This window comes from Poecile atricapillus, chromosome 5 (genome assembly GCF_030490865.1).
Source record: "Poecile atricapillus isolate bPoeAtr1 chromosome 5, bPoeAtr1.hap1, whole genome shotgun sequence".
NCBI classification, from domain to species: domain Eukaryota; kingdom Metazoa; phylum Chordata; class Aves; order Passeriformes; family Paridae; genus Poecile; species Poecile atricapillus.
The window spans coordinates 21,823,539-21,895,627 of record NC_081253.1 but is presented as its reverse complement, the minus strand read 5'-3'; the positions used below and the strand labels follow the sequence as shown (position 1 = coordinate 21,895,627).

General features: G+C 37.2%; 1 protein-coding gene across 6 annotated transcripts; it reads left to right on the top strand.

Moving 5' to 3' along the window:
* Window positions 1–26,226: 26,226 nt before the first annotated feature.
* Window positions 26,227–70,983, top strand: LNPK (lunapark, ER junction formation factor). Of its 6 annotated transcripts, none has more exons than XM_058839699.1 (14): window positions 26,227–26,321; window positions 30,076–30,157; window positions 31,394–31,435; window positions 32,658–32,845; window positions 36,112–36,170; window positions 38,436–38,476; window positions 44,558–44,638; window positions 44,725–44,776; window positions 51,819–52,037; window positions 56,165–56,270; window positions 56,975–57,045; window positions 58,349–58,519; window positions 63,797–64,056; window positions 70,355–70,983. In XM_058839699.1, the coding sequence occupies exons 2-13, from the start codon at window positions 30,131–30,133 to the stop codon at window positions 63,991–63,993; spliced, it is 1,254 nt and encodes a 417-aa protein (XP_058695682.1). In that variant the 5' UTR covers window positions 26,227–26,321; window positions 30,076–30,130; the 3' UTR covers window positions 63,994–64,056; window positions 70,355–70,983. The 6 variants fall into 6 exon arrangements, with proteins under 6 accessions (XP_058695682.1, XP_058695679.1, XP_058695685.1 ...); XM_058839696.1 differs by having other exon boundaries at window positions 31,391–31,435; XM_058839702.1 differs by lacking the exon at window positions 26,227–26,321 and adding an exon at window positions 26,409–26,440.
* Window positions 70,984–72,089: the final 1,106 nt, after the last annotated feature.

Below are 72,089 nucleotides of genomic sequence, written 5' to 3'. Positions count from 1 at the left end.
AGTCATTAAACAATTCCTCCCAGTATTTTTCACTTTCTATGTATTTAAAGAGTTCACAACAGCAGTAGCTGAACTGCAGTCTGATTTATACTTCTGAAATGGAGGCCACAAGACCATCAGGCTTTCAATTCCAGTTTGTAATGATTCACTTAAAAGGAGCACGTTTTTTGGTATGCAACGCTTAAGCAGTAATTTTTCTTAGTTATTTTAAAGGTGTATAGTATTGAGAATGTACAAGTGGTTCCACTCTGGCATTTGCACACTGCAAATAAAAAACTTCACCCCTCAGTGATCTTAATATTTTGTCCATTAAATGTACTTGCTCATTTAAATGGGAGTGTATTTAACCGCTAGACAGATGGTCTACAGTGCGCACAATTATAAAGCAAGGGTCTGTGCACGTTGCCATATTCTGGGCTCCAGATTTCCTGCTTCCCTATACATTTTTGCAAGTGGTTTATTTTTCCATACAAAATACTAACACAGGTGGAGAAGCAGTCTGGAACTCATTTCTGCTATCAGAGATCCAGAGCACAACCCTTCAGGCAATCTTCTTAATTTTCTGTTGAGGGTTTTAACTACTTTGTACTTCAGATTTTTAGAGCATTTAAAAAACAATTCTGTAATTCTCTTTAGAACACTAGGATTTTAAATATTTGACAGAAGTTTCTGATAATGTTTACTGTATTGAGAAAACCCTGAAAAAACTTCTTAGCCCCACATCAGCAAAACTGAAGTGGTGAGCAGGCAGTGAGTAGTGTATTACAAATGAAAATGTCACAAGAAAATGTAGAAAACTAGGAAACACCAAAATGGAGGTTTGCATTACGAAATGACTACATTCACTGTGGGCCTGTCTCACCCCAGCACAGAGGAAGCTGGTGTTCACTCACTGATCAGTAACTAAGCATTTATCTGACCCAGGGAGGGCTCTCAGCCCATGATTATTTCTCATGCAAGATCCCGACTCTGGGTTAAATACAGATTTGTTAGTTTTCTGACCAGACTGTTTATGCATTTGCTTTGTATGTGCCATGGAGGACACTGGCCTGATAGTTTTAGTGTAGTTAGAAATATTAGCTGCTCATTGCTTTGCAAAACAAACTTCTGAATGTAATTTGAAAACCATAACATGGAAAATACTTTTTGTAAGCAATTAATAAAAGCCAGATTTAAATGTTGTGCTTAGCACTGTATGGAAATTCTGTAGCAAGGCAGAGGTTCAATTATATTAATTTAGTCAGAATTTATCTATTCTAGGATACCATTCCCTCCCTTCAGCAAAGCATTTCTAGCATAATTTAAATTCTCCTGCAAATAGTTGGCATTTTACCAAGATCTTCTATGATTCAATAGCAGGAAGAGGAAACATCAAAACATTGAAATCCAATTGTCAGATCAAGGAGTGACCCTCTTGTAAACTCTTCCAGTTGCCCCAAATAATCTCTGTGGACCTGAACTTTACTGACTTGCCTATGACCCATTATCTAACCCTATGTAGGGAAATACAGGTATATTGGGAATTCGCATAAGAGAAGTTTAAAATAATGAGTAAGAGCAGAGGTGATAGTTTGGTTTGAAGGGATCTGGTGTTTTTGAGGGAAAATAATATAATTTTCTCTAAGGAGAAAGGGTCTGATTTTTTTATTGTTCATCCTGTCCTTGCTGATCTTTGTAGTCTCTTTCTCATGGCAGAGTCCTAAACCATTGGAAGGAAACTAATCCAGTCAGAAACGTGAATGAGAAGGGAAAAAGTAGGGCAAAGAATTCCTGACCTACATTTGCAGCTACTCAACTTCATAGAGAGAAACAACATTTTAGTAAGCTAAAAGTGAATAAAAGTTGTTTTTCAGACATGCAGTGAATCATTTCTAGTGCCTTATAAAGCATTATTTGGTTGACAATGTATCTTAAAATATCTGTTTATGAAATGCATTGTTACTTCATGAAATTTAGCATTTTGCACCATGAAAAATAACCCTTTTTCTCTGAAAAGAACAACAACACAGACTTAGCAGAAAAATCTTTAATGTCAAGAAATGGGCAAGATGTCAGTTTTATGCTGCATCAGAAAGACAGATATATGTATTTCACCATTTCTCCTATCCTATTTATGATTGTTGCAATCACAAATAATGTAGCTGATGTCTAGTATCTCCTTGGCCTGTCTGTATTGCTCCATCTTGCTGCGAGGGTGCCAGCACTTTGTCATACAAATTTCTCTTCCTTGGGTTTTTATCTAGTATTTAACTCTCTGTTCTTCAGGGGTACAGGACAGTGACTCCATGGTCTGTAGTGCCTCCCTTTACAGAGCCTCAGCTGCTGTGCAAAGGCCATACCCCAAAACACCTGACATTAACCTGGAGGATGTGTTTCTTAACAAAAAATGGAATCACAGTTTTTTTGCCTGTGTGTATTACAGCTTAGATGGTACAATTCAGATGAGAAAACTGGACAGTGATGGTTTCTATTTTGGTGAGTGGCATGCCGTATGTTATAACACATCACACTGCCTTCTCATATTCTCTAAAGGCACCTTCTGTATCTTGCTTTAGAAAGAAGAATTATTTCCAACTCAAGTAAAGGAAACTTTTAGCTAATTTTCATTAACTTATTTCCAGTCACATGTTAATTTACCAACTATTATTTAGATTTGAAAAGAAAAAATGTATCACTGTGCAGTCAGGTCTTTGTAATGAATTTGTAAATGTTAAAAACAATACATCTGTCAATTCTTGGATAATGGATGGCCTGCTTGAAAACATGATTACACATGTAAGTTCCACAGTGGATTTGTGGTCAGAGCATGACTTCTCAGAAACTAATTTTTAAAGAAAGTTGATCTCTGCATCCATCTGTCTCTATCTTCCTATCTTCTATATTGTCTCCAAGTAGCTCTCTACTGACAGACCTCTGGACAATGTCCTATTAAATTATCATAGACTGCTATTAGCAGTTTTTCAATCCTATAGGAGGTACAGTATATGAATACTCTTTTGCTCTGCTAAACTATTAGCCTGCTGTCAAACTACTGAAGAATAAAACATGCTTTTTCTCTTGCAAAGCATTGTGCATATCTCAGCAGGGAGCTTTTCCACATTATGATCCTTGTATTTCATCTGAGTGCTAAATGCCTGAAACTGGTTATTGATAATGATCTAGTTTGAGTACTAAAATTTTTCAATATTTCCCCCTCTGTCTTTGATAAATATCATAACATTTGTGTAGTCATTCCGGTCTTGCATAGAAGTTATTGCACATCTTGAGAAGGTTTCCCCAAGGATTTGAAATGCCATTTCTCTTTTCTAAAAGACCCCCTATAAGTTATCTCCTTTTTGAAATTTTCAGTCTGGAAGGCAGGTACTAGACCCAGGCAGTGAAAGAGCTTCTGTAAAATTTCTGTTTCATTACTGAACTCATCAGAGAAAGGGTTTCTATCACAAGTTGAAAATAATGATGTATTAAAGCATGAGAAGATAAATTCTTGAGTTCAGTTTGATAAATGTTCACCAGCTACTTGAGAACAGCTGATTTTAAAACTAGGCAGAGATAGCATTGCAGAAGGATGAAATTAGCAAGAACGGCCATATATCAGAGAGGTAATGCAGGTGGAATTTGGCACGGGATCCTTCTGCACCAGTAAGGTGCATAACACCCCGTTTGCTGAGCTGCTGAATGGCCCACTGCCTTCACCTCTGACTCACTTTTGGGATCCAAATCAAGCATGATGTAGGCAAACACAATTTCTGAGATGCTAGAGATAAGTTTTATGAGTTATATGACCCACTGACGGTGTTAGATGAAGTACCTGTGACAAGTGCATTTGGTCTTGAACCCCATTCTTTTTCTTGCCTCCCTTGTAACACATTAATATCCTCATTTGTCACAATAACCAGATGAATAAAACTGTTGTTTTGTGTGTTTTTTTCTTTTTTCCTCTTGAATCTATTACAGCTGTTCTTCTACATGTATAGAAACAAGGAAACAAGTATTCGCTGCAAAAGCAGGTGACTATTGCAGTCAACTGAGATAATACCCTAGTCCTAGCTATTCATTACAGTAAAAGTATTTTGATCTGTGCTTGACTTGCCAGCAGTCTCTGTACTTGGCCTACAAAAAGATCTGTCAGGGACAAAATAACCCAGGCCCATTAGCAAATCCTATAATTATAGCCCTTTACAGTCTCATTATAACTGTCCCTGAGTCAACATGTTCCAATGTATCTCTCACTGGACGTTCACAGTGACTCATTAGGGTTACACAGCATGAACACAAACACAAACACCATTCTCACAACATCTCACCCTCCTTAGAGACAAGGCATGGACCAGAATCTGCTCAGCAGCTCATACAGTCACTCTAACGACCTTTACACAAACTTGGGCTGCAGCTCCAAGAGCTCAGTGCTGGGTGTCAATTACACAACCTAGCCAGAAAACTGGGTAAATGCACCATCTGTTGATGGAGTTGGTGTTACTCCAGGCTGAGCACTCAGCTACTCTGACTGTGCTGCCAACATCCAAACCTAATCAGTTTAAACTTAGCTCAAGACTGCCTCCATTTGATCACATTTTAAACATATCCTTGTCTGTGCTTTCAGACCTTGCTTCGTGTTTCTCTGTTGGGTGAAGGATTCTGCAGAAGTTTTGATTGTTTCCCTTGGAGTTATTCTAAATAATGTAATTGAGTTGCATCTTATTTGAAAACTAGATAGATCAGCTCATTCGTTTTCATAGTAAGTTAGAAACAGTCTCAAAAGCAAGACAGCTGAACCAATATTTAAATATTAATGGAAAAATAAGTTTTTGTCAGTGGTAAAAATTGTCAAATGTTGTGGGATTCCAGTACACGTTTTTCATTAGTTGGTGTTTTTCAGCTGAATGCCATCTTGCCAGAAAGTCATCTGTGACACTGGCAGGTGAGAAGCCAACAGAAGAGCATGGAAATATTTCTCAGTCATCTTTCATATAGCTTTAACAACCAGAAGGAGAAGTTTTACTACTTAAACAGAGTTTTAATACAAACGTTTAATTAAACTTTGCTTAAACAATATTTTTTTTCTGCTGACTGTTAAACCAATATTAGAGCGAGTTGGAAAGGAGCATACATGCTCTTCCAGCAGGTTCTCACACTGCTAGTGTACATTTGTAATGGCTCTGGGTCTCTTTTGTGCATTAGAAACTTCTCCAATTTACTGTTTTGGTGACACTGAGTACCACAGCTGACAATTCACAGAATTACCTGTACAGTAAGGAAATTGGTGATGCCCAGAAGAGACATGCAGGGAAGCCATTATAACTGTTATAAACTCCAGCGTGTTTCTTGCTGGTGCCACACAGCTTGGTCACTCTTGCGAACACTGGAGTGTCCAACAGGCACATCCTCCCTCCTGGGGCAAGCAGAAGGAATGCTTCAAACAGAGCAGGTTTCAAAGACTGCAGTGTTGAGAAGAGTAGCACAAAATCTCCAGCACCTGACATGATCATGGAATCACACAATGGTTTGTTTTGAAGGGTTGGAAGGGACCTTAAGTTTCACTGAGTTCCCTGCCTTGGGCAGGGACCTTCCACTAGACCAGGTTGGTCAGGGCCCCACCCAACTTGGCCTCGAACATTGCCAGGTATGGGGCAGCCCCAGCTTCTCTGGGCAACCTGCTCCTGTGCCTCGCCATCCTCTAAGTACAGAATTTCTTCCTAAAGTCTAATCTAAATTTCTCCTTTTTTAGTTTAAAGCTGTTCCTCCTCGCCCCATCACTTACCTGCCCGTGTAAAATGTTGCTTTCCCTCTGTTTTATTAAGTCTGCTTTAGGTACTGTAAGGACACGATGAGGTGTTCCTTGAGCCTCCTCTCCTCCAGGTGAAAAACCCCAGCTCTCTGAATCTCCCTGAGAATTCTTTACAGAAAGTGCAGCTGGCCTGGGGGGCGTTGGGCAGGTGCTCTGTGGTGTTACAAACCCATCGTGTTCCAACAAGAGGTTCTTTGTACCCTGAGACTTGGATACACCAGGTGTAACTGAAAAATGATTTAATGAAAGGTATTTCACGGATTAAAATAGTGTTCTGTCCTCACTGGGGAGTGTCAAACATACATTTGGCTTCAGGCTAGCAGATGCTGCAAAATAATCTGGATTACAGTTGCTGTAAGTGCCTTCTTTTTTTTTTTTCTTTTTTTTTTTTTTTTTTTTTTTCTTTTGAAAGATGTCTCATCTTTCATCATCATCATCAAAGTAATATTTTATAGATCTAGCAGTCTAGGACATTTCATGAAAATAAAACAATTTTTCATTTATTTTGACCTAGGTATTACGTGGTCTATCTGGAATATTGTTGTTTATGTTTGTCATTCTTTTTATTACATAAAGCTTAAACTAAACTTGTTTCAGTAACAGACATCACATTGTCACAAGGACATGATAATTTGGGTTTTTTTTTGTTTCCACTTATAGGAAACCCCTACTTCCTAACCATTGTATGTGTATGTTTTGTTGTCATTTCATAATTTTATAAAATCTGGTTGTTAGAAAGGTCAAATTGAGTCCAGATGTCATTCCAGGACCCTCACTAGAATCTGAATGTCCTAACACTTATATTAAAATACAACTCACCATTAAATGGGTGGCAAATTTACACATTTTCAGGAGCTGCTCTTATTGAAATGAGAATCTGGGGAATGAGACTGCACTGAGTACTGCACTGAAAGGGACCATGGAACATTTTTCTCTCTGTGCCCTCACTTGTCCCAGAGACAGGCTGGCTTTTTCCTTAGCTGATACTCCTAGAGGCCAAATCCGCCTGCCCTGGCAGCTGAAGCAAGACCACAGGTCACCATGTCTTGCCTTGCATAGTCTTGAAAAAACCTAAAGGATATAACCTGACTTTTTTATTTTTTCTTATTAGGCTGACTTTACCTTAATATTAAACTAATAGCATTTCACAATTTACGTATTAATCCCCTCTTATTTTTTTCCATTAGTACCCCCTGGAGACCTTTTCCTGTTCAGCACGTGTCAGTAGGGAAATAGCAGGTGCCTCAGTTTCCCTGAGATGAGTTTTCCTAGTGGAAAAGGAAAAACCAGTTGTGTTGCTAAAAGACTGTCTGGGCTGTCTTTTGAGGTTTTGAACAATTTCAGCTTTTGGGCTATTATTGATTCTTTCAGAAGAGTAATTCAGAGTATTCACCATTTGGAAAATACATTGTGCTTCATATAATGTACCTACAGTAAAAAGGTGGAACAGGAGAGTCAAATCTAAGCAGAATCCTTAAAGAATACAAAACATTACAGGGCAGTTAGGAACTCAGTAATTCTGTGAAGTGAGTACGAGAATCATCCTTTTGCTTTTTAAGTCAGTAGCTCTTCCTCACATCTGCAAATAATTTTCCATGCATATAATGTAATTGAGGAGTATTTTTTCTTTTATTATATTATTATCAAACTACTTGTCTAAAAACGTATCTCTAGTTCTTCCCATTTCTCTCATGGAGAGTTTAGGTTATGAAATGCATTATTTTTTGCATTCTAATTACAGTATCACTCTCCTGAAGCCCCCTAAATGCAATAATTTCAGTGAAATAAGCAGAAATGGTAGGTTTTTTTAAAACTTATTATCTTCCTTTTATACAAATCTTCAGTCAGTGACACAAAACTATTTCTGGAAAATTATAAATTCTTGCAGTAATGGTTGAAAAGAGATAAGTTGTATTATTATTATCTGAAAAATAGAAAAACAGTGACTTGCCCTGAGTGACTAGCCAAAGACAGAGATTTCACAGCAAAACCAGAAACAACTTTTGAGTCTCAAGGGGGATGTATAAACATCTTAAACCTTCTCTCTGCCAAATGATTATAGCAGGAAAAAAAGTAGAAGACAAGCTGTATGTACTGCTATGAAAATGTTCAACATTTTTGTAATGTTGGAATGTTTTTAAAGTTCAACACTTGTGAAATCTCATTGGAGGTTTCATTTGTTCATGGCACGATCTCTTTCCATCAACTACCCAGAACACAAGAAAATGTAGCAAGGCAAAACTACAACTGAACATTAATATTTGTTAATTTTATTTCTCTCCCTAGAACCAAGCATTAGTTCTTACTAATTGTATGTATCTCTCATTTGTAAGCACTATCCCTCTCCCCTGTAAGTTTTCCCTGTAGCAAGTGACTGAACCACCCAGCCCCTCCAGAGAGCTCTGTGGTCTTGTATCAGCAGCAGTAAATCATGAGAGATGACACCTCTTGCTGAGGGCCTGAGCTGCAGCCTGATGAGATCAATGGGAATCTCAGTTACATATCCTCCTTTGCAGAATTCTTGCTCAAGGGTTAAGCACAACTCAAAGCACTTAAAGAATGCTTTAACAACCGTAAGCAAGGCACAGTCCTAGGTGAGTCCCTTGCTAAAGGAGGAAATTTCACTCCAAGGAGAATTTTCCTATACTGTAACTCTTTCTAACTCAGGGGAAAACCCAAACCTGTTAGTGATTCCTAAAAATTTGCATTCACACAGAGGGAAAAATACAATGAATTTGGAATGAGCCATCTGAAATTATTTTCGAGCCCACTTGGCAAGCAAAGAGTGTTTTTTTCCCAAGGCACTTTATTGAAGGAAACATTCACTGGCCTTTTATCCTTTAAAGTCTGGTATTTACAAGGGAAGCTGCTGGCTGTCTAATTGCAGCTCACAAAAACATCACACAGTCTCATCTAATCTCTCTCAGTTGTTGCTATATTTAGTTTTCTTTGGGATAATTTACATACACCTGAACTGAATTCTAACTGAGGCTAGAGGGAAAAAAAGAAATTAAAAAGACTGAAAAAATCCCTAATATGATTTGCATGCAATTTTTTTCTAAGCAAAAAGGAAAAGAAAATGCTTCCCAGTGGAGCTACAAGGACATCCATCCCTACACTATATGGCAACAAATTAGATCTGGTGCCAGTGACACTTAAAACAAGTGATAACTTTCCTTCAGGATGGGCACTTTGATGATATTTTGAGTGGGAACAGCTCCCAGTCACACCAAAGCTATCCTAAAGGGCTTTAAGTCAGGCTAGATGCATTTTGCAGACCTTCAGGATGTCCTGATCCATGTGAGGGTGGCACTCAGCTGGCCCCCACAAGCTCTCCCTGGTTCCTGCACCTTAGTAGCATCACATCTTGGTTTCTGTCTGGCTTTGGTCAGTAGGAAAGCCAAACTTGGGTTGTCCAGTGCTGAGAGCCAACGCTGTGAAAGAAAACTCCCAGTGGATAACTGGATAACACTTGCAAGAAACAGTCCTCAGTGGGTAAATGCAGGGATCAGTTCTCCTCCTCACTGGCAGTAGGGAATTGCTTTTATTCATCATAGTCACATTTTCGGCTCCATAAATGAAGAAAAGCCTTCTGGACTTGAATCTTTCTCTGTATAGATGGAAGACAATCACTATCACTATTTGAAACATTTTTCTGTCCTTACAGGTCTCAATCTGGGGAAATACGCATGGTGGGAGAAGAGGGAGATGTCGTGGCAGGGAAAGGATGGTTGTGGTATGTTCAGGGAGTACAAAACCTCTGGTGTCATCCTGTAAGGCAAATATTTCCCTCCCTAGGAACATATCTGTGTGTGGCAAACCGGTGGGAAAAAGAATTTAAATTTTAAATTCCACTATGCAATCAAAAGACAGAAGAACAGAAATAGCAAGTGGAATCAAGAATCTGGCTTTTGCTCCATTTTGCAATAAAATACTTTACAGTGGAATCAACCAAGATGTAGATCAGAAGAATTTAACTGTGAGTGCTTTTTGCTTTCCACTTAACGTTCATTACTATTAATAACCTTTTGACACTAGATGATTTTCCCTGGGTATCATGTTCACAATAGACAGTTTCATTTGCAGAGTCAGCACGTCAGTAACACATGAGGAATGCAGGTTAGAAAAAGTATTTTACAAAACTCAGTGATGTGCTTGCTTTTCCATTCTGAATGTATGTTATCAGTTTGCTTCCTGGATATCTGTGATATTTCCAGACTTTCTAACTATGCATTAAAAATCTAGACAGGCCATGTGTCCTTTTGTCTTTCAGATGCTGATTTTTTTCTGGCAATCTTCATCTCATTATTATTTACTTACTTGTATTTCTTTAACAGTAAATTCTGATTTATTTGCTAACAGAAATGAGGTGATGTATGGTTATAAAGCACAATAAATTGGGAGATTATATGCACTACATGTAGAATTACTATAGCACTCCTACTTCCTGTAAGTTCATCTTTGACCATTGTTGTTTCTGTAATTAACACTTTTAAAGATCCTAGTTTATTTGCATCTACTACTGCTATAAGGCAGCATTTAAAAGCAAGCTTTCTATTATTTTTTCCAATGCAATGTTGTGATGCATTGATGCCTCCCTGTGATAGCTATGAAAGTTACTGTGCAGCATTTTGTCAGTGTTCTATTTCATGATACTTCAACTTCTACCTATCCTTGTTTCATTGGCCTTCAACTCTTTCCCCAATAACATACCTCCTAATTCCTTCAGCCACAGCTTCTGACCCACCAGCTACTTTAATTTTTTTTTATAAAGCCTAAACCTGAACTCTTACGATGGTCTCTAATGCCATACGTTGTTAAAGACCGTTTTCTCCGACAGCACCTGAAATGGAAGTACAAATGCTAAGTGCGTAGACTCTTCCTGAAGTACTTCCCTGAGATAATAGTTCCCTTATAGAACACCATGTCTCATAACTGCATTTTGAAATGATTTGGTAAACTTTCTCAGGAAATGCAGAAGGCCTAGAGCAGCTTTATTGCATAGGAGCTCGGTCTGTTGTCCATAATAGGAGTTTCGATTTATGGGCAAAAATGCTCTTAATGACACATATGATTTCAGCATACACATTTGCTTTTGATTAAACTCTGTAACACATTGGTACACCCATGTAGAACTGACATTTGTCTTTATGAATCTCATGTAAAATGACACTTTGAGTCATGCATAAGGAATTTACAAGAAGAACATGACAAAACAACGTCCTTTTTGTGAATAGACCCCATATTGTAAGTTTTTATTGCTTTACCAGTAATACATAATTAAATATGTCTACAAAGTCTGGCTTTGATCCTGGGGCTTTCTTCCCTGGGTTTAAGCTAGATACAGTTCCTGTATCCATGATACGACTACGTAGTAGGTAAGGTTTATGCCCAGCCTGTACTTTTAAAATCAACTCTCTTGTGGATTCATTGTTCTCTAAACATAATCCCAAAGAACAGTTTAAAGCTGCAATGACATTAAGATTTCAAGTCAAAAGGTCTAAAAAGAGATTAAGAGTGGAACATGATCACAGATGGATGGCACAGCACACAGCAGTAATTCCCAGTTACTAAAAGACAGTATGTCCCATGGAGAATGTCTCTGCACAGCCAGGCTGAGATACCTGCTCAGAACCACCAAACCAGCTTTTCTCCCTCCATTTGCACCATGGCTGAAACTCATCCCCAGGCTAGTTGTGGAAAAGCTGAACTGGGTAAAATAATGTGGAATTTTCTAGAAATAGAGTGGAGGATTTATTGAAAATTAATTGGTTTGTGTTTTAAACAAAAAATTATTAATAGCTGACACTTATTTTTGTTTTAGCTTGTCCTGAGCAATCTTGGCTGAGAAATGATACGGGGCAAATAAGAACACTTTTGAGAGAAGGCAATTAAGTATATTTTTTCACAGTGAGATATAGTTTGATTTTTCAGAGGCATTCAGCATCTGGAATTTCCTTCATAAAACTTCTGAAGGAAATAAGTATCTATTTTCTTGACAAAATTTAGTCTCCATTGCCTCTATTACATTTTGTTTCATAATATTTACTTTCTAAGGCTTGCTGATTATTACTATTTGAGTCAGACTTCTTGAGTAATTAATGCCTCTTAGAAAATTTTGAAGTATCTGCATAAGGAACCTGATCCTCACACATGCAATGATTGCAGGTATTTTTGAAATATTTGGTCCAAATTCCCTGTTTTGCAAATATTTATACTAGGACAGGCAAGAGAGCAAATGGAAGAAAGGATTCAAATTCTGCCAAGGAGAATTTGTCTAAGTATTAGAACGTCTGAGAAATCCTGTCCCATACTTTCAAGGCTGTACTGTCTCACTTCTGACCTTAGAGACAGCCAGACTGGGTATGGCAAGGTGGGAAACAGGAAAGGTGGTGGCAGCAAAACTGAATGAGAGAGACATCTGTATCACAACTGAGACATCTGCATCACAACTGAGACATTTCTGTATCACTGCAGAGTTGTTTTTCTCAGCTGGTCAGATGGATGGGGAGAACCAGAGGCTTGGAAATTCAGAAGTACTTCAGAGACAAACTGATGAGTGCTCATAGTGTGCTTTCTCTTCTGGGAAGAGTGGGAAAGCTCTTAATTAAGATCTCACACTCCTCAGAGCAGTAGCCTTCTTACAGAAAACCATTGACAGCATGGCCTCTTTGTACTGCAGGAAATTCAAGAGTGTTTGACAAAATTAGTAAAACTTTCACTTGTTTTTATGTTCAGGGTTCAATGTTCAGTTTATATTCTTTGTTCAGAGCTGTTTTCTAATTTCCTCTGGAGAGACAACCTGTGGCATCAGCTCTATTGGTTTATGGCAAAAGCTAGAGCCTAAAATGGTGCTGAAGGCTAATCTTGATGGCAGAAGAGGGAAAAACAAATGAACAAGTAAAAATTATTTCATGACTTCAGGAAAACACCTGAATTTTGCAATTATAGCCATCAAACTCTCTGCACATGAGCTTTAGTCTTCATTTTCCTTATTGCAAGTAGTTCTTTGTAGAGCTAATGTTTCCCACACCTCCTAGAAGATGCCACTGTCCTTTGTCCCTGATACTTAGACTTACACTGTTCACACCCAATCGTCCTGTATCTGCCTTTGACCAATGTTTGAAAATTTTAACAGTAAAATTTAAGCTCTTGTATTACTAAAAAATATGTTGCTTTCTTTAAAATAGAAAAATAAACCTCGATCTTCAATTCTATTGTCAGACAAACAAGACTAGCAGAGTTGTCCTCAAATTAGGTATGTGTTTTCCTCCAATTTGACCAGTAAATATGCCTCTTATTTCACACATCCTGAGTGGCAATGTGCAAGGGCTTAGTAAATAATTTCTCTAGAGATCTATGTGCAGTGAACACGATCCAGCTTCACATGGCAGACCTGCTTGCTGTGCTGCACCAGTGGGTTTTCAGAGGTGCTTTGAATAAACCTTCCCCTTTCACTGCAATTGCTTCTAGCTGTAACTGTGAATCATGTGGATGCAGCCATGGGACTGTGACCTGAGACACTTGAATTTCCAAGCTCCCAGGTTTTGTGCAAACAGTACAGGACAGGAAGGATGAGGGTATAGGAAAGCCTGTGGAGGACTTTTTGTGTGAGAGGAAAAGATTGAAAGCGATTCCAAGAAGATTGCCTTAAAAAATATATATATATATATCAGAAATCATCATGTTTTCTCTCAGATGGTGTCCTGGTAACCTATTCAGATTAAAATGCTCAGTTTTTGCCCTTTACTGTTTTCTTTGCCATCTATAACAGATCTTCCAGGTACAGTCAGAGCAACACACTATTGCACACAGTGCTCCCTCCTGACTGCATTTCTATGCTTATTCTATTTTATTTTTGCTTCCTTTTATTTGACTTGCAGTGCTTTTAACTTTTTAAAATCCTCAACACAGGGATTACCTATTTATCACTCTTGATGAACAAAATCCATTATATTGTTGGTATAATGGAGAAATAGCATCACCTTAAAATCTTTTGATGTTATAAGAGAAACAGTACAAGCCCTGTGACCATTCAGTTTTTAATAAATCCCCTTTACACAGTTTCTTAATTCAATAGGAAGCTGCACTTGGAGTTATTCCCTCTAATTCCCCAAGCAAGCAGAATGTGTACGGCAAAGCACTTTTTTTTTTCAGTGTGTAGTTTCCTTTTCTAGTGTATTTCTTCAGTTTTACTTGGCTTGTATTCAAAAATGTTCTGATTTTAGCTTCTTTCTTTAAATCATTACAGACCCTACTGTATTGATAAACTGGTCAAGTCCTATGAACACTGCAGCAGTCTTTAGATCAGGCATTTCTTTTGCTAGGTGAATATTTTTAAGTGAATATTTCCTAGAGTCCAAGGGACCCTGAGCTACTTACACCCCTCCTTTATTTAATTTGTGGAATTATCTGTCTCTGTCATCACATTTTCCCCTTGGAGTTTAGGCATCATTGACACAAGTACTTTTTCTTTACTTTACTTTTTCCTCATTTCATAGACATTGTAGTTTTTCATAACTCTTGGTTCTCAGGTTTTATGAGAAGGAGGCAGGATGCTGGAAGTTGACAATGAATTTAGGGCTGAATTCTAATATGTCTTTATATGTAGGTCTTTTGTTACTATTACTTTTCATTGAAGATATGTTTCCTCTTCTCAACATCTTACTATATTATGTGCATAGAGTGGCCATGAAAAAAAAAGAAAGTAATAGACTAAAATTTGCCTGGGAACAGGATAAACAATGGACTATACAAGAGAGATGTATTATGTAGTGAAAAGTACAAGATTTAATACTAGTAGTATAAAAGAAGCTGCACATAAACTTGTCTCCTTCCTTATAGAAATATGAGTCTACAAGCAGCGTGTGTGACACCTTGACAGTAGCAGTTGAAGCACATGTACAAAGCATGAAGGCTAAAACATTTCCAGAAAAACCATGGTTTTCCCAGAGGACAATTTTTGTTGCACTAATGGCTGGCACTTAAAATTAAGGACAGTTTAAGAAATATGGATAAAAACACTAATTAGTTATTTCATTAGGAATATTTGTTTTGTAAAGATTGCAAACATACCTGTCATTCATCCTAGATAACTCACACTGAAACTAATAGCTAAGCCTTGATCTGGTATTTTTTAATAGAATAAGAAAAAAAGGACTTTTCAGCTTAATCTGAGTGTGGCTATTTCAAAGAGTGTGAGTATTTGCAAACTCAGAAAAAAAAGACCTTTTCATTAATCCATCCTTTTGGAAACAGTCACACTAACCCACAACCACATACAAATACAAAAATCCTAATGGGACTATTTTCTTACTAAGCCTGTAACAGTTTACATTCACCTAATGGCCTGGGGTTATAAGCAAACTACTCAATTAGAGAATTTAGGCTGGTTGCCCACATATTTTAGAGCAAATTATCCCTTCTCAAATGCAGAACCCCCTATATAAAATGTCTAAACAGTATTTCCTGTTAAAAAAGCAAAAATACTATTCCCTGAATTCCCACCTTGAGTCTACCAAGTATTTCTCTTTATGCTAGTGTAGCCATTTTATAGAGAAATATTTGTTTTTGCCTCACATACCTCAATCTAGACCCTTTTGTTGGAATGTTTTTAAGCTATCAAGCAGCTAAAAAATGCTAATACCACTTGTTTTTTTCTTCTCAGATTAAAATTTTTAAGAGCAGTTTCCCACTCTCCTTATTGGTGATGCTGAAACACTGAGGTCTTCTGAAGGCCTGGCATTTTGAAGCTTCCAGGATAAGATTTCCCTTTTCTAGGGGAATTCTGAATTTGAATTATTTTTTAGCAATTACTATTTCTTCTACTTCTTTTTTAATTTAAAAGAGAGGTTGATGCTTTTAACCTATAAACACCCATTAAAAGTTCCTCACCCTATTATGCCAAACTGCTGCTCTTAATTGTATGCAGCTGGGTGGATCACTGACTTCGCATGTCAAAGACAAAGATTTAAAAAGTACAATTAATGAGATATCAACTCCTTATAACATACCCTTTTCTGACATGTGGATAAGTGGTTTTCCCCATGTGCTGGGAATTAAAGTGTCCCTTGTAGTGTCTGACCCAGCAGGGCAAGACCAGCTCAGGCCCAAAGTGGGTGACCACTGTCATGAGTCTGGTTTTGGCACCAGTCTGGTTTTGAGGCTGTGGATGAAGGGGCTCCAACCTCTTTTAATCCTATTGTTCCATGTGTTCTCATACTTAACCAAAATGACTTTCTGGGAGATGTAATATGAGCTGAAGGAACTGTTGGTTGGTGGACGTGTAAGTAGATGAGACACAGACCTTTCTGGAAATGAAAATAGTTTATATATGTGCCATGAGTGCTGTCACAATTATGAGCACCAGTGAAGTGCCCTTTCTCTTGCTGGAGATCTGGGGTAAAGAATGAGGGTGGCAGCTCTTACTGCAGGATCTCTCAGAAACTCAGAAAGGCTTGTTCTGTGATTCCTATCCAGAGAGAAGCCCTGTGCTCTACCACAGAGGTTGTAGATGTCCTCGCACAAAATTCTGCTGAAGTCAAAGAGCACTCTTCAGCTCATCTGAAGACAAAATTTAGATCAAAATGTGAAAATGTATGCAGTGTGATGCAAGTTGATAACTGAAAAACCTTTCATTAAAGCAGTGAGATAGTGAGGAAAGTTCTGAATGTCTAAAGATGACTTTAGAGCAGAGGAGTCTTCCATTCTGACACATTTAACATTTTCATCTCTAAGTGCCTCCATTTAATACTTCAAGTAATCTACTCCTAAAAGTCAGAATCTCTGGAATTTCTTCATTATGACACCTAACACAAGCTGTTGCTTTGGAAGGCATGTGAGTTACAAAATTAGATGGATGGGACGATCTCCTAGACCAATGCACAGTTCAGATAATGCAGCAGCAAAGGTAAAAGCATGTGCCATCCTTCAACTCTGCTAGTCTTCAAACACTGTGAGGGGCAAGCGTTGAAAGACTAGATTAAAACTGTCAAATAGTTAAGAAGATGTGTGTCATGGAATAAGCAGGTTTCAGTCCTGCCTTAGGGGAGGACCCCTACCACTGTGTAGAGCCATAACAAGTTCTGGGGAAGTATGCAGATAAAATATCCCACTATGTCTGATGAAAGATTAGGGTGCAATTTCATACAACACTCAAGGAATAGAGAAAGCATAATTTCTGAATTGAGGAAAGCATGTGTTAAAGAACAAATTATGATGCCAGTGTAATAAAGCACTTAATACAGTGGGAAAAAAAAGAATAATTATAGCTATATAGAAATTATTATGTAGCATCAATATTATAGAGATACATTAATTAATTAACTTATTAATACATATACTTTTTCTGCTGACGAAGTGTCTTCAGGAGAGTTTTAAAATCAGTAAGCTGCAGGTGGCTATTCCATGAGCAGGCTGTGCCTTTTCTTAGGGAAATCAACAACAACTATAGGAGTAGGGAATCACATACTCAAGAAAACTCTTAGTATTGCCAGCAAAACAATAGGCAAATACGCTTCATTTTCTCTAATGGGCTCATTAAGCAGGATTTATCCTATTAAGATAGAATTTCGTCACTAAGAACACAGTAAATTATTTACAAAGCTAAGATTATTTTCAAAGGAATATACAAATATTTCAGGACTCAGGATCAGACCAGAAATTCTGGATTAAACTGGGTAAAACCAAAATGCCCAATCTATCCGTGTGATAGAATTTGATTAAGTTTTACTGGTTTTTTACTACAATTTCCAATTTGATAGGCTCTACTAAAGCTAAAATTGAACTTCATATACAAAGCTTACGTGGTTATGTTTGTTATTAGCATTGTCTTCCCTGGAGATATTTGGATTTTGTTTAACTGAAAAATAAACAAGTTAAATGCCGAATTGGCTGGCTAAGACAGTTATATGATGTGGTCTTTTCCTTTCATTATAAAGATTGTGAGTTTTGGGATTCATGTTTAGGAGTTTGTGGTTACTTTACTTTAAATCTAATACCATGGACATATAATGTTTTTGTTCAATGTTCTGCCTTTTTCATATAAAGTTCTGTGTCCTGGCCAATTTATGGCCAGACTTATCCAATAAACAACTTTGTAGGAATGCATTTATAGATTGTTAGAAATATGTGTGGTGCCTGCACTTTTCTCAGCAATAATAATGTAATGATTTATTTTGACTGTTAATTTTAAGCTATATTATATCAAAAAGGGAAAATAATTTACATACCTCAGAAGCTATTTGCCTAAAAATTGGGAAAAAATAAGAAGATGCACACGTCAAGATTAAAAAAAATACTTAGCAACTATGAATAGAGTCTTCTTCTCTTGACATTTAAACCCCCTTTGTTTTCAAAGGTTAGACAATTAGAACTTGCTGAAAATCAGATCCCTTGCAGTATCCCACCTGCAAGTGGGATCCCATCCCTTCTGAAAATGTTCTTGGTAAATCAAAGAGTAAGCAAAGGATTCAAATAGGAAAGCCTATTATTTGTCAATGCGTATATCAGAGACGTATAATTTACTACATTATAAAACAGGAGAGGGATAATTCTGCCATGGAAGCTCCCAGGAATCCTAGGATCTCATTTGCTAGCCATAGGTCATTCAAGCATGAAAAAACAGAGACAGCACCAAACTGTACATATCTTATATACAGAGAAAGAAACAAAAAAACCTTCCATCAAGAAGATATCAATAAGACAATACTACTTAATTATCAATGTGCCAAATATTGTTATTTTTCACAGGTCTTCTCAGTGTACTATGGTGTTAGAACTCCTGTGAAAATGAAAGGAGCTTGTGATGGTTTGAAGAACAAGTTGCTGAAATAGGCAGCTAACAATGAGAGTAACTAAGTTTTAGCACCTGTCTGTCTTAAAGTGAAGATAATTAAATGAATGTGCATAACTACTATTCCTCATAAAGAATTTAAGCACTGACAAACATAAAATGTATTACAGCATTTTTTTCCGATTTTCTGGCATGAAAGAACTGATCTAGTATTGATAAACATATGTCACATAATAAAATAACCCAGAGCTAACAAAAATATATATTTTGCCCTAAAACAAAAGTCCTAGACTTCACTACATGCTATTTGTATTTTCTAGTAACTCCCTTTATTCTCAACACAACTCAAATTAATGTGTTGCTTCTGCTGGAAAAATCAGCCTTTTCTAATGCATTTTATTCTGGTTTACTTTGTCTAAACCCCTAGAGTTTTATTCCAAATTCTTCTCTTTTCCCATGTCTCATCTGCATTTTACCTTTGACTCATTACACCTTTATTATTGGCCTTCCTTTTCATTGGTTGATTATGGGTCAGTTTACAACTGGAATGTGGAGAGTACCCTGAAAATGTGCAATGAAACCCCAACACACACTGCTCTGAAATGCCAGTTCCCAAGAGTGTTTTTAAAATTCAAGACATTGATTTTATCTAAGCACCTCTATGTAGGCTTGCAATGATTTTGAATACTATAATTTGAAGTTATTGGAATGATTACAGTAGAAGTTCTGCTTTTTGTCCAACTTCTAAATGCATTTAATGAAATAAATTTCTTTTGAGAAAGGGAATATTTTGGACATCCTTCTCATGAAGTTAATTCAAGCTCTGTTTCAGACATTTATTAGTATGACATACCATGAGAAAATAATTTTTCCTTGGAGTTTTGCATGTGATGGGACTGTAATTTCAGATCTTAAACTATCAAGACTTGAAGCACTAATAGTTGTAGCAAAGGATACTCAGTAGCTGCAATATGTTCAAAAATTCGGAACACTTGCAGATTTCACATCCTTTGAAAAGTTATTTGAAAATCACGTGTGAAAAGACTAGCAGAGTTTATACCATTAAACATGAACACAAAGCAACTGTTCATTGTCCTTCAGCTTGCAAGATATAGATTTGCTTTCAAGGGGAGCCCTAATATTTGTCATCTTTAACTGAATGAAATCACAGATACTTTTACATGTGGATCTTATTATAAGAATTGGTTTATAAGCCTGCTATTTAACATGATTATATGAATTACGAACTGTGATTTTATTTCTTTTATAATCTCTGTAGAGCTTGCCATTACTTTTACATGTCTGTGTCTGGCATTATGCACCTTTGAAATTGTGCCAGAAATATTTATTGTCCTATTTCTGGCATTCTGGGACTCTTGGTTCCGTTTGGTTTCCAACCAGAACAAGGCTTATTACCAGATCCAGATTGTTTTACTGAAAACAATTTTATATGTAAATTTAATACTTCATTAAAGTAAGCTCTTGTAACAATCAGGAGAATGTATGAAATGCATCCAATGTAGGTAATGTTCTATCTACCATTTGAGCAGTTATCAAAAGCAAAATATATGTACTAATTAGAACTTTCCTTCTCATTGCCTGTCTCCTCCAGCTTGACTAATAAGAAAGCATTAAAATGCAGTCAGGTTGAGCAGAAATGGGACACTCTTCCTGCACTTGCCTGTGCTCTGCACACACACGCAGTGCCCTGGAAGGAGGGCTTGCTGCGGTAACAACAGCACATTCTCATTCACCCCTTGAATCACATTTACTTGGTTCCAAATTCCATTATTCTTAATCAAGTAAAAATCTTTTTAAGGTCAACAGAAGTTTTATTCAAATTACTTCATAATTTGGCCCTCATTTTGTTGGGGTAGTTTCAACTTTGCCCAGTAGGCACAACCATATTAAAAAGGCTTTCGGAAAGTATTCTTTATTTCATTTAGCTTCAAGGAAATAGACGTTAATAAAATTTAAGGATGTACTTACATGTTTATTAAATAGGAGGAATCTTGTTGGATCAGAACTCTAATTTGTTTAAAGAGCAAACTTCTCCAGGAAGCAAAAATGTAACTGACTTAGGTATAAGTCCAGCTCAGTTTTAGCAAGAATAATCATGCTTTCATTTGGAAACTAGGTAAAATTGATTTAGTAGGGTTTTTTTTTTTTTTTTTTTTTAACAGAACAGTGAGTTATTGTTTATATAGGAATTTTTATAACTCTAAACATAAATTACTCATTATAGCCATTAAAGGGTCAGAAGCTTGAAGTCATGCCCATCATGGAAAGGGAGGTACTTACATGTATATAATAATTGCTTCTAAAATTTTGTACATGATCTGAAGCATGACTTATCTCAGGCAGAGGCAAAACCATATTTCTGCTTCTCATGTGACAATTTCACACTAGGCTTCTTCTGTTTGGTCATGAGATCTTAATGGCAGAACACATTCACATCAATATTTTATAAGAAATTACTTGTTTAATTCATTGTGCCACAAAAATAATCCAAAGTTTAAAGATGTTCCTAAACACACTGTCAGAGATGTATAGTAATCAAATCAAGAAGAGCGTCTAAGTTCTAATTTAAATCTGTAGAATTTGTACTTTAAAAATTCTACTTTTTTCTTGACTGCCTTCCAAGTATATAAAAGGAAGAAAAATATATAAAATATATAAAATCAAGAGGTTTAATACACAAAATATATATATTTAATTAATCAATTAATTCATTAAATGCTTTTAAATGTTTACATTTGTGACAGAGCAATAATCAGTAAAATAACCATAGAAAAAATAATAGCAACAATTGTAATAATAACTTACTGCATAGTTATTAATTGTTATGTAACAATACCAACAAGTAACAGCAACAGTAAAAGTTGCCATGGCAATAACAGAAGTAAGTAGAATTAATAATAGCAATATTATTAAGCAAAGGCAAAGATATTAATCACAACAAGAATACTTTATGGAGTGAAAAAGTTGATCTTGACTTTTTCTGATGACTCTATGCAACTCCTAAGAGATTTTTGTAAGAGCCTTTCCTGATATTACACCTTTTGACCTGTTGGATTATATATTTCTTTTTGAGGTAATAATTTTTTGGCACGAGTCAGATGCAAAGGCCTTAATGAAAGTGACGGAGCATCCAAATGCTCTATGTGATGAAATACCAAAAAGCTCAGGGAACTGGAGGCAACTGTAAGAATACAGACATCTGAATATTCCAAATACTACAGCTGGATCAGAACATCAAAAGAAGTGTATACTATTACATAGGAAAAATTAAATCAAAATCAGGATATCTTTCCCAGTGCTGTTGTTGTAGAATACATTTTTAAAGCACATCTCGTCAAAAGATGTCACTGAAGTCACCCCAGCTTAGGAGTCCCACCTTTTTTGTATGCTCTGAAATAATTTGAAAGTCAAAAATTAAACACAATGTATTTGGTTAATCCAGTTTTAACCTTTCTTGCATCTACCAATTTATATCTGCCTTCAGGCCTCTACTCCTTCCAGCTCAGCAATTCCCTCTATGAGGGCTCTATCTGTCCCTTGTAATATAAACAATTTTCTCATGCTCTTTTCACAGTCCCAATCCAAACTGGAACTTGCAACAGAACAAGACAAGAATATAGTTTGGAGTCATTGTAATCAGTCACAGCAGTTAAGAGCTAAGTAGAGGATATTTTACTACGGGTAGGTCCACACATACGTATGAATTGCATACGTATTTCCTTGCATTGGTAAAAAAGAATTTGTTCCTATATTGCTTTTCCAAATATATTATAAATAAAATATACACAAACATAATTATATTTTTTCAAAAGCTCAATTACACAGACATTCAAAAATGCATGCCAGTTACTATGCGTTTGACATCTATGAAATAGAAGCAAGCACTCCTTCTGTTCAAGATGCAGAGAAAACAGATTCCAGGCCTTGAGACATGTGGTCTGTTGTTGATCAGATTAAATTTTGGTGTCCATTAACACAACTGGCTGTGGTACCTTCCACAGAGGATGGGATGTCAGGATGCTGCAGCCACCCAAACCTGGCACTTTTATTCCACCAGCGGTGGTAGAGTGGCTTTGCAGACGGAGAGCAGAGCTGAGGAAAGCCTGGATTGTGTCCCTAACAGCTTGGGCTTGCTTTAATCACTGAGGTGCCCAGAGGGCATGAGGAAGTGGCCTGGAGTGAAGCTGTGCTCTTGAGGAGTCTCCTGTGGTGTACAGCAATGAGCACAGAACGGCCAAGGCAGACCAAGTAGCTGGGCCACAGTACCCCAGTTTCAGCCTGAGCAATGTGATGTACAGCAGCACCTAATTCCCAGTAACTGGGACATGAAAAAATGGTGAGATGGCACAGACTACAGTCATAGTGGTACAGGTAGTGAAATTTGTGAGTTTTAGGCTATATTCATACCTCCATTTGCTGCAATCACATCTCCATTTACAGTGTAAACAAAGGTTCTGTTTCCCCATCTAAAATTTCCCAGTATCCACATGGCCTCACCAGCCAGAGAAGTCCAAAAGGGTTAATTTTAAATAAAAAAACTCAAGTAAACACAGTTTGGCAACACTAAGTAAGATCTCTTAACCAGACAGCATTTTCCAAATGATGTACAGACCCATATACCTATTTAGAAAAATAAATTGGACTACTACGCTACATATATTGATAAAATATAGGAATGTTACAAATGTTACCATGGAAAAACTCTTCTCAATAGCAGTTTTAGGGTTTCTTTTTTAAAAGAAGCTTATAGTTTGATTTTTAAAATAAGTTGATTGTTCAGTGTTCTGCATACAGAACAGCTAAATGCTGCCTATTTCCTAACTGCTGAGGAAAATTCTGAAGATGTACTCTGCTGCTAGAGTGGTTATGCAAAGTCAGGTTAAACACTAATCCCACTGATAATGAAGGATTTTGAAGGGAATCTATTTAAGAGTTTTAAATACTCTGTAGGGGGCAGTTTTGAACCAGATTAATGAAAATTTTAAGCTGGCTGATTCAAAGTTATGTTTTTACACTCAGTTTTATTATCCTCAGCAGCTACTTGGGCATAATTTCTTTTTTTTTTTAGGTAGATTTTGGTGCTTAAGCAAACAGGGAGCTGCACGCTATTTTATAACATCACCCAGCTGAGGGGCTTATCTGCATGTAAGGTTCAGTAATGGTAGCTAACAATACTTTTTTAAACTACCAGTTACAGAGATCCATAACTGAATAGCAATGTGTAGAATGTCATGGCAAAGGCCTGCATAAAAACCAGCTCTGCAAAAGGCCCCAAGGACAGAAGTAGAGTTTGGGATGTCTTTCACAATTCTGGTTCAGCACTGAACCAGGAATCAAATTTGTTGTGACTTGAAAGTATTTATGATATTTCTGGAAAAAAGAAAAAAGAAAAAAAAAATGCAGCAGATTCTTGGAGAAACTAATATTGCCTGCAGCATTTTCAAATGCCTTGAAACTTGTCATCTTCATTATTTGCAGTTATTTTAAGTGGATATGATGCTGGACCATGGAAAAATATATCAGTAAACTTCAATGTGTTAGCTTAAAAATGAAGAGTTAAATCAGCCTCTCTCCAGCAACATCCCACTTTGAAGTATCGAAGTCAGAAGTGGACTATTGATCTGAAGCAAAAAAGAAATATATCCTCTCAGGAAAGTGATAGTCATTGTTACAGGGATTTAAGCAGAAGTGGCTCTAGAGTGCAACATGAAGAGTAGGAGAGGCTCAGTCACTGAGTCTTTTTTTCCATTTGGAAAGGAAGGAACAGACTAGGCCTCAGTGAGAAAAATGAAGTTGTATATGTAGGTGACCTCTGTAATTTATAGCAGAGTATTTCCAGTAGAGTCAGTGGCTCTCCATTGACCACCATTATTTTGGTGTCTTGAAGTCACTTCTAAACCATGATTCACAGCTAAAGTTACTACATATCTCATAATGTAATCATGTAGAGCACCAAGATTCATACTGAACACTGGTGTGAGCTTAAAGGATCAACATCCCAAAGTCCAGACTAAGAATGAATGCTTGCAGATGATGAGACTCAGCAGCTCTACACTTAAAGTTTGAAGCTGATTGTGCTGCCCGGACAGGTGGTGTGATATCTTTTTTGTCCTCTCCTGGCCTAAAAGCTTTGCCTATTCTTTTTGAGTTCATGTACAGGGTCTGGCTGGGGTGAAGTAATTTTCTTCACAGCAGCCCATATGCTGCTGTGTTTTGTACTCTGTGACTAGAACAGCACTTCTGACACAGCAACACTTTGGCCATTGCAGAACAGGACTTGCACAGCACCGAGGCTTTACCTTCCCTCATGCACTGCTCCCTTGGAGAGTAGGCTGGGTGTAGGCAAGAATTTTGGGAGGGGAAACAGAAAAGGGGATATTCCATACCACATAATGTCATGCTCAGCAATAAATCTGGAATTTCAGAATAAGAAGGTGTGTGGGGTGGGTTGTTCTCCAGAATCATCAGCTGCTGGAAGACCTGCTGGGCATCAGTCTGCTTGTGGGAGGTGGTTAGTTATGTCCCTTGCATCACTTTTTTTTTTTTTTTTTTCTCTTTCATTCACTTATTAAACTTTCCTTTAGCACAACCTATGAACTCTGACCTTTCCTAATGTCTTCCCTGTCTTCCTGAGGGGGAAGGAACAGGAGGTTGTGTGGGTGTTTACCTCCTAACCAGTGTCAACCTACCAAAACTGGAAAACCCCCAACATTTATGGGCTGTATTGTGATGCACTGTTACATACAAGTTCAACAATGCAGGGACAGCTGAAGATGTACAGCTTTCACATAGGAATTTTTACTACAAGGCACTTCAAAGGACTTTCTTCCACATCTATGCACATGCACTTGTGTACTATAGTGGTAAAACTTCTGAACAAGGCATGTCAGAACGACAGTGCAAACAGAGAAAGTATTTCTTCTCTTTTCCTGTGTCCTCTCGGCATGAGGCAAGGGATGGGTGTCAGCGGAGTAAGAAAGCTGATAGAGGACACTGTTATTACAGTAATGGGACTTAAAGAAATTCAGAGTTCTGCTTCCCTCCAAAAATATTCAACACATGCCGATAGGAACGAAGGGCTTGGTGAGAGCAGCCCTCTGCCGTGCCCCTCGGGGGACTCCGCGCCTGCCCGCAGAACACACCCGGCACGGCGGCTCTTTGTCAGCACCGCTTCACTGGCTGCACACGAGTGTCAGAAGGCCTGCAAACCTCCACATGACAGTTTGACCCTCACGTTCCTCGGATTTTGCATTAAAACACCTTGATTTTCTGTAACAGGGATCAGCGAGAGCCGCAGGAAGATGGGCTCGGCGTCCCCGGCCCCGCCGGCGGTGAGCGCCTTCCGACACCCGCCCGCTTCCATTTGGCACAGCCGCTCGGGACACCGCCCGGGCCGGGCCGCGAGGCGACGGGCACGTGACGGCAGGGTCCGGTACGGCCGGGAGCGGCACGGCCGGGTACGGGCAGGTACGGCCCTGTACGAAGCGGAGCAGAACGCGACCCGTACCGCCCAAAGCCCCCGGACACCGCCGCCCGTCCGCAGCGCAGCGCAGCGCAGCGCGGCCCGGCCCGGCCCGGCCCCGCCCCAGCGCGCCCCGCGGCAGCGAGCCGCTGATTGGCTGCCGCGCCCGCGCGGGGCCTGCTGGGAGCAGCGGCCGGGTCCCGCGCTCCTCCTGCGGCGGCGTTGGCGGCGGGCGGGATGCGCGGCCCGGCCCGCGGCAGGTACGTGATGGCGGGGGATGCGCGGCCCGGCCCGGCCCCGCCCCGAGCGCCTCCGCGGTGGGAGAGGGGCGCGGGGTGGCGGGAGAGGGGCGCCCGGCGCTCCCCACAACAGCGCTCAGGTACCGGCCCCGGGGCACTAAGCGGGGCGGCAGGTGCTCCCTCCCCATCTCCCTCCTCGCCGCGGGGCAGCGGGGCGGGGTGGGCCGTGGTGCGGCCTTGGAGGAGGAAGCCCCCGGCTGCGGGAGGGGCGGCGGGCGCCGTGCCCGGAAGCGGGGGAGCGGCGGCGCCGTGCGGCTGTCCCGGCTGGCGGCCCGGGGAGCCGGGGGCTCGGCTGACCTCTGCCACCGCCCTGCCGGGCCCCGGCGCTGGCGGCCCCTCGCGCAGCCTGAGAGGGGTTGGGTTTCAAAAATGAGCGCCTGACCCACCCGCCTGCCGCTCCGTCGCTGTGCAGCCCGTGTGGGACCTAGTTTGCCTCTTTAATTAAGGCTCTACAAAGCGTAGGACCTCTGTGGGATGCTTCCAGACGGAAACGGTCGAAAATGAAGTTTAAACGGGAAAAAGTTTAGTATTGTTTCTGAGGCGTCCTAGGACGGGCCGGCAGTAAGCGGTGGGTGATGCTCCTGGTTTGGTTTCGCTTGTTTCCTTGTCCACGGCACTCAGCTGGAAAAACTTTTTATGGTCCCAGTGGAAGTTTCTGAGGTCAGTGAATTCTGAGCGAACTGTGAGCAGAACTGGAGATTCAATGCGAGAAGTAGAATTTGTGTTCTTTATAATGGTAAATATCTAAAAATAATGACATAGAGTGGAATCACTAAGTATGCAAAAAAGACCTCTTTCAAAAGCATTGCCCATTGCTATAGGGGAGAGGACTGTATGTCTCTATGCAAGACCTTGATTACAGGTTTCTAACTTTTTTTTTTCTTGTAATATTTCTCCTCCTGATGTTATTCAGTCTTGAATTTCAGCATGTCTGTTATTAAAATTTACTTGGGAGACTGAGTTTTTGGAGAACTTTTAATTTTTAAAACATTAACGAGCCTGAAGAAATTTGAGACTGACTTGATAAAAGTGTAATGAGATCATGAAGCTATTTTCTCCACCTGGGTGGATGGGCGTGGATGACTTAGTGGATTTATTCCTTTTTCAAAGGAGAAGTTTTTTCTGCTCTAGTCTCTTAGTCTGGAACTTCTGCTTTTTAATAAATAATTTAAATGTTTTGGGACTAGAGAAGCTGCTATAAATATTTTTCTGAGAGAGTCAGGTAATAAAATTGGCAGCAGTGTTTTCTTAAGCTTCTCTGTTTGGTGTTTTAATGCTTCTTTTGTCTGTTTTAAGCTTAGGACATGTTGCTGCTGTCTTACTCATGTATTACATCAGTGATAACCTGTGTGGAAATAATTCCAACTGCACTACTGCTTAGTCAGTGAAATGCACAGCTCTGTGCTAGAGTGCAGTCTTCAGGAGGGAAAAGTCCTATGCAATAATTTATTGGTTAGAGCATGGGAAAGAAGCAACTTGTGGATGATCTTTTGCCATGAATGGTAGGATATTAGTGGTAGGTACATGGAGTGGTGAGGAAAGAGGAAAGGTTGAAGCAGCTGAAGACAATTTGTGTTGTCATGTCAAGAAGAGAGAAGAAGGAAGATGTCTGAGGCACTCCATAGCAATTATAGAAAATGTTCCATCTCCTCACTGAGGATTCAGTGACTAAACTGTAAATGTGAATCTAGTGGCCCTAATCTCTTAATACCTCTTTGGGGGAAAGGGTTTTGGTAGTATTAGGGACTTGCAGAGCAGCCTCTGCAAAGCCTGTCATCATCATAGTTCCTGTAAAATCGCATGCATAATGACACTTGTTGAACCTGTTTCTCTTCCAAGCATTTGCCAGATTTAAAAACACTTGTGTAGCAATAGCACTGTGGATGTTTTATTGATATAAGTCAGAGTCACCAATAGGTCATGGATAATTTGTTCCCAAAAGATCCTCTAACACTTCTAGCAGAGAGGTTCTCAGACGATGGTTAGAAGGCAGATGGCACACGCAAAGGCTGTGTGAGCATCTCTGTGTCTCTCTGTGTCCACAGCTGAGAGCTACCATTGCTCCTAATGGCAGTGACAATGCTAGGGAAACATGCTAGATTTGGGAGCTTTGTGCTGGCTTTATAGACTTCTCAATTGGCTATTTGACACAGTATCTTTATTGCAAAACAATATAAAAGTTATCTATGTCTGTAGAAATATCTGGGAAGAAGGTGTAAGCTCAGATCTGCTGCAATACCCATCCTGCAAAAAACTTGCCTGTATATGCAAAGTCACAGCTGTGTAAAATTCTTTGTGTTAGATTGTGTGTTTAAAAAAAGAAAGACGGCTGTTTTACTGAGGTGAGTTGCTCCAGTAGTGATTATTTTGAGAATTTGTTTAAGTCCAAGGGGTAATTGCTTTTTCTATATCTTACCCTTTTGTGCTGCTAATTTGGCAACAGCAGAGCTAATTTGCCCATCTGCTCTAGCTTCATTTTCATGGCATTTCCTATACAGACTTCCTTTTCTTTAAGGATTGGTTTCTGAAGCCAGTAGGGCCTATAGTTCTGAAGTCCTTGGCTTTCCTAAAAGAGGAAGAGGTTGCCACGCTACAGTAGTGTTTGTGCTAGTGAGCATGCATATCTTACACATGTGAAATTGTTCTAACAGCCTCAGACAATTTGAAAACAAATTTGGACTGAAATATGTATTTCCATTTTTGGCCAAAGGAAACTTAATAAACAAGATAACGATCACTTATATTTCTGTCCAGCTAGATCTGTGCTTTGTTTTAGTAAGTGGTAGTGTTTCATTCCAGAATGAAAAAGGTTTGAACCCTGGTTGGGATTGAGCATTAGTTTACTGTCAGGGTTGTTTTGAACAGATTACTTTTTTGTTCAATAGGTAAAAAACGTGTGTATTAAATGACTGGAGAGAAAATCTGCCATCCTAAGGTTCAGTTGATTCAACTGTCTTGTAATGGAAAGTTGCTACAATTTTGGTTCAGGAGCTTAGACCCAGATCATCAAATAATGTTGTTCATGGTTTCCAGGTTTGTGTAGGGTAAGGTGAGCTGCTCTTGCCCCTTTGGAACTGTTTTGGAGTTCATTTGATATGCTGATTACTGGGTTGAGCAGGGAAGACCTACCAATGTAGTGCTTTTGTATAGCAAATGAAATCTTTGAAACTGGTTCTTTGAACTTAAAACTGAGCACACAAAAGAACAATAGTGCTATCCAGCATATTCTTGTTGATGAGAGCATAAAAAGGAAATAGATTTATTTGAGAATTTTTCCCGTGAACAGAAAGATGTTAATGTTAAATGCCTGGAGTGACAGCTAAAAAGGAATACTGAGTTATGCTTAGGGGCAGCAGAGGAAATAACTGGAAATTAGTTAAATCTTAAATAATCCTGTCCAATACTAAGTTTTAAAAGTTGTTTTTCTGATGGAGCATTTTAGTGGCTCTTTTTGCAGTTCATTTGTGCCTGCATTTTTGAGAACTCCCCTCTGATATGTATTTCCAAAATAAAAAACTTTGGCCACATCTTAGCTGATCAGCTGACTTACAGGATTGTCTATGAATCAGAAAACTGAATTTAAAAATTACACATAGGTAGATACCTAGACAATGGCTTTATACAATATTTTGATTCCTTAAGAAGTTGGAATGAATTTGAGAATCTTTGATTCTGTTGTTAAATTGTTCCTAAGTGCTTAATGCTTTATTTCTAGCTGTGAATTCTTGTAGAAGATTGATAGCTCTGCCAACATTTGTCCACAATAGAAGATGGGTGGACTAATTTCAAGATGGAGGGTAAGTAACATTGTATAACAATGTAATAATCTTTACTCTAAAAGGTGGGAGTACCTAGGACATGTTGACTATTAATGATGGCTGAATGATAGTGTTAAACTTTTTCTGTGTGTCACTTAAAAGTCCAGTAGTGAGATAACCATGACCAAAAGTATTCTTTGCTAAATCACTAAGCTGTGAAACTCTGCTGCTTCGTTCATTTCCTTTGCAGTACCACTCTGGCACTGCCTTGGTTAACTTAAAAAAATACAGTTGTAGCTCTTTCTGTGAATCTAAATGCTTTTGTGGTGCATCATTGGGATAGAAGCTGCAGCATCTGTGATTTGAAACATTGGTGACATAGGTAAAAATGGGTATGTGCAGAATACATTTCTGGCTGTTCTGACAAATAGTTTGGTAGCTACTTAGTCCAGCACAAGTTTGTCTTTTTATCTGCTTTTATTGGTTATTGAGTGGTGTACTGAGTTTATAAGGAAGAAGAGGCATGAGGTTTTTGACTGCTTTCCTGGCAGGTGTGAGTTGTTTTAGTCATAGGTTTGCCTTTGCTTATTAGCAGTTGACTTCAGAGCCTTCCATACAAAACTCCATTAAAGGTGAAACTTTAGGTGGAATGTCAGTTTTGTATGATAGAACTTCATTTTCAGGGTGATTTAGTGTGAGCTGTGGTTTTTGAATTTGTGGTGTGAAGGGTGGTAAAAGATTGTGGCTTGATAATTCTCAGAAATTAGGAAAGATTGCTAGAAGGTGGATTTCCAGTTGCTCCTATGGGGAATTTTACTAGTGATGACAGCCCTTATTTGCAGTTGCTTATGATTTATTTACACCATGTGTCCTTATATGGAATGAATAGTAATAAAAAGCTGGAGTACTCAGGTCAGGGCTTCCTCTATGTATTCTGTGTTTTGCCTATTTCCGCCACTCATCACTTCTGTTCTTGTTTTAGTTTCCACCCACACATTCATTATTGCTGTAGATGCATTAGAGGTTTTCATTTTTTGTGATGTAGGATTGGAGCCTTCAGTTAAGAGTAATGCCAGCTGTAAAGCAGTGATTCGTTATGGTCCCTTCTATTTGTCACACTTAAGTAGGAAATCTTCTTACCTTTATGTAAAACAGATAATTTATTAATCTTCTATGAATGTCTTTTTGTTAGGAAACTGTTAATGTACAGTAATCCTCAAAATACCGAGTTTTTAAAAATGAGATTAATATCTTTGTTCTTTCCCTTGTAAGCAGGCAAAACCTTCCACTGTAGAAGTATTAGAAAAAATAGATAAGGTATGTGTTTGCATTTTGGTGTTTTGTTTGATTTTTTTGTTTAGAAATATACCTTCTTTTTGCTGGCCATGTATTTCTCTCACATTAGATAAAATACTCTCATGAAATTTTAAATGATTTTGGTAATTATTCCAGTAGTAGAGATTCTACATATCAGAGGAATTGTTATTTTTTTTTTTTCCCCCCTTACTGTGTAGTAATTTAAAAAATATCAATAGATAGTGAGAAACTACATGGCAAATATTTATTTAGGGAGCCTTAAATGGGAATGAATATGAAGCTGCCTTGATTACGCAATTCAGTTATAACTAATGGTTAAAGTCCCATGTCATGGGAAATGTCACTAATGCAAAGTTCCATTCATCAGGTTGATTAGAAAAGCTTCAATGTATGGTTTTATGTGTAGAAGTTGTAACTGTAGTGGAAGTAAATAAGGTCAGGGACAGAATAGCTATCTAACAAATACAGATTTTTCAGTAATCAATTGTGATTTTTCACCAGCATTTGTGACAGATGGCTGTGCTCTGTGGGGAAATATGTCTGTGCTCTGTGTTTTGAAATATGCTGTTGATATTTTTGTTTTCCTTTTAATGAAAGTGTGAGTACTTCTGTTGTCACTTGAAATACAGTCAAAATGGTTAATTGCATTAATAGCAGAGCATTGCTTGATCACTTATTAATATACCAGAAGCATCATACAGATGTTCAGGATTTCATTCTTAATGTGAGGAAAGAACTGAAATGAGAACAAGTAAAATGATGGAGAGGTTCCAGTAATTTCCCATGTTATTAGAAAAGTGTTAGAGGCATTTAAAATTCTGCAGGTATCTGATGAAAGCTTTAGAATGCTCAGTATGGTTAGTAGTGACTTATGTGATAGTAAAGACTGCCATTCATAGGATACTTGTATTTTTCACTTGTCCCGAATATACTAATGTGTTACAAATGTGAAAAAGTGCTGATTTTAAACTTTCCTTATCAGTTGCTCATAAGGTGCAAGTGGCCCATACCATAATCTTTTTAGTGTGGAGTATTTATGCTATGAAAGTTATCCATGGGCAAATATTGTCATTTATCAAAAAGCTGCTTGACTTTTCTAATCAAGTATCAAACTGATAGGGTTGATTTTTGCAAACATTTAAGGGCAGCTTAGTAAAACCACTTACTATTTGCATTAATAAGGCTATTTACACTAATAAGGCTGAACCCTGTTTATTTGCAGGAAATACAGACATTAGAAGAATTTAGAGAAAAAAATCAGAGGCTACAGAAACTGTGGGTTGGAAGGCTTCTTCTCTACTCCTCAGTTCTTTACCTTATTACTTGCTTAATTGTATATTTGTGGTGTCTTCCTGATGAATGGACAGCAAGGCTGACAATGACACTTCCATTTTTTGCATTTCCATTGATGTAAGTAAATATGGCTTTTTTATTTTCTAACTGCTGTCTCTTTGATAAAAGGAGATGGAAAATACATCTCAGCAGGGGTTTGAGTTTGCTTTGACAATTCTTGAGATGTCATAACTTGCTGAATTTTTTCTTCTAAAATAAATTCATGTAGTTAGGCAGACACTTTCTTTGAGGGGAATGTCTCTCATGGGTCTAGGTTTAGTATAGAACTAAGTCTTATCATCAAAAGATAATAGCATCTGAAGTTACTTGGCTTATCAAAATTATACTGGGGCTAGAGAGCTGTATCTGAACAGCTGTAAGGTGATGTAGTATAAGCACCAGAGTGTTCTTGGGTTTTGTTTTTACTGCAATTTGAAAAGTAACATTACTATATGGAAGGAACCAAAGGTGCATCACCTACATGTAAAATGGAGTGTATAAACCTGGGAAAAATACAAGAATGATTGGAGAAACTTACTTTCATGTGTTAGGTGACTGTTAACTCAGAATTGATTTGAAAGGTCGTCACCCAAAGTGCTTTGAAGACTAGTTTTACATAATTAGCTGTTTTTCTGGAAAATCATTGACTGCTTTCTTTAGCAAGAAAATACACAGACTTCATTGTATGTGGATTGGGGAAAGTATTGCCTACATATTTGTTCCAAGCTTATCCTGATGACTGGCTTTCGTTGTCTAAGAAGTCTACTTTTCCAAAAGGAACAAAATGGGCTTCCACCTCAATGAACAGCTGCTTTGCTACCTCCCTTTCCTCCAGTCCATCAGGGAGGTGAGAGCAGCCTACTGAGCATCTTTCTTACCAGCAGTGAGCACAATACATTTACTAATTTGCTGAAATGGTCATAACAGCACCTTAGTATAAAAGCATGGTTTGTAGATGTCCTAGCTTTAGACTTGAAAGGTAAAGTCAAAAGTAAATATTTGAGGCTTTGCAAGTTTGATGAGTGTGGGTCAATGTAATGTAACATGTGGAAAACCCCCAGCTTGAAGATGTTTTTTGTATGTCATACTGTCTTATCCATAATTTCACTGATAGGCTACTATTGTGGACTCCTCTGGAGAAGATACATGGGCAGCAGTATGTTGACTGGAAAAGATTATTACAGAAACTAGAGCTCAGATTAATGTTTGGCAGTAATATGAATTAGTTTTGTTCTTAAGGACAAGCATTTCAACGTCTTTGTTGTTAGTGTGTGAAGCTTGTTCATGCTGATAGGAAAGGCTTGTAAAAGAGGAAGTATTACCAGCCTCCTTTCACATAGGTTTGTTAGAATTAGTGTAGAAATTAAAGCTTTTATTATTGAAGGTGATGGCTTCTGGTGCTGTGGTTTGAATTTACATGTTAGTCTTTTATTCTCTAGTTTGTCTTCCAGTTCTGCTTATTTTTCTCAGGATGGTTCTCTGTAAAATTCTGATTTAGATATCATCTTACTAGCACATAGAATCAGACTGTTGTTCTCTTATGACTTGCAACTGTTTATCAGATTTTTTTTTCCTTAAGCTATTCCCCTTCAGCTTTTTTTGGCAGATATGAATGGCAAGCAGCTGCCAGCATGTCTTTGTTCTCGGTCAAGAGGTGACTCCATGCTGAATGCCTGGTGCCACCCAGTAATAGCTCTAGAGATTTTTCAGACCTAATCAAACTGGAGTATGTCTGCCTTTTCCAGCTTGCAGTCAGTCACCAACTTATTTCTGCCTTAGGTCAGTCCCTCAGGGTCTCAGCAAGTTACTGATGTTGGTAGAGCAAGTGAAGTTTTAGGAATATCACTTCATTAATTTTACATGTATACTGAAATACGCTAAATAGAACGGTGCTTTTCTTGAACTGTTTTCTATTTGAATTGGATCTAATTCACATGTCCTGATTTACAAAGAAATGTTTGTTGGTTTTCTTTTTGTAAAATTGGTGAAAATGGTTGGCTAGTAAACTTTCATCTTGGATTTCTTAAAGAGGAAATGCTTTGTTGTTTCATGATGTCTGAATTATTTCATATTTAGAATACAGCTCTAGGTAGAAGACTATTAAACATACATTAAAAAAGAAATAATGCTTTTGCCTTGTACCTTTGTAACAAGGTATTTAAGGCAATTTAAGCCCTGTAAGCATTTATTTCTTCTATTACTTTATGGAGACACATTTTGGGTTGTGTAAGCAGATAAATCCACCTGCATTATTGGATCAATTATTACAGCACACCTTTGAGCAAGGGATAGTTAAACTGTTGTTTCTCTTCCCTTGGATAGGCTGCTCTCAGATTCCAGTTGCCTCATCTAACTTGCCTAACTTGGTCTGTTAATACTTGTAGGCATTTTTATCTGGTCAACCATTATATAAATACTGAATGTTCTAAATAAAGATGATGTTCTTAGGAATTAAGAGTAATTCTTACGAATTAAGTCAAAGCTCTTGGAGCCTTTTGCCTGCTTTCTTATGCATGCTTTTAGTCAGATAACCTGTCTAGCCTTTGTTTTTTTCTGTTAAATGAAACATTGCTAATTTAGGCTTTATTATTTAATTAGCACTAGGAGGGTTTTGGATGCTCTGAATGGCTTGGTGTATGAGGTTTGCCACTTGGCTTAGACTGAATAACTTACCAGGAAAAGTGTCAGCTTAATATTTAAAAGCAATTCTAAGCTTTAAAACAAATGAAGTCCTGATGATTGCAGAGAGACCTTTCAAATGTAAAATAGTCATAGATCAGTTTAACTTCATCTTGACATAAACTGCTGCAGCTAAGTCAGCTGAAACCCTACAGAAACTGAGTAGACTTAGAGCTCTCTAAAATCACTAGGACTCAGGTCAGTTAATTCTGCTTGGGAGAGCATTTGTACAATAGCTCTATCTCATGGTATTAGAATTCTTCCCACAAATCTCTTGGGCCTTAATTTTGGGCCTTAACTGGTAAGTTTTATTTTTTTTTTTATAAAATGCATTATAAATCTATCAAATAAAAAGTGATGACTAAGTAATTTTCAGCTGAACATTTTTTAGGAAGTGATGATATTGCTGCTGCTGCCTTAGTATTTCTGCCTCAAGTAACAGTTAATTTTAATAGAAAAGATGATTTTATTTAGAGCAATATTGATGTCTTGTTGACAAGATGCTTGTCAACAAGAAAATTTTTAGTCTCGTATATAAATACTGTCTTCTGTATTTGTGAAAGAAAAAAAAATCTCATCTGGTAAATGTTTTGTTTGCTAAATGAGTTCAGAAATGGTTACTGTAATACATTTTAATTAATGTGATTCTTCTTTTTCTTCTAAAGAATCTGGTGTATAAGAACACTGCTCATTTTTTTCTTTTCCAAACGGACAGAAAGGAATAGTAAGTATTTTTTCCTTGTGGTTTTTTTTCAGAATACATAGCTAGTTCAGAGTGATGCTTGTAACAATAATGTAAATGCTTTTGATCCTTCAGCTCCCAGGAAGACAAGGGTAGCCTTTTAGTTGATACTGAAATGGGTAGTATTAGCTAAACTTTTTTCTACCACATAGTTCATGAAGAGACAGGAGGGAAACTGCTTCATCTATCACTTCACTTATAAAATTATGCTTTCTTCTGTTTTTGCATGTGTCAAAATTGTATTGGAATAAAATTGGTGTAGGAGCAAGGGGAAAGGAAATATAAACAGTAGTAGTAGTTCCCTTGATACTTGCATCTCACAAGTATTCCAGCAGTCTTAATCTGTTATCCTTATACAAAAGGGAAGAGATTTATAGCAGATGTGTCTAATTTATTTGTCAAAGTATCTTTTCTCTCCCAAGTTCTCCAAAGCATACTTACGTTTTCCTGAGTGGGAAAGGTATAAGCAGGTGTTTTTTTGGCTTTTTTGAGAGCTAAGGAAAATTGGAAGTCATGTAACAAAACTGAAAAGTAATGGAGGTGTTCAAATATAAATAAAAAGTTGTTAAATTTTGCATTAGAATGAATCTGCATGCTATTTAAGAACAGCATCTGTGGCACTTGTCTGCAGTAGTTAGAATTCATTTGAGACTTTCCTTGAAAGCAGTCCAGCCTGTAACAATATCTCATGGTGATGTGAGCAATAATACAGGAAAACCTCAGTGTTGCACTGTGTTTTATGACTCACAGAACAGCATGATGTATTTAATTTGTGACAGCTTACAAGTTAAACATCACTTTTAGAATTTTTCTTAAACTTAATGTTTGCAATTGATATGCAAGTGCAGAACATGCATTTTTATGTAGAAATAAAATTGTCCATATATTCTGTGGTGCTGTGTGATTCATTTCTAAGGTGAAACGAATGATTTGCATTTCATGGCTGAATAAGAAAAAAAAGTATGTTTTTCTAGTTTGCTTAAATGTCTTTATTGCTGTTTTGAGCATACAGGCAAGTCTAGTGGTTTTGTTGAACCTGTGTTTAAAGGGTTTAGTAGATGATAGAACATGCCAAAAGGGATTATTTCTGTGTGGTTCCAGAGACTGGATAAAAATGAAGTGTTTTACCTCAGAGATAAAAGTCCTATATTTAAAAAAGAAAAATCAAATGTGGAGTTGAAGCAGTAAAGCAGGAGAAAGTGTAGCTGAGAGAGCAAACTGTCAACCAAGTTGATCAAAGCTAAGATTTTATTCTGGGATAAGTTAGTATAATGTACTGAGACACTGGAGGTGGTTATTTAATACAATAAAGCTTGGTGCTGAATAACCGGCATACACCAGATTTGGGAACAATGCTGTGAATGAGGAAAATTTGTAGCTAGACTCCAGGGAAGGTGATGCAGGGAGATGATGGAATTTCAGTTTTTAGGACTGGTCAGGCAAAAAACTGTTAAAAATTTAGGCTGATCTGTCCCGAAGCGTGGAGAAAATAAATGAGGTATATTTCAAGTATTGACTTCTCTAGTATGAATTCTTTTTTTTTCTTTCTGTAGGTTTAGTTAAGATGAGATATGTTGGTTTCTTGAGAGTACTTTGCAGTAATTGCCATTTGGCCACGTTTGAAGGGGCAGGTGTTTCATGAGGTTCTTGTTGAGTACAGGAGGTAAAGTGATCAGAAAGAAACACCCACACTAAACTGTTCTTACAAAACTGGGGGCTTTGCTGTAGTCTGAGAGTATAGAAAGGGGGAAATAGATTGAGCTTTGAAGCTTGGAATTGACCTGGCATTTGAAACTAGTATGTATTAAGAGGTTTATGTGAAATACTGAAGCCAGTAAATCTGGTACTCAGATATGTTAATGCTTAGACCTCAAGCTTTTTTTCCGTATTTTGACTCATGAGATTAAATGTATTTGGTCCATTGTTGTACCAGTTTTAATGTAGGTCAAAGCAGGGCACTGGCTAGAATTGGTTTGCTTAATGAGGAAATGGTACATAAAATTTTTTAATAGTTATAACTGTAAAGTGATAACAGTGGGCTATAATTTATAAGCAGTTTCAGCATTTTAAGTGATTTATTTTCACATAAAAACTCTAGTTATTTTATACGAAGTTTACTGATGTTTAGAGCTGGTAGTGGTCAGTGCATAATTTTTCCTGATTTTGCAAGGTGAAATCAATGTTTAGATTGTGCTGGAATTATCTTAATTTATATTTGAAAACTAATGTATAGTGTTCTTCTTTTAGATGATGCACTGGAAGATTTAAAGTCCCAAAAGAAAAAAATAGTAAGTAAAACTTCAAGAAAAAATGGTTGTTATGGTTCACCAAAACTGGTGTATGCCAAATATTTGCACCTAACATGGTCAACAGTTAATCTCGGTATGAAAAATTTAGGATGGAAAAGGTTCCAAATCTTGGATAACTTGCTCTCTTTGTGAAGTTTTTAACCTTGAAAGCTGTTTCCTCTGTTTAATCACTCCATCAGGAAACTTCTTGAGAAAGGAAGCTGTTTTCTTTTCTTACCTGTTTTCTTACAGGCTTCATCTGCCTTGTAAGGTAAAACTTAAAAACAGCCACAACCCAAACAATCTCCGCCCCCAACCCTACCCTGCCAAAGCAACTACTCCTCCCTCCAAGAACTCCAAAATTTCTATTATGAGGTGTTGTTCTTCATGAGTTTCCCAAAGTGTTCACCTCATACCTTCTGGATTTTGCTGTGGTAGCTAAATCAATAAAAAACCCACAAGAAAGGTACCAAAAATGAGTTGGGTAAGAGTCTGGTATTATGTCATGATCTGTGTTTTATCACTTTTAAAATGTAAATGTAAAAATGATAACCTGTAACCTAATTATGTCACTGTCCTTTGGTAAAGATGATTTGCTAATATTTAAATGGATGTGTCCTTTGGTTGTAGTGGTGATATAAAGGGGTTCGAGAGGTACTGACATTTCGAGAGGCTGCCATTTTCTAGGAAAGAAAGAAATGAGCATGACTGCTATGTTATTTTATGAAAACTGCTTAACTAAAATTAGTTAATGTTTCCAATTAACATAGTCATATGGTAGCCTTAAAGGAAAAGTTCTTGAAGGAAAAAAAGCACAGTGGAGAACAAGAGAGTTTTTGGACTCTTAAATGTGAAGTCTTCATTTCAGTTTAAGTTTAATTTTCTATGAAAATATTTTTTTAAAAAAGAACTAGTAATACAGAGTTTTTGTGTGTGAGAATCAATTAGGACAAAAGGCATTGAATGAAAGATTAGTCCGAAAAAAACCTAAATGTGTATTTTGCATATGCAAAACATCCAAACAACATGCTGTAGAAGAACCAGGATGAAACAATGTGCAACACAAAAATGAAACAACTGCATAAATACTTCGTAGACAATAATGAATGTAGAGTGTGACTATAGAGAATTTAAATATGAAAGTATAAACTGCCATGAGTATATATGCAAGTAAGCTTTAATCATTTAAGACGAAGTTCTAAATAGCTTACTGAAACAGTTCTGGGAAGTCCAATAATGTATAACTTGGCTGTTTTTCAGAGTCTGTGATTATCACGTGATCTTGTGGGTGCTTGGTTCCTAGTAAGGAACCAGAAACAGAGGACTTACTGCAACCTCTTGAATCAGTGCAGTGTTATACTTTTCACTCAGAAGATGGACTCAAGAGGTTCATTATAATTTAAGATGTTCAATTAAGCATTAAAATTAGATAATTATACATGAATCAGAACATGTTGAAATGAGCTAAGAGGGGATGCAGGTAACAAGACAGAGTCTGATTCGTGTTTTAGATAAAAAACACTGAATAAATTGCATTCTGTAAAATTTCATTTTGGTAATACTCAGATTTGATTTTGTTTTGTTTGAATAACTTCCTTAGGAATGTCTTTGGCTATGAATAACCTACTTTTTTCGTAAAACAAAAATCAAGTGAAATAATGGGGAGGGAGAGATTTTTTTCCTGTTGAATTCTGATTTGCTGCTGAGTTTGCAAATAGGATTAGTTAAGAAATTTACATTGTGGTTCTCAAAGTATTTAGGATAAGTAAATTATGTATTTCCTGTTTATTTGTAATGCAAATTGTTGTCTAGGAACTGAGCCTGCTGCAACAGCTGTGCTTTTTCACTTTGTTGAAGCTCAGATACCTAATTGCTGATCTTATATTGAAGACAATTGTGCTTCTGAAAATTGTTACAGTACTTGTGTTTTAGAGACATGTGGCCCACCTTTTCCCTACAAACATTACTTGTGTGCTGGAGGGACATACGGGTGTTACAGGGCTTACCTGTAAATGGTATAAGCTCCTCACCTGCTGTAATGCCCTGGTGGGTTTGCAGTGACTGCTCAATAGAAATTAATTTCTGTTTAACTTCTCTCCTGGCTTTGGTTTCATAGTCATGTGGATACCCATGTGGGTAAAACTTCATCTGGAAATTACCATTAGTAGTGTCTATCCTGTACTTTGGCTCAAAGTTCATGTGATACTTACTTCTCACAAAACTGACTCTATGCTGTTTTCTTCCTAGTGAGTACTTTAAAGCTTGTTGAGTTATTAACTGGAGGTAGGGATTAAGTTAAATAGTTGTAATTAAGGCACTACCTCAAGATACAACTTTGTTCCCCTCCTTGATCATAAAGGATACTGTGGTTGTGTTCGTGACTCTTTAGCTGTGGTTTTGGCCTCAGAGTTTCTCAGTTAATGAGGATGTCAGCCCTTAAGCCTGAACATGGGTAGATGAGCAAGTTCAGAGGGTTAAGCATATTAAAGCAAGGGCACAGGACATGTATTAAGCTGATACAACGGGGAATTAGTGGAAAGTTTACCTGGAACAGCAGTCTTAAAGATGGGATAATTCTTAGCCTGAGGACAAAGTTGTGAAGCTAGTATAGTAATTACCTTGCTAATTTTAGAATCAAACTTTGCTGAAGCTTGCTCAGCTACTTTGAATAGCAGGCTGGGTGTAATACTAGACTTTAACAGACTTCCAAACCATTTCAGGTAGGAGTTTTGAAATTGCATCTGTTAATCTGGAAAAAATACCCAGCTAGTCTGATTTCAAGGCTGTCTTGGAGTTGTTAGTAATGGGAAAAAGCATATGAGTTCTGTAACTTAAATGAATTACTCTTTAATCAACCTTGTCTTCAGCCTTCTAGATGTAGATAACCATTGATATTTTGATAACTTTCAGTATGTGATAAAAACTCTGCTAGGATTTGGTTCTCGTATAAGCCCATTTTTGTCTAACCAGTAAATGCTAGAATACTGCAAATATGCAACTGGAAACTCAAAATAGAGTTAAAAATCATATTTACTGACAAAGGGTCAGTTTCCTTGGGCATTTTAATGTTGTCATGGGTCTGTTCAGAGTATACTTGATTACTGTGACTTAAATTATTTATTTCTGAATTTTTTGAAACTTTTGCTAGGTGTACTGGTGTATCTTAAATGGTAGACTGAAATGAGTTTCATGGCTTTGTGTGAACATAAAGACCTCCTCGTAGCTGGGTTTGGCATACCAAGTAATTCTCAATTTATGAACTCATGTGGTAGTATGGTGAATAATGAGTGGTTTGCATCATGCCAGTGCTTAAGTCTTTGGTTGCTAAATTGCCTTTGCAGGAAGCTTAAAATATATTACTCATACTACTCAATTTAGGCAGCTGATGTCATTCCCACAGGAATTCTGTTTGGTTGCCTGTTGTGAAGGAGTTTATCCATGCAGTTCTTCATAGGAAGAGAATTTGGGAACATGCTTCTTTATTAAGATCTCATTAATTCAATGAAAAAGTCATGCTTAGACTGTATTACCTTTCTTAGACAGTTCACTTGTGATTTGGGTTGCTCAGCATTACGATTTTATTGATAAGGATAGACTACGAGTTAGCCCTTGGCTGAAAGGAAAATGATTTTTTAGGAAAAGTGTTGGATCTCAGAGAAGACTGGATTATGGAAAAAGAGTAAAAGGTGTTGAGCATTTTGCTATATTAGAGCTCAGCATTAAGTTAACCTTTCCAAGGTTATGCTTCAGGATGGTGAATGTTCCAGAAGTCAATGTGTTGGTTTGTATTCATAAATGAGTTGCCTGTGTTGGCACAACAGCCCGTTTCCTCTGCTATGCAAACACAGAAGTAGTATTTAAATTTGACACAGGCCCTTACTTTCCAATAATTACACTGATTTATACATAGTAAGTAAACTTGGACCTTTTTGATTCTTTGTTTGGTATTGTCAGCCAAATTTCAGTTTACTTTAGAAAAGCATACTCTGTAAGTGAAAGCATGAGAAATGTGAATATGTTTGTAGAAATCCTGAAAATTTCTATGTATTTTCAAGAAATTTGTAGAGTCAGTTGTGATACTGAATTCCTGTTCAGATTCAGCTTTACTAGAATTTTAAAGCTATATATGAATTTCAAAATATGAAAAGTAACTTGCTGAATTATCCAAAAACTATGCAATGTGAAGGGTAACTTCCACATCTGAATCTTGTGGTGAGAGTTGAATTATGTTTTGAAATAATGTTACTGTTTTTGCAAAACTTATGTATCCACAAATAGCTACTGTACTATCTAATACTGCTGTGGCGAGAAGTGCTTTAGATAAAGAAAGTGTCAAGTGATGGTGGAGCATTCTGGTTTTTCTCTCCCCTAAAGGTCACTTTGTCCTGCAGAAAATTATTTCTCATTTTTCTTTTTGGCTATACAGACAATAGCATGCATTTTATGTTCATTGATGTGAACTGAATTGGGTTTTTAAAATTTTAATTTGGCAGCCAAATATTAGCACTGACTGTTAATGCTTCCCCACTTAGCTGCTTCACCTCACTAGCCTTACCCCTTTGTATAAAAGTCTGTCTTACAGTTTTTACTTTTATAGGCAATAAATACTTTATTTTTCCTATTAGGTCATTAATTCTGCTCTTACTGCACTGTGTGGCATTTGTTTTATGAAGTTTGTGGGTTAACTCCAAAGTGATGCTGAAATACAAGTTTAGGAAATTGATTTTTACTTCCTTCTTCACTCCCTTTTGTTTCAACAGTCCTTAATTAACAGCCTGGATAGTATTCCTTGGCTCAAACTTGAAGAAATGTGTGGAGGAATGAGTGTTAAATGAATACACAGTAGCCATTAAATGGAGTGAATTTTTATTTAGCTTCTGAGGTCTATTTGTAATCCTGAGGTCTGTCTAAATGCAAAGCTCCTGCACAGTCTGTATGTGGAGAATGGCTGAAACTTTAGATTCTCACTAGCTAAATAATGGCATAAAATTCATGTTAACCTGCACCATTTGTTATTTTAGCAGTGATAAATGAGTTTGAGAGAATTTAATTTTTTGACCACTGACCTTTTCAGTCTTGCAGTTTATGTCAACAGCAAACTTCAGAACAAAGTCCTCACTTTTAGCTGAACGTGGCCATTAGTCAGCATATCTAGGAAGAAAGGTCTGCTTAAGATACATTAAAATATATTATAATTTCTATAGATATTAGATATTTGTCATAACTTCAGCTATCTCAGTTTTACAGTTAAACTGCTTCTGATGTTGGCTGTTAACCACTAAAATAATACTTTACTAGTGATTACTTTTTTTAATTAAGCCCATGTATTAGCTATAAAGCCACTTGAGTGCATTGTAAATAAAACGCTGTAATAATGAAGTGCTTTAATTACACTCCCTAAAGTATGCATAGTTTTCAGTAAATTTTTTTGTTTAAATTCTTAACATGTTCCTTTTTCTGAAAAGCAGTTTGAATTGCTGTAAAGATGTAGATCCAGCCTTTAAAGTCATTTGAGCAAATTCCATGGCTCTTCTCCAGTTAGTGAGTTTTCACAGCATTTGCAGCAAGCTAATTGCTTCTGCTAATAAATAATCTAAAATCGATGCTGACAGCAGTTAATTGGCACAGGGACTTTATTCTGTAAAGCACTTGGCTAACGACCTTCCTTAAATTAATAGCATTAAGTGCTATGAGGAAATAAATCTAAGGAATTGCCTGTCATTTGCTTGTCATGTCTAATAACTTCCAATAATGATGGCTGATAGATTTTTGCACATTCCATTATTGAAGTTGGTGCTTGTAATTATTCTCCTCATTATATGTAAACAATTAGCAATATTTGGTGTTTCCTTGCAATAAAGCTGTTAAGTACAAGTAGTCCATTAGTGTTTAGAAACTATTTTTGAAAGCAAAATTTATTTTCCATTGAATACAGCAAATCCTCAGGTATCTGAAAATGCTCCTGGTTCATGGATGAGCTTCACCTTTTGGTAACATTGATAAGATGCTTGTAAATGGGAGGCTATGGTGGGGGGAAATACTTTGAAAAATTATTGATGTGTGGAACCTTTCTGTTTCCAGCTTGAGGAAGTAATGGAAAAGGAAACGTACAAGACTGCTAAACTAATCCTTGAAAGGTTTGATCCAGAATCGAGTGCAAAGGTGAGTCTTGTTATTGATAGTGATGTAATATGAAAGGTACTATGGAGCTGAGCATTCAGATAATGTTATTTATAATTAATTGGCAGGAGACTGAACTACCATCTGCTGGAACATCTGCAACCTCAAGACCTGGACAAGGTAATAGCCCTGTAAAACGGGTGCTCTTTAGCATAGATACTCATCTTTCACAGCAATTTCCAGTCTAGAAGTCTGTCTATGATAAAATTTGTAGATCAATTGACCTTTATTTAGGGTTAATAGACTGTTCATTAGGCTATGCCCATTACTGTTCTATAGTTTTCAAGCAAGGATCTATTACTAAAGCCTGATGTTCTAGACAGCAGGATAGTTAATGCTGCTTGATGTTAAAGCTGAGAGAAAATTAACTTGTGGCACACTGGCAACTTTTCTAGAGTACTAAGGTGTTTTCAAATCTTGTGTGATATTCATTGACTTAGCTTTTCAATTGTGTTTCTATTTATGGCTAGTTAGACCTTTCCTAATGCAGTGCTTAAACGACTTCTATTTGGTTCCCAGAGAGGAAAAAGAAGCTGGTGCATAATTCAACTACTTTCTACTTGCAAAGAATGGACAGTTCTTTACTGGTTTATAGTGTTCCATTTAAAGGTTCAATTGATTAAAATAAAATAGAAGAAACTTGAATGTGTTTCAAGGAAGCCTTCTTTCTAGATTGCACACACAAGTTTCAAAACTTGACAGATCTCACACACAGTAGAATGCTTACATTAAAAATGTGATATATATGCGGATATTTATGCAAACAGACTACTAATTTTGTTAAGGTTCAGTGTAATATACTGTAGTTAAACTGAAAATGGTTTTCTGAACAAAGTATAAAGGCTGCCTTGTACTGTAATACTGAGGATTGTACTTGCACTTTAAGACCGATCTTTTTTGTTAACCTGCTGTTATAACCTGAAAGGGCTGATGCTCAAAATAAACTGCAGAATCTGATATGCATAGTTTTTCATAAAATATATTGCTTTAGAATTTAATATTAGAATTGTCAACTTTGTGTTTAATTCTTGTGGGTAACCAAACTTCCATTTTTCCCATTTTTCACTCTTGGAGTGCTCCTTTTGTTCAGTGCAGAGCCCCTGAATTTACTAACAAAGGTGTTTATGAGCTGCATCATCAAATCTGCTATTTTGTTCTTGCTTAGCTTCAAATTGCTGTGAAATCACTTTAAGACTATCCTTATTTGTTGACATGGACAGTGAATATTTGCAGTGCAGTACCTCAGCAGTGAGGCTTTAATACCTTCTGATGTCTTAGACACAACTGCTTTTTTTTCAAATTTGCTCTGTAGCTGTCCCATGCTCCATTTCTGCAGCATGCATAGTTTTGTTCAGGCTGAAGGGCCATTTTGACACCCTGTTCTTTTCTCTGCCTTAATACAGCTCATGGGTGATTGCCAAGAATTTTCTGTTACACCTGTAATGTGTGGGTAGTCTGTTGTTGGCTATTTTTGAACTCTTTATAAAATTCATCCTTCTTGAGCTATGTTAGGAATCTGTCCACTACTCCAGTGGTAGAGTGACGGATCTCTTTGTAGAATGCAAGTGACATTGGCCAGGGGATGAAACTGCCTGGAAATGTGTGTTTCTATATAGAAATCTACAGATAATTAGCTATAAATTAGATGGTGGCAAGTCTTTAGTCCCTCTGGCTTTACTAAGAGAGAGCAGCAGCAGTTTTGAAACTCCTTAGGAGGTGCATCACTGATTTCTTAGCCTCTACCCAGGATGTGTAAGGAGCAGTGGTGAGAAGTGAGTTGGTCACTGTCTGCTAATTAGTCATGTGTATGCTTGGGTTTTCAAAGCATAGTGATCTAGCCAGACAAAAGCAGATCAGTTGGATCCAGCATATGCTGTGTTGTGTTGATTGTGTCTTGACTGTTAATAAAAGGGCTGGGAGGGAGAGGTTCTGAGAGAGAATTATTTCTGTGAGCCAGTCACTGTAGGCTGTGGTCTATGTTACTAAGTGTGGTATGAATAGATATGTGAAACAGTTGTTGCTGGGGAGTTTGCCCACGCTATCTGTGCTTAGAACTTTTTATTTAGAGCTAGCTGTAAACTGGTCTCATGGGCTTGGTGGAAGGAATCTTTTAGTACAGTTTAATTAGCAAAGAATGCTCTCTGTCATGGTGTGAACCAATAACCTCTAAGCGGGGACACAACTGAGAAAATGTACAATTTTCTTTCAAACAGATTCAACTTTTTGGAGAGCGTGGACATTTTTGCTTGATCCTGAATAAAAGTGCAGTTTTGCTTTGGAAAGGATTCTGGAAAATAAAATTTTGTGAATTGTCATGGCTTATAGTTGTATTTTATGATCTTAAGGGTCTTTTCCAACCTAAATGATTGAGTCAATGTAACTTTGTTCATATACAGAGAAGGGAGATCACAGCTTTCCCTTACAAGTTTATTCCTCTACACTAAACAATAGCACGATTTTATTTTCTTCTTTCCGATCTGTTTTCTAACACATTGAATTTGGAATTGGTGCAGCCTTTTGTCCCTGTGTAAGTGGTTATTCTAGTCAGACTATTCTATTTTGGAAGTGCTTTATAGTTCAAGAGGGCCGCTCTGTTTTTGGCTTTGGCTTGTGAAATTATGGATACTTAATTTCCAAATAACTTGTTATATGCAGTAATTACTTCAATTTTTAACTAGCAAAAAACCTACTAGCTTATTGCTGTTCACACTAAATATCTGTCCAAAATACATATTAGTTTCTGTTTTGTGCAGTATATAACTTACTGTAACTAGATGACACCTTTATGTGGTTGTAGTATAATTTGGTGCATGCAGTATGAGGTAGAATTAGAGTGGTTTGGAATAATAAAATATTTGTTAGCAAGTTAACATTAAAGCTTCCTTGGTCTTCTCTTTGCTCGCTTTGGACACTAGCCAAGTTACACAACTCATTTTTTTGAGCTCTGTAATTGAGTCTTTTTGAAAAGAGGATAAATAATGACTGATATATAGTCCAGTTGGCCAGTATTGTGTATGAGACAGCTGATGAAAGGTTAGTTAGTTTGTATGTTTTTGACTTACTGGTTGAAATGAAAGCTTGAACATCATACTAATTGGTACAAAGGTTTAATCAATATTGCATAGTAGTTGGTTCTCAGAAAAACAGCTGATAGCACCCCAGTTTTCCTGTGTATTTAGCTCTTTTTGCAGTTTTTATGATTTTGACATGTACTGCTTAAATAAGTAATGGTAATTTTAATCCAGAAGGAAAGGAATTTGAAATTTTAAGTGCAACTTTATCTGTTCAGAAATATTTTGAGGCATGCATTTAATGAATATATACTTATTATTCAGTACTTTGGCCATGGAGAAAAATAGAGTAAGTATATATTTGCAGTGAGATATTTATCAACAATATCTTGTTGTTGGTACCTGCTCTTTTCATTTTGCAATATGACTTTTAGCAGGGGTGTATTGTAAATGAGATCACTCTGTGACCTGAATTAAAAGTAATGCAATAAAAGATGGTTGCAGGCTGTGGGATGGATATAAGCATGAGGAGGAAGGAAGGAAATACTTGGTTGGTCTTTGATACTAAAGCCAACAAGTTATGTAAGCTATTTATTGACCTGCAGTGTAGTGTAGCTCTGAAAATAATGTATTCTTCTCTACAAAAATCAGGGTGTTTTGAAGTGAGGGAAAAATAAAATAGTTATGCTTGTAAACATGAAACATGTCACTGCCTCACCACTGCAGTAGTGTAAAAGTCTTTAAGAGCTCATACTGAATCATCAGTTGAGTAGATACCTCTTAAGTAATGTGTCTGCTTATGTCTGAAGTCCAATGCTGGCAACTGCAGAATTTGAACTGTAGTGTGGTTGGAGAATAAAAGTTCTATTTTTAAGCTATATATCTGTCTTCATGCCATTAAATTTTAGATGCACAAATATTGTTACTGAAGAAAATCCTTGGAATATTGCAGAACTTCATTAAACCTACATCAGCAGCTGTAAATAGTGTTAGTGTGGAGGTCAATGGACATGTTTCTTAGCTAAGTTGTGCAACTTGGAATTATGGAAATCTGGAACTTTGCAAGAGGCTCATTTTAAAGATGTTGCATCTTAAGGCAATCCAAGATGTGTAAAGATCATATTCAGTTACTTCAAAAGAATATTAGGGCTCTTTACTGTGGAAGGGCAGAGCAGATTTAAAAGGAATTAGGAGAGTTCATGTAAAGGTTCCATATGTGATACTAAAATGATGAGGCAGGGCTGTACTCTTGATGTCCATGACAATGCATTTATGGATCCTGGGGATGGTCTCAGGAATGTAAGCATCAGAAATTCAGGTTTGTGCATTGTCACTGAATAACATCTACAGCCACTCTATGAAAGGAAATACTGGAATAGATGGGCTGTTGGTCATGCCAAGGTAGAGCATTTCTCACTTGCTCATAATGCAGATTCTGGTGACTTCTCTTACTTGGGGAGCAACAGAGTGTTGGCAAGTTCTCTTAAGTATGAATCCCAGAATAGAGTGAAACCCAAATGAACTTCTAAGTGAAGAGGAAAAAAAAAAGGCATTGTGAATAACCTAATATTTTGTGGGAACTAGCAATGAGTCTTGCATTCTTAACTCTGTGATGAGACTAAAACTACTGAAGCACATCTCTCTAATACTGACTGTAAAGTACTGGTTCAGCATCTTTATAGGAACAAAAATATGGAGAAAGAGTCATTAAAGTAGCAGTATCTTTTTAATTGAAAGTCGTTTAAAGAAGACTTGCCAAAAAAGACCCTTCAGAAGGAGCAGGCAAAAGGGGCAAAGCTCTTGCAGGTAGCATGGAAATTGCCTAGAAATAGTGTATTATGGGCTCAGAATAAATATGAATATGGCCATGACCTATTGAAACAGACTCAGTGTTCTTAAACAATTAAAATTAATATGCTTAAACCACATGATCTAGAAAGACAGTCTTCAAAATGTAAAAGTAATATCCATATGTAGAAACAGTCTTTGACATTTTTCTATGTAAAACAATAATAAAGAGGGTTTTGTAATGGAAAAAGAATGGATTAAGATGTCTTTACAGATGTTTAAAATGATCTTGGAACAAGTGGAATTAGGCTTTATATTTATCAATCATTTTTTGTATCATATGTGAACCTGAGAAGACTTGAGAAATTGCATACCTTTTAGTTTAATTTTTGAAACTAACACATGACTGGAAACCATAACACCAACTTGACTATAATGGTTGAATAAATCATGGGTTTTAATCAATATTTTGTATTTGGATATGGGCCATGTCTGTTGGTCAGATGGCATAGAGAGAATGCAGTTATCCTAGTGTGGTAAAAGTTAAAAGATTACTGCTAATGTCTCACAAAAAGATCTTGAAGACATGTTAATGGAGAGGTTCATAATAAATGAATTCTTACTTTAGATAAAACTCTCAACACAGGAGCAGTTTTCAAACCAGAAGCAATTCGCCAAGGAAATGCTGATAGAATTTCTGCAACTACCTCACCAATTAATCCTGGTTTCCAGATTCTGAACAGCTTAAATAGTGATGGGACAAACATACTTGTTAAAATCAAGTTAAAATACAGAACCTTCAGACTCATTGGGTGATGTAACTTGGACGATGAAGTGTGTGAAGTAATGCAGCCATGCTCATGGTGTGGCAGGGGAAAAGAAGTAATTTGTTCTTCTCTGTAGGAAAGTGAACTAGATAGATTATTAGTTAAGACTGTAGTTTTTTAACTTGTAGTTTTTAAAGTGGTGATGCCAAAGAATTTTAAGTAATTTTTTCTGTTGTGTATTAATCCTAATTATACGTACAGTAAGTAGGCATGACCATAACCTATGTATGTTGCAATTTTCATGGCACTATGTTGGCTGTATTCCCACACAACTGTTGCGTTTGACCTAGTACTTCAGTGATAGCAGCTCTTAGCTAATGCCAGCTGGCGTAGCATGCTCACCTCCTCCACCCAAAGCAGGAGCTTAGCGTGGTAGTGTTGTACTTTTGGGGACAGGCATTGCTCCTTCAGACTCAGCACACTCATTTTTCAGTGGCTGGTTGCCAGTGGAGCTGTAAACTGCCTGCTAAGCATTTAAACTCTTCCAGCCTGACACAAAGTCAGCAGATAAAATCTCTCTAATCTTGAGACTCGTGGAAATGATTTTAAAGTCCAAATGTAGTGTTGAATTCCATTTGTTGTGAAGGAAGACATGCAAGCTGGTTCAAAGTCGTGGTGCTGTACACTAACTCCGTGGTGTGTTATAGCCTTAGGTGTGGATGGTTTTGGGATGTCCCTCTCAGAGACTAACCTGCAACTTGTTAACCACATAAATATCTGCACACTAAAGCAATGGTTACATTTCAGTTTGATTTGTTGCAATAGTGTGTAAATGTCAGGCTTCCGTGACTATTACAACATTTAAACCATTGCATGTGACTGGTGATATTTGGCTTCAGGTAAGAACAACTGAGGAAATAGATTAAGTTTTTCATGATAGTGTATTAATAGTAACCAATAGTGGTGTGAGAAGAGGCAAAAGTAGGGATGTGTTCTGGCAGAGCCCATTCTTGCTTTGTGAGAATCCATGCACATGGTTTGATGATAGGGTGACTGAAACAAGTGAGTGAAACTATATCACCTGAATGAAGCATTACCTCTTTTTCTGGTTTTAGAATTGTTTTTTTTTATACAATTTGATTATTTTTTTTTAATAACTTTGGGCACATAGCCTGGGCATATTAGATACTAAATGAATAATTTTGGTCCCATGGAAAGCTAAATACTTGAGAGCATTTTTAAGCCATGGAGTAAAAAGTGGTCAATTCTGTTAATTGTGGTTTGAGTCTAGCTGTTCATATGTCCAGTGCTCTGCCTTAGCAGATACTTTATGATTCTGTTCTCTAATTTCCTTCTAGAAAAATTTTGCCCAAAGTATTTAACAGTTATGATAACTGAAATTTAGTATTCTCTATGGTATTTACTTCTGTGTGATACTTACTTCTGTGACACACTCAGCTGATGATAAGTTTTAGACCTTCCTGGTTTTGTTTGATTCTGTAATTTGCTAATTGCTATAACAATATGAATATACTTTTACTCGTATCTTGCATATAATGCTAGATATTAAATCCATTATGTACATGTTCTTGTCAGAAATTCGTCAGAGGACTGCAGCTCAAAGAAATACTTCTTCACCCCCACCTGCAAGTCCCAAACAAGGCTCTCCAAAGTCCCCGCTTCCAGCATCTCCTAATCTGCAGAGAGAGACACCAGCCCTGAGCGGGCTTCCAGAAAGAACTGCTGTGCCATCCTTGCAATCAAATGTTTTACCAAGACGCCCTGGCTCCCCTGCTACTTCAGTGCCTGGAATGGGTAAACACAGCACTTAATGTTATTTACAGTTTATATTGTTTTCTCTGGTTACTAATAAAATAGGCCATTTTCATACAGTATGGAAATGGCATTTCATTTGGAAATAGCAGAGCAGTTATCTGATTAAGCAGGAGTTCCATATTCAATTAGCCATAACTCTTTACAGCTGGCACCTTTTGATGCTGAAACCTATTGCCTGAGCTCATTTAACTGTTATGGCTTCTTTGTTTAAATGGCAATAAAACTTTGCGGTATTCTGTAGTCAACAATATAGCATACCTTTTTATGTTCTTAGTTTAGAAGAGCTCTATGCCTGAATAAATCAGGTACAGAGGAGAACACTTTCAGAATACATTCATGTATCTCACTAAACTCTGCACATATTTTTTTTAACATGCATCTTGACATTTATTTAAATTTTTACTCTAAAAAGTATAGTCATGCAGCCTATACTCATAGATTAAAGTGGAATACCAAATACAACAGAAAAGTTGTCTGTGTTGTAGCTGAATACTAAAATGGCAGTGTTATTTTGGTACAAGAATCCAAAGTTTAGAAACTGGTTGAAGTATGGTAGGAATGAGTATTCCTTAAAAGTTGTTTTCATATCCTGGAAGTGCTTTTCCCTTGATTTCTTATTTGGTGTTCAGACGGAATGGACTTCTAATAAATAGGGGTGGGCAGCACCGTTCTCATTTTCCTCATGGATGGTAAAGCTGTGTGTGGGTTTGTGCTAGGCCTTTCATTCTTTGTGGGATGTTTGACAAGTTGGATTAAAAGACAAGAAAAGAGATGAAATGATGTCTTGAAAATATAAGGGGCACAGTTTGCAAGGAATCTCTTGAGCCCCAGTTTAATGTGGAGTTCTTTCCTCTATATGTAGGGATCAAGAATATTTTTCTCTGCCCCGTGTTCCTGATTTTTACTTGAAGCTGCTTAAGTATTACTAATTGTATGCCTTTCCGTACTAACTTCCATGATACAATCAAAAAGTAGAGCTGTAGATAATATATTGGCACTTGCTCTTTAAGATCTTAAGAAGTTAAATGTTAAAATGCTTTTTCCTGTTGTTTAGTGTAGAGGAATAAACTTGTCATGGAAAGTTGAGATCTCCACTGTAGAGTCCATTAAGCCTTATTTGATGTTAGTGATTCTTTGCCTGTGTTATGAAACTGCTAAATTGTGTTTTTTCCCTGAAGTGAACTGTAAGACAAGTTATTATTAAGTCTTGATTACTTTGAAGTACCAGAAGTTACCTTCTTGCACCAGGAAGTTGGTCATTTGGTTGCTAACCACATTTACTGATACCCAATTACCAAAAATTCTGTAATGACTTTAAAATTACATGCTCCTTTTTAAGGAAACTGACTGTAGAATAAAGTATTAGCTATATAATAGCTTTATTCTTAGGGGAAGATTCAGGCACATTGAATAAGCTGGATGAAATTCAGCCTTTACTGCATAAATGCTTTAGAGGAAGAAGGAATATAAAGTGACTGACTTGTTTGAAAGGACAGTTGCCAAGCTTGTGATTTAAATCTTTTAATGTAATTTTTGCAGTAATGCCTTACAGGCACTTTTCCCCCCACTAAATAACTGGTATTTTGACTAAACATGTTACTTTGCCATAGATAACAATTGGAGCCACTGCAGTTGTCAGTTAATATGGAAGCCCTCTTTTTCCTTGAATTTCCCCAAACTCTCCAGGCATATAAAATCTGTCGTGTAGCTGTAGTGAAAAGGACATAAATTCAGTATCTATAAGAATAATATGGTATCTAAGCATATGCATGGCCTGCAACAAATATGAATACCCTTAATTATCTCTATTTTACAGAAGATTAATAATTCATTTTCATTATACTATATTTTGTAGGGGAGAATCAATTTAACGTGTATTACCACAGAGCTCCCATATGTTTGAAAATTAATAACCAGCAGGTACTTGAGAGTTTGCCAAGCTTTGCAAAAATGACCAGTCTTTCTACAATGATTGCTTTTGATGTTTATATTAATTACTGGTGTCCATAACAGCATGAGAACCAAGATGGTTGGTTTGAGTTATCAGCAGGCAGGTAATTGAAGTTGTTGTTGGAATGTGTTGTGATGTTTCATTCTAGGTAACTTTATTCAATTTTTACCTTGTTTATTGACTTTTAGAAAGTTCATATATTTTTGATTTACAAGTAAATGCAAACTTGGTGTTCTGAATAAAGGCCTAAGTAAATATTTGAGTTTGTTGAGGTATGCACAAAATTATTACAGAGCTTTAATTTTATTGTAGATTGTATCAGTGCCCTTTTTTGATGGAAGTATTGGATCTTTCAGGTTTTTGTAAAGCTCTAGGAGATGAACTTTGCCTGACCTCTACTTTGGACAGCTTTAGCAGAATACAGTTTATATTGCACTGAATTTGTTCTGTCTTGCTGATGTGACGGTTTTCTTGGTCTAGGTTCCTATTGAGCATGTAATACAGGGATAATTTGGAAATGTATTTACTGATTGTTATCTCCTGAATTAATTCCTTTTTTTTTTTTTTTTGTGAAAATAAGGCCTATTTTAAGAACATTTATGTTGAGTATGGAACTATTTTTTTTTGCTTAACTGCTGGGTTGTAAATTGCAGTATTTTCTGAACGAGTTTTCTTGTGCTTCTAAAGATTCGGACAGTCCATTTAGGTCAAATATCCAGTATTCACAAGATGTGTCTTGAAAGATGTGCTGTTAGAAATATTAGTCTTGTTTTAAGTATAGCGCTACAAGAAGGCACTGCTGAAAATACTTGATTGCTACAATGTTTAACATTTGCCACAGAGGATGGAAGTGTTAGTATGTGGCATTGAGCATGAGGTTTATCACAATGTAGTGCATTCTGTCCTTATTTACTTTTCCTTTGTTGCTTCTATCTGTGAAGATTAAAAGGTAGGAGGCTTGAAATGGTAATTTGCTGGCAGTTACTTTTAATGCTATATTTAGATGTGAAGCCCAGCTTGGATCAGGTTATTGAATAGTAAGGCTTGCTGTGTTGTCTTTGCCTCCTGGTCTGGAGGTGAGGATTTGTGAGGAGTGGTTGCAATACTTGATTTGTTCAGCCTGAAGAGGACTGAGGGGAGACCTCACTGTGGTCTTCAACATCCTCATGAGAGGAAGCAGGGGGACAGGCACTGATCTCTTCACTCTGGTGACCAGTGACTGGGAGTCAGTTGGGGAGATTTAGGCTGGGTATCAGGGAAAGGTGATAACCCTTGCAGTAGACTTGTACAAGGGACTAGACATTTTAAAACTTTGTGGGAAGAGATATTTGTGCCAGTGTTCTGGTTTAACTGTTGTATGTAGAGGTGAAAAAGAACTATTGCTCTTACCTGTTCTTCAAGTTTCATTTTGATAGTAGTTTTTGAAATACCTGGGGGAAATAGTATTTATAGTGGCCTTCTGGCTTCTTTTACTAGGCATAAATCTGAAAATATTCAACTTGTCATTATATGTGGGATTACCAAAATGACAAATAGCTGAATAGGTTTAATGTATAGACTCAATGCACACTGAGGGCATGCTCATGTGGTTATAGTAATTACACAGAAACCAGGGGGTGTTTCTGTGGTGACATCTTCATAAAATCATGGAATGCTTTGGATTTTAAGGGATCTTAAAGGTAATCTCTTTGAAATCCCCATGCCATGGGCAGGACACCTTCCAGTAGACCAGGTTGCCCTGATTTCTAGTTCTTCTACTGTTGTCCTTGATTTTGGCAGATTTATGGGTGTAAATTACAAGTGAAAATTTGCAGAGTTGAGTGTATATGAAGAGAACTTAGTTGTTCTTCCTTAAAAAGCTTCTATTTGTTGATAATCAAATACTATTGATATGTTAAATTCTTTAGAAATTATAAAATTAATTACATGTCCAAGGTGTAAAAATGGAGTGATTTAATGTAATTATAAGCTAAAGGAGGAGAAGAGGAATTTTGAACTATTGTGGGTTGAAGAATCTTTCAGCTTTCCTGGTGGACTAAGAAATGTGTCCATGTATATTAAGTAGATGCAATTATTTTGTTACACTAGCACACACAATAAAATAGAATATATATTTATGCAGTGGAAAATAATTTTGATATAATTCATGTTCTAGGTCTTCATCCTCCAGGCCCTCCTTTGGCAAGACCTGTTCTTCCTCGAGAAAGAGGAGTTGTGGATAGAGTTATTGAATATTTGGTTGGTGATGGTCCTCAGAACAGGTAAAATGTTCTTTAAGAAATACCTAAACACTTAGGTGAAAGGAAGCTTCCTAACCTTTCTGTTTAATCCATGTCAAGGTTAAAAGAATTGTAAATAAACTTGTTCAAAATTTTTATAATTGAGAAATGGTTATTTCTCAGTGCTTCATTTGAAATATCTTTGCCGGGAAACTGATAATATTTGTGCAGAACTCACCTCTCTTATGAGTACTATTAGCTGTGTGATACAAAGAAAGAGATGTGCTCAAGTGGGTGAATGATTTATATTTTGAACTTAAAAAAGAAATCATTTACCTCAACACTTCAGCTTTATATCTGTTATAAATGCCTTACAGATTGCCTTCAGAACTGTCCAAACATATCAGAACTTAACATGTTTACTATGGCTACTTTTCAAATTAACTGTATTCTAATGAAATAAAGGCTTTATTTGGATGTTATTTTCTGACACTGGTGATACTAAAAGTATGTTGAATCATAGTTTAAAGTGCAGCTGAGAGTGTTTCACTGTGGTTAAACCAACTTCAGAAAGTATTATTTAATCTGCATATTTAGTTTGCTTTCAAGTGTAATAGTTTCATTGTGCAAATCATGTTTTGGAAGAAAAGTTACAAGGTGTCAGCCAATATGTAAGGTAAAATACATCTCCCTTCTGTGTGTCATTACTTAAAGGTATGTAACTATGTATTATTCATGCTTTCTAGGTATGCCCTTATATGTCAGCAATGTTTTTCTCACAATGGTATGGCTTTGAAGGAGGAGTTTGAATACATAGGTAAGAGCTAATCTTTTTTAGACTCTATTGTTTGGCTTGTGTTTCATAACAAACATGCATCATACTTCATTTTGGTTGCAGCTGTGTACTTAGCTGACATTGTGAAGTACCACTTCATGTGGGAACGTTTTTTGGTAACTTATTACTCTGTATCTTAAGATTTACTTCAAGACTTAGAGAAGTACTTTACTGCGACCTTCAGGTCATGGATTTTATGCGTAGAAAACTATTCAGTAGAAATAAGCTTCCTCCAATACATCCCTGAACATTGCTACTGGCTATGAATGGTTCTCAGAAGGGTTTTATGTTGAGAAACTATCTGTCATTAAAGTGTGCCTCTTTTACCAGAACTTAAACTAAATTTTCCTTTGCCAAGAAGATCTTGGGGATGTATCGGAAAAAGAGTGGGAACAAGCCCTGGGGGCCTATATGTGAATTTATGGCTGACAGTAACTTAAGACAGACACAGCTCTTTATTGAACACAGATGTTGTATTTTGCTTGCTTTCTACCACAAGTGTAAGCCTGATGCTTAGGAAACTAGGGATTCCTAAATCTTGTATTTAATTTTGTTTTATTTTTATGAGTAAATATACTGCAGTGTAAGAAGAAGCTAAATTTTTCCTATGAAACCAAAGATATGTAGTATATATGTTATCTTAGATCTTATGAGTTCACAACTCAATTGTACCAGAAATTGCCACTTGCCCCCTTGTCTTGGTGAGAGTTGGGAGGACAAAAAGAGTTAAGTATTACATGGTATCCACTACTTCTGCAAAACAAAACTGTTTTTTCTTAATTAAGCACCACTGGAGCAGAATGATTCTCAAAAAGCAGAGTGAGACATACCTTGTGGAATTCCTAATACCTCCTTACTTGGAGTGAGAGGAAAGTGGCATCATAAGGGACGGGAAAAGAAAAATCATCTGCCAGCTTAATTCTTTTGTAGGAGAGAATAGAACAACACCATGTGGTGACATCTGGTGCTACTGAATTGTATTATTTTGTTCATTGTGGTCAAATCTTTCACGATGTTGGGCAGTACTTAGTTCATCAGAGCTGAAAGCAAGCAGGTTTGTAAAAACCAAGTGTCTGCTGAATTTAAAAAAGGACCTGTATAGAACAATTAATGTAAATTTGGTGGAGGTATTCTCTGGTACTGATAGTCACTTAACTGTGTTTAGTATTTTGAACCATATATAGTTCATATATGAATATATATATATATGAGTATAGTGTAGGAATGAAGGTGAAATGTGAAGTTAATTAGTGAGGCTGCTTACTGGGTGTGCTTTGTGGTGTAGCATTTAGGTGTGCCTACTGCTTCTTCTTGAATCCTGCAAGAAAAACTAGACCTCAAGCTCCACGACTTCCAGACTTCAGCTTTGAAAAAAAGCAAACTACAGAAATGCGATCTGAAACTGAGCCTCTAGAACCTAGAGAGAGAAAGCCCCAGGAGACTCAACAGACAAAAGGTAAATATTCATGAAGTTTGCTCTTTTATAAATGTCTGATAAAATTCACCATCATCTAGCTCTCTGTTGAGCTGTTTCCTTATAAGAATGACTAGAGCTGAAATACTCAAACACTACTCAAACAGGGTTCCATGTGAGGTGATCAGTGACTGAAGTCTGTAGGTGTTCAAGGCATTTGGTCAGTAAAGGCCCTTAACGTGCTTTAGCTTTTGATCAATCCCCCCAGTTGTGTAGGCAGGTGGTCTAGATGATTCTTGTTGGTCCATTCCAATTGGAATACTACAGTTTATTCTGACTTCACAGAAAGTGCAGTTTATGTATTTTTTTTCAATTCTTGTCTCTGCTCCTAGGTAAGGTTGATAGTAGTTGTGTCTTCCTTCCTGTACCCTATAATTTATTAATATTTGTCATTTTCTTGTGCAAATGATGGCATAACAATTTTTTTCACTCTAATGTTACTGACAAATGGATAGAAAAAAGCACTGTAAATTACAGAAATAGTTAAGGAGCGAGTATGTCCTAAAGTAGTTAACTTTCACTGTGTTGGCAGGTCATTTGGTTGAGGTGTGTTGGAATTTCTGCCTTTGTTCCTTTTGCTCTTTTCCTCAGGGCAGGAAAATCTAGTAAAACTGCCTTGTTTAATTTCAGGTAGTTCAAAGACAAATTGTCAATTTTAATTTAACATAGTTCCTTTTGAGACATTTTATAGCCTACAGATACAGTAGGCATCTGGTGTACAGCCAACAGGAAGATGCAGTGTTTTAAAAGACTCCAGAAATCATAATTTCAAACCAGAGGATCTCCAGTTAGATGTGCTGTTGAGTGCTTGATGGGACCTTTTGTTAGTTTAAGCAGGGATCCTGGGGGAGTACTATCAGTGTGCGGCTCTGAGATTGAGGCTAGAAACATTCCAATTGTGGGAAACTGTCAGAGTGTAATAGAGGCTTCTGCTTGATTATTTTTAACAGGGAGTACAAAATAATGTTGGGCTTTTCTTTCTGGCATGATAAGGCCAGTAGGGAAGTCACATTTAATGGTGGCAGTCTCCGGGCATGGCCTGATGAGGGTGCATTGTAGCAAAAACTTGGTTTCTTTTCCTGTGCCACAGTGCACTCTAACCTCAGTAAAAGTGCTGTTATTGACATGGATGTAAGACTGGTTATATCTAGAACTCAAATGATTTCCTAAGCAGATATAGGTAAGCTCACCTTGAGTTTAATGACTTGTGAACGAGTTCTTTTTATTTAAAAATGTGTAATGTTTCCAGTCAGCCATGGTTCAGTTTTGCTGAACATTATAAGTTGTCTTTTTGGTAGGATGTAAAGGGTAGAGGGAATGCTGTGCTGTTATCTGGCTTGTTGCAAAGGCTCCACAATAGTTTCCTCTGATATCAAAGCCATTAACAGGTTACTGTGAGACATGTTCTTTAAAGATACTTCAGACATGTGGCACTGAGTGAAAATCTGTCTTGAAGAGGAGCTGTAGTAGTGAAGAAAATTTGTCCCAAAGCTGCTTGAAAGAACAAGCAGCTATATTTTAGAGCAATTACACCATTTTTGTGAATTCTCACTTAACAGACATTTTATACTTAATTTAGTAGTGATGCAGTATTGTGATTTCACTGGTTACTCAGTGAAATACTCTCTGCAGCAAGAGGAAGGGTGGCTGACTTCTTACAGTGTGAAGTGCATGTGCTTTCTAAGTACTGGGCATTAAGCAAGAGTGTTGGGGGGAAAAAAACTGCTGTGACCAGGAGCAGGTTTTTTAAGGTTGTAGCTCTAAATATGCAGCAAGCATAGGATTATGTTTGCTATTGAGATCATGTGGGTGAAGCTACATTCTTGGGTTAAATGAAGGATTAAGTACTCCTCATCAAGGACACTTATATTTTCTTTTGTCATCTTTTTAAGTTTATAGTCAGAGCTTTCACTTGTTGGCTGCTGCTCTTACAATGACTTTATTCATGCAGTATTTAAATCAGGTTGACTTTAGGCAAGCTTTCCATTAATTGCTGTGTTTAAAATGGAATCACTATATATTTTTAATGAAGACTGATCATGTTTATGGTTGGAGTTAGCATCACTTACTCTGAATGCCCTGGCTACTCATTTAAAGGACCTACTCTTTAGTTTCTTGTAACTTTCTAAGACAGAATTTTAAGACCAAAATTTTCCATGTAAATTTGTATTACTCTATATTCTGGAGAGTTTCAAGAGTTTCAGTAAGTTTAATCAAGAGCAAGTGAAGAGAAAAGTAATAAAATACCTGTCAATTTTTGTTTAAATAAGCCCTGTCTCCATACCTTTATTAGAATACAAAAATGAAAGCACATCCTGTTCCTTTGAATATAGTTAGAATATGCATTTCATCAGGTTTTCTCCTTTCTATTAGAAGCACCTGCTGGTGCCTGTGATTGTCCCTGGGTCTTACACCAAAGATGTTACAAATGCTTGGCATCCTGATCAGACTGGGCAAACAGTCTCTCTACCTCTGTGAGACTAAGAACGAGTCACTGCTGCAGAGTGCTAAGCATGATTCGGTTGAGAACTGCAAGACTGAAACTCTGTAAATAGGTCATGGTTGGGCTATGCTACAAATGAGTTGAGAGGGCATAGAGCTGCCTCTTCCTTGCATCCCATACTTTCTTTGAGTCTAGCCTGAAGAGCAGCAGTAAAGGAATGTAACTCAAGTGTGGAGGGTTTGGAGCAGGAAAGTGCACAAACTTATTCATAGAATTCGAGGCTGAAGAAAAAATGCAGAGATGAGACAGAAAGAAAACTGACAGTTGGGAGATAAAGATTGAGCACAGACAGAGATGGGATCAAGATGGAAATTGAAGAGCAGGAGGAGAGAGTGGGATGGCCTGGAAAGTAAGTGGGAACATTAATTTGACCGGGCAGAAATAGGAGTATAGTGAAAAATTTTGGAACAAGCAGCCAGGGTAGGTGTTGTGCAGCCTGTGGTTGAGAGAGCAGGGAAGGAATCAGGAGGTGAGCCAGCTGCAGACTTGCTTAAAATGAAAGGTAAGTCTGAGAAAAAGATGGAGGAGCTGGGCTGCTCTGAGCAATCTGAAATGAAGCCTGGAACTAGCTAGATAGAGCTTTGTATGGAAAGAGGGGTCTTGAGTTCTTGCTGACAGATAGCATTTGTACAAGGCCTGCTGGCCAGGGGATGTGCAGCAGCTCCTCTACTCAGTCATGGGCTGAGAAGCCAGAGCAGTGGTTCTAAAACTTTCAGCTCTGCTTGAATTCTGTATCAGCCTGAAGCAGTCTGATTACTTGCAGATACCCAACATGTTTTGATCAACGTGAGCGTGTGGCGCTTGACTGACGACACTGGTTTCCTGAGAGGCTGGTATTGGGACCAGTGCTTCTTGATACCTTTGTCAGGGATATGGACAGCGGGCTTGAGCACACCTTCAGCAAGTTTGCTGATGATGCTGAGCTGTGTGGTGCAGGGAAGGGATTCCATCCAGAAGGACCTTGAGAGGTGTGACTGTGAACCTCATGAAGTTCAGGAAGGCCATGTCTAATCAAGGATCAAGGCAAGCACAAGTACAGGCTGAGCAGAGAACGAATTGAGAGCAGCCCTGAAGAGAAGGATGTGCGGATGTTGGTTGGCAAGAATCTCAACATGACCTGTGTGATTGCAGCCCAGAAAGCCAGCCATGTCCTGCCATTGGATTTGACATCACATATTTATTTTTTACTTTTCCTTCCCCTTTCCCACCTGCTTAGATTTAATTACTTTTGTTGTAGTCATTGCTATCTTAATTTGTTGAATTATTAAGCTGTTCTAATTTTAACCCAGGGGTTTAACTTTTTTTGTGATTCTCCTCCCCATCCCACTAGGGCAGCAGGAGGGTGGGTGGGGAGTAAGCAAGTGTCTGGTCTGCAGCCCAGTTGCAGGCTGGGTTAGACCACAACAGGCCCCTGGCATAGGAAGGACATTCTCCTTTTGGAGCAAGTCTGGCAGAGGGCCACAAATACGGCCAGAGGGCTGGAGCACCTGTCCTGTGATGACAGGCTGTGCAGCCTGGAAAAGAGAAGGCTTTGGAGAGACCATAGAGCACCTTCCAGGATGTTTTTAAGAGGCCTCAAGAAAGCTGGAGAGGGACATTATACAAGGGCATATAGTGAATATGAAAAGGCAGAATGGATATGAACTGAAAGAGTAAGTTTAGATTTGGTATTTGGATCACCGTGGAGAGGAATGAGACACTGTAACAGGCTGCCCAGAGAAGCTGTGGTTGCCCCGTCCCTGGAAGTTTTCAAGGCCCAGTTGGGTGGGGCTTTGAGAAACTTGGTCTAGGGGAAGGTTGGAACTACACTGATATTTAAGGTTGCTTCTAACCCAAACCACTCTATGAAGTTAGAAACATTTGATAAGTCTCACGTTTTTGAGCTGTAACTTTGCATCAATTTTGCACACTATTTACCTTCACAGTATGCATTAGTACTGTATAGTACGGAGGGAGTAATACTTGTCAATAAATCAAGTGCCATCAGCAATACCATTCTGTAGTACCTTTGTGTCATTTAGCGCAACACTACATTCAGTTTTTTAGTGCTTATACTTACTTCAAAATATGACTCTTCTCATATGCTACTGAAGTCCTGTTGTGAAGCTAGAATTTACTTCTTTAGAGGCAGTACTTAAAATAAATGTTTTTGATCTTAAAAATATGCATGTTACCAAAGAAACTCCCATCCTGGATGAAGGGTAAGTATACTCACTCCTGTGCAGCTTTCCTACACTATCCTGGGAAGACAGAATATGTAATAATTTTCATTGGCTGTTTTGGATATATTTGTTTGGGTGGGGTTTTTTTCCCTGATTATCAGACTCCTTATGTTTAAAGTAGTTTCCATCAAGTAGCATGTTTTTGTGTACAGATTATAAACCCTTATAAATAAGGTTAAACAGTTGGTGAAACTGACGTTACCAAACACAAAGAAATTGAATTACCGTCATGTGTTTTTAATGTCTCACTTTAGTAACAAGCTTAGAAAGCTTCTGTTGAGGATGAACATATGCAAATAATGCATAGTCTTAGTGGGAGCTAAGCTCTTTTCCATAGTATTTTCTTTTCCCTTAAATTTTAATTGTTTTACCTGTGACTGTCTTAGAAAAATCAAAGTTTTTATGAGTTGAGAATGTCATGCACTTACTAGTCAAAACCTGTATGTGATTGCAGAATGTTTCATTTGATTTTTAAGAATATTAGCTGCCTCTTAATTTCTGGAAATGGCTATTTTGTTATTTTTCTTTTAACAGAATCTGAAGATGATGTGGCCCAGCTCGTTGAGACAAGTGACACAGATGATAAACCACCAAGTTCTGAGCATCTAAACGATAAGCTAGCTGAAGAAGGTGAAAAAGAGGAAGCAGAAAACATTTCAACAACTGAAGAGGCTATTTCAGAGTCTACTTCAGCTGAACAAAGTGAAGAATCTTTGATAAATGCAGAATAAAATACTTCAAGTGCCTTCTGTAGCTAGTTTTTAGCTTTGTTCATGCCTATTGTTACTATTCAGGTGAGCTTTTTTTAATGGTACAACTTAAAAATCTTGCTTGGGCTTAAACTGCCTCAACTGCCACAATGTGTCAGAGCTGTGTGTAAAAGTGGGTATTGTAAATTAAGCATGTCTCTTTAAGTTAACACATAGAATGTGTAGTTGGTTGAAGTCTAACAGCTGTAGCCCTTGTTTAGTTTGCGGATTTAAAAACTTCAGAGTACAAGCTTTGCTAAGGGTGTCTTACAGTTCGACATCTCTTTAGCTGCCACACATAAAGAGCAATTACTGATGGCATCTGACCTAGTAAGTCTGGTCTAGTGAACTTAAGGTGCGTTTTAATGCTGCCCTGTTAAAATGGATTGAGTATATGTTTAATACACAGATGTTTACAAGCTAAACTGTCATCCGACATTTGACTTCAGCATATGGAAGTGTCATTGCAGTGGTGTTAATATTATTCATTGTCTAACTTTTTGACAGAATTCAGTTAAATGGCACTTGGATAAATGGCATCTCCTTTGGTGTTTGCGTTGCAGATGAACCAGAGGCACCTACATGAAAAACTGTTTTGTGTTTACATAAAATATAAAAAGTCTCTGCACTTGATTGTACTTGAATACAAAGCACTATTTATACCTGTACAATAATGACAAGATATAAGTGAATTTTGTGCCTTTGTGTATTTTGTTAAAGGAAAATAAAGATATCTAGCAGCAATACTTGCTTTGTGATTCCTAAAACTGAAGAGAATTCGTGTTCTGCTGTATGCAGCTATTCTACAGTTACTTTGTGCAAGTTCAGAAGGAATGTGCCACCTTAAAAGGAGCATGTCTATTTGTAGCTAAGGTGGCTTTGATAGAATAGAAATAGATCCCTGATGAAAAGGGTAAAGCGCATGTGCATTTGGCAAAAGGCTTTTCTAACTGTACCTAAAGCTTGTTGATACTATTTAATATTACAATTGCAATGAATATTTGCTGCTGGATTACTGAAAATGTAATTTTTTAAAAATTGCATTGCTTTTTAAGCTAAGGACACTTGTTACACATTTCCTGTTAAATGTAACAGCTGGGATCCTGGATTAGAAGTTTTCTGATGTCTGTGAGGTACCTAAGTCAATCAGAATTTTTTAGAAATAAATGCTGAACATATGTGACTTGGTTGACCTAGTAATACTTGTGATAAGTTTTATTATACCTCACTACAGAGGGAGGGGAAATTTCAAAACAATTTTTAATCTAATGTCTTCGTTCTGAAGGGAGATGGTTTTTATGAGGCAAAACCAACAAAACCCCTCAGTCTTAGTAGTTTAAGAGTCTTCTGCAGGAAAAGCATGTTTCTAAATGTATGTTTATGTTTAATACCTTAGTATTCATGTTTGCATGCTTTATTTTCTGATTCTTTGGGTATAGCTTAGAAGCTCAGCCTTGTATCAAGCAGAATCAAGTGTGGTCTGTGTTTAGATTAAGGAGGAATTTTTTTCTGCTTCACTATGTAAATTGCAATTAACATTTTAATTAGTCTTAATAGACAGAATGTAGGCATGTGATTAAAGGATTACTCACAGGTGTTTGTCTATACTTATATGAACAATTAGCAAACAAGCATTTTGTGTGTGGCTGTCTTAGTTGGGAATACAAAGAAAACAGTCCCTTTTCAGGACATGTCTTACAGTACAAGAAAAGTACAGGGTACAAAGTGATAGGGGAATTAATTTTTTAATGCTTTCAGAGAATATATTTTAGATTACAGAATCTATTTAAATGGAAATAAATTTGCCTGAAAGATGGAAAAGCTTACTTAATATTTTGTAAGTTGCTAATCTCTGCACTGCATTCTGTGCCTCACTGATTTATCTGCTTAAAGGCTTATTTCTTTGGAGAGAAAAAATTCACAGACCATGTGAGTAATTCAGCACAGCAAATTGTTGGATGTACTTACATTATAAGTGCTAAAAATAAGTAAAATTTGATATCCTGATGCATCATATTGGAGATGAATGCATGAATTACTGTCAGTTCAGAACTTAAGGTTACTCTAGGCACAGCTATTACTTCCTTTAAAAAATGTGCTTCTGAAGTATCTGGTCTTTTGTAGAGTAATTTCAGATCATTTCCATGACAAGCAGTGGCTGAGCTGTGATGCATGTAATATCTGTAGAATTGACTAAGAAAACTGTTGATAATGGACCTATGTATTAAAAATGTTTTCATTAGCCTGGGACACGTATATTTTCACATTCTTGCTTTTGCCAAAGAAATTGATGTTTTTTGGGATTTTGGGAATATGAACTTTTTTTTTTGAAAAAGGAGATTTAGTATTTGGAGGGGGGTAGGGTATTATTTCTTCCAAGATTTTTAAATGTGACATGAGCAACTACCCACAGAAGTGATTGGTACTTTTTGTTTAATCACTGAAGGATGAAGTAGAGACAGTTGACCTGATATGAAAACAAGTATGTTTTAGAATGTGAAAATTTGCTTTGTGACCTAAAAATACTTAAAACTTTTGAGCATAGGAAGATCTAAGTCTGTTTTAGGTGCATGATAGAATTGTTCTGAAAAGCTTTCATATTTAAAAAAAGTGCCTGAGCAGTTGTTTCCATTAACTGCTTCAGAAGGCTCGAAGATTATATTAAGGATGTCCTAGGATTTTGGTAGAGAAAAATCTATTTTTAACTTTCTAATTTTTCAGGGTTTTAAAGCAGCTCTAGTGAATGAGGGCACAGGGTTAATCTGTGGGTGAATTGAGACTCATGATGATACATATGACCCTTATGGACTGAGCATTTCTCAATTTACAGTAAGCATTCACATGTTCCTTCTGCCAAGTGTGGATGCCCCAGTCCTGATATGAATATGGGAAGAGGATTCTGTTTCTGCAGCAGTTGCTTCTTGGCTTCTATGTACTGTAAGTGAGGCAGTAGTAGAAGGCACCTGTCCAACAGGAATTGAATCCAAAAGTACCTGTAAATGAACAGCACTAGTCACACTTTGTCGTGTCTTTGTAACACAAAAAAAACCTTGGAAGTAGGAGTATGTAGACAAAAAAAATACAGCAGTTGTCAGTCATATTTCATCCAGCTGCAGTTTGAGGAAATGGAAGAAAGTAGAGGGGGGAAAAAAAATAAACACTGTGGTTCCATGTTTTGTTGTCTTCTGACTTCTTGGCATTTACTGGAATCTCAGTTTTTTCAGGAGTACTGAGATTTTGCACAGGACTAGGCTTCTAATATGTCATAGGAGCCCTCTTTCTTTCTGTGGCTGGGATGAAAAGCAAAATTGAGTGGGGTAGTGATAGCAAGCTTGTTGGTGCCGTTTTTCTTGACTCAGGAATATCATGAATAACTGCAGGGGTGTCCTTTATTCACTTACGGTTTATAAATTAGGGAGGAGTTATCTCAACTGTGTAAAAACTGCCACAAAAGACAAATGAGTGTTCTAGTTCAAAATAAATCAAAATGAGGTGGTCAAATTTAAATTTTACTTTACAAGTGAGTTAAAAAAGGCAATAGTATTTCAAATTCTAATACTTCTTCTAAAGGAGAATGCAATTGATTGCCCTTGGACATTTTGACAGAATTAAAATATATAGTGAAATCTTGGTAGGACAATTTCTCAAGATATCTGTTGAGCCTCCATGCAGGAAAAAGAAGTTCCCAGGGAATGGCAAATGAAGATAATGCAAAAAGCTGATAGTTTAGGAATGGTTTAGAGATGATCAAAAGCAAATAACTAAGGGTGGGTATGGTTGTCTTGAAGTCAAGAAGAATGAACCCCATGTGGTACATGAGTAGAAGCCAGTGGATGGACTTAAAAAATGACAGTGAACTATTGGGGGGAGGGAAGGGATGTCTTTTTTCTTTTAGAACAACGTCTTAAGACATAAAAAATAGGAGCTTGAAGAGATTTTTTTCAGAAAATGTAGTAGGATTTGGCTGTAACCACATGGTAGTTAACTTACGTTAATATCATGTTCTTACGTCAGAAATAATAAGGATGCAATTGGAGATTATACAATATTAGAGAAGTTTCTTTGCTTTTAAGAGTTAATTCCAGAATAAGTATATGACAATAACTTGGTAGGAAAAAGCTGCCTAGCTATTATGAGAGACTTACAAACTTTTTTAACCTTCAAAGGCTAGGAGAAACACTTATTTGTTGGTATATGGTTCTGAGTTTAGCAATGTTTGTGCACTTGTGGATTTGTGGTGCTGGAGGAGTGAGTCGGCTAGAGGAAACTTTTGTTATTCAGTAGCTAAGTCTGCTATTAAAAACTTAAAAAGTCTTCAATTTTTGTAAAGTCTAAACACATTCAGTACTAGAGTGCTGGATAAGTTTTAAGTAAGCTACTTCTCCTTATTTATTCTGCTTCTGGAGTGAGGTTTTGTTAGGTATTCTACAATGAGGAAAACTGTTAATGGTGTAAGGGATGTTCTGTCTGAGAATGTTGCACTAGAGCAATAACCATGAAAATTAATTTTGTGTCTTTGGCAAATAATCATTTGACCAATTCTCTGGGTGTTCTCAAGTGAAATCATTAGGCCTTCATTTCCTTCTGTGTCTTACAGGCTGTTTTTGGTTTAGTTTGGTTTTTCCCCCTAATCTCTCTAAGAGGTTCTTTCCTGTCCAGTCATGTGGTTAAAGATTAATGCCTCAGATATCAGCATCTCATGTTTCAGTTCCCTTCTAGAACTAGTAAAATGCAACCCTGTCCAGATGTGGCTCCAGAGGTGTAGTGAGCCTCTGGAGGAGACTGTACAGAAAACATATCGCTAATACAAGGTAATTTAAAAAAAGGCTGCAGATACATCAAGTGTATAAACATTAGGAGGAGAGTAAGTTTTCCAGGAATAAAGACTGGAAGTTTGAAAGTTCCTAGTAATTTGAACAAAGAGCCTTGCAGGAGGGATTAGATTTAAAATGAAGTTGGAGAATGAGAGGGCAATAAAAGATTGCTGCATGACCAGTGGGTTATGTTTGATTGATGGCATGTGATTCCTTGTGATTGCTTAAGAATGTATTTAATGGCAGAATATGGATGACAGATTTCTGGTGGTTGTCAGGAAGTTTTCACTGACAGGAAAAAGTATGTGAAATGATTACTAGTCTTTGGCAGTGCTCCTCTCTTCCATGGTGTGGTCTTTAGGTGGAATTCATATATCTCAGGTTTGTGGAAGGTGATGAAGGCAAGGAATTACAGCTGATGGAGCTGACTGGCATAAGGTTGTTGGCTCCAAGTCCTGGTGTGTAGCAATGCACCAAAGTTTCTGTCAGAGGACAAACTGTAAACTTCTGTCAGAAATGCATCCTAGTTGAGATTGTCTGAAATTCAGTGTACTTCCTGCTTTGGATTCTCAGTGTTTGGAGGAAAACAATGGCATCCTGAGTAGGTGGGAATTTCTTAGCCTTGGCTTTTTACTAGATATTTGTTTACACAACAAATAGAATAAGCTCCAATAGTGTTTAACAACAGGAACTGCTACCCTCCAGCATATAAAAAAACAAGAAATTGAGTTGTCCCTTAAGATTGCGAGTCTCATGGAATTTGACTTCACTGTTGCTTTTGATTTGTGGACCTCTCTGGGGTCTTGTCAGGTCACATTCAATCTTTTCTCTGAAAGAATAATGATTCTGTGACTCTATGAAGAATAAGACCTAGAGAGGTGTATGATAGGCAGGATAGTGAGAAGGGCTTTAAAATGAAATGTATTGATTATACAATAATTTGTTCCCAAACCATGGGGTTTTGGGATTAATGCAAACACTTCAAAGATTCTCAATAGATTATTTAACTTTCCAACAGTGAAAAATCTAAAGCACTGTATCATAATATAACTTTCAAGGTTGCATAAAATCAATTTGATCATGACTTAAATTTTTGGCTAGAAGGGGATGTCCTGACCAGGTCTTGTAATCCTGGTTATTTCTCACAGTAGTCACTGTGGTAATAAACCTATTTCAGGAGTGCCACTGTATGTACCTATCATTGTACTGCTAGGATTTTCAGCCAACAATTACTAATGTTTTTCAAGAGGGCTTCATAAGCCTTTGCCACTGTGAAATCATATATTCTCCTTTTGTGCGTGACAAAAATAATTTGCAAAAGGGAGATTGCAACTGCCAGAGAGAAATACATGCAGCAAAATCCTGAGATAATCAGATCTAGGAGAAAACAAGGGGTCCAGATTCTGGAGAGCTGACAATTTTGGGTGTTCAGTTTGTAAATTCAAAGTCATCGCTAAATTTGTAACTTACATTGAAATAATCATTCTTTCTCTCTTTCTCTCCCCATTTTGCTGCCTCAATGAAAATAGAGAAGCTGGATTTGTAGAAAACTCAAGCAACAAAGACCTTCCAGCTCTTCTCAAGTTGTCTGCCCTGTAATTCCTTGCATCGCTTCAAGGAGTTCTGCTCAGTTGACGGAACTTAATTTTGACTTGTTCAGCACTCAAAAGCATTTTACAAAACCACCAAGAAAATTCATTTTAAGAAAACTATTTTGAATGATGTTTCAAAGGAAATGTGAAGTTGTTATTTCTTTAGGAATGTTTGTACTTGTATTTTTTGTATGTTGAGCTTTTATTTAAACAGGAGATCCTGTCTATTTATAGATGGTATTGTTGTAATAGCCTTGTTGCATTAGTAAAGGGTATGTGTGTTTATGTACTATAAATATTATCTTAAATCAGAAGTATCATTTTAATCCTAGCTGTAGCCTTGACTATACATCACCTGTAGTTGAAATTCCATTAAAATCAATGGCAAAAACATTAATTAGTGTGAATTCTTAGGCTCTAATAGACTCCCTGAAATGTCTCTTAACTTTTTTGCTTATAATTGAGAAAATATTTGAACTTCTGCTCCCCTTTTGAAATTTACTGTTTTACCAAATGATGCAAATTTTAAAGCATATTAAACTAAATTGCATAGCTTGTTATTTGAATATATGCTGTCTTTGCTGTGTATGTAACTTCTCGAGGAAAAAACTGATTATGAAAAAACAATTTATTTTCCAGAGCTTAATTGATGATTTAAGGTGGTAATTCTGTTTAATAGTTTCTTCTGTGCTGGCTGTACTCAATCAACTTGAGTTTTGTAGTTATTTGGGTGTTTTTAAGGGCCCCATATGTTACCAAACAAGGATGAGGGGGCCCCTGCCTCTTTAGTGCAGTCCCTGCCCCCCAGTTGGACTGGCATATGTAGGAGAAGAAAGTTGTTCAAGGTTGAGCAGTTTCTGATAAGACCCATTTGTCTGTGCTACAACCAATTGTGAGAACTCCTGGCTCATGGCATGAGCAGCCAGCTCTCCACCCTCAAAGGTCAGGCTGGCACGGGACTGCAAAATTTTGTGTGCGCTGAAGTAGAGGCAAGGGAAAACCTGCCTTGACTCAGGATTGAAAATATGTGGCAGCTTCAGAGAGAATTGTGGAGTTGTGAAGATGCTGACTTTGGCCCACGATTCCATTGATGTTTCAGGGTGGGTATTGCAGGTTTTATTGTATCTAAATGGTGATTTATGTCCTTATTCCTCCATTATTGTCCACAAGGTACTGCCCTGTGTCACAGGCCTGTATTACCTAATTTTTTCAGACTGTTTCATTTTCATTAGCACAGCTGCTTTAGCTTGTGATCAGTGTACTGCACCTCATTGATAATCTAAGAGGGTATTAGATGCACAGAAGTGGCACATAACCCTGTCAGTCTGGCTTGATTGACCCCTCAGCTTCCGAAACATGGCTTCATTTTTTTTCTTTTTTTTTTAAAATCCAAGTTAGCCTGCATCCATTTTCACACAGATTCCGGGCAGTTTAAAGGTTGGTCGGATTCGAATATTGCTCTTTCAAATTTGATAATGTATGAGTACAGAACTGTGACCTTTGATACATGGTAATACATCAACATGACACGAGCAGTAAGTGCAGCAATTACCTTTACTACACTTCAGATTGTGTTTTAGTTCTCATCTTGCAAGCAATTATTTCAGGAAAAAAGCGAAGTCTTTAAGTTAAATATTTTTTGCAAATAGCCTAAGTGTAGAAATTAATCTCT

Excerpts from the sequence above, each read along its gene's own strand:
- LNPK (XM_058839696.1), top strand. The coding sequence starts at position 30,131 with ATGGGTGGACTAATTTCAAGATGGAGG. Across the intron at positions 44,777-51,818 it reads AACCTCAAGACCTGGACAAG|AAATTCGTCAGAGGACTGCA; the intron begins GTAATAGCCCTG and ends TGTTCTTGTCAG. Across the intron at positions 56,271-56,974 it reads GGTGATGGTCCTCAGAACAG|GTATGCCCTTATATGTCAGC; the intron begins GTAAAATGTTCT and ends CATGCTTTCTAG.